This window comes from Bos indicus x Bos taurus, chromosome 8, assembly GCF_003369695.1.
Source record: "Bos indicus x Bos taurus breed Angus x Brahman F1 hybrid chromosome 8, Bos_hybrid_MaternalHap_v2.0, whole genome shotgun sequence".
NCBI lineage: Eukaryota > Metazoa > Chordata > Mammalia > Artiodactyla > Bovidae > Bos > Bos indicus x Bos taurus.
The window spans coordinates 88,160,044-88,232,132 of NC_040083.1; positions in this window are offsets into that span (position 1 = coordinate 88,160,044).

Consider the following 72,089-nt stretch of genomic DNA (forward strand, 5'->3'; position numbering starts at 1 on the left):
TGAATTTGTATGGAGAAGGTAAAAAAATATAACACCAGTAGTTTATTTCCTCCTGGCACTTAAGAGAGAGATTAAAAAATGTCTGACACTTACAGCCTATTTCCTCCATTTGGAGACCCCTGGCCTTCCTGCGTGTTACCCTCTCACCAACCAGCATCAGCATTCATCTTCCATTTACTCTTTCTCCCCAGAGTGGCTCTCATGTGTGTTATGGATCTCCCCTCTTTCCAAGGCAAGTTTGGGATGGGGCAGTTCATGGGCTGGGGGCTACAGACTCGATGTTGCCATAAAGATCCCTCTCCCCTGCACTGGCATTGGCTCTGCTCCTATGGGAGGAGAGTTAGAGGACATCATGATGAGAATAACAAGAAGGAGGATGTGGAAAAAGCTGTTCCAAGAAGCCCAATGTGAGCAAAATATGGGGTATAGACTCCAAGATGCACAAACATGAAGGTTGGGACTGGTGGGGCGGGGGGGTGGCTGATGAAATTAGGAGTCTCTCCGTAGATATCGAAAATAATGGCCAAACAGTTCATGACCTGGGTTTTCTAACAGCCTGCAATCTCTTACCAATTAAGTTCCCCAGTGGAGAATGGCAGCTCTATCAGAACTAACAGAGAGCTGCTGTTTTCTTTCTCACTGTCTGACAAGGGCTCCCAGGCCTTCTGAGCCGCCCGCCCCTGCAGGGAACGGCAAAGTTGTGACTCACATCAGGAATGATCAGGGCAAGGTGCTAGAACTGTAAGCATCCTGTCACAAAAGCATTTTCAAGGAGAGGGTGACAGATGGAGTGGAATGGCCCCAAGCAACAAGAAGGGCTTCCTCCCAGTTCTGGCAGCATAAATATACAGCTCTATCGGCCTGTCTCACTAAGAAAAAGACAACACAGAATCCTGCCAGAAACCTTTTACTGTGTCTAAGCCTCTGGGAGCTGTGTGTACACATTTTTCTATTTGCCTTTCTGCTGTAAAATCATGCCTCTATTTTTAGCAAAGTACGTCCACAGAGTGAAATCAAAGTGTTCTAAGTAGCTTTTATTAAAAAAATAAAAATGTTGGGCCTAGTGCTCAAAACACTACTACTGCTTAGAGGAAGGTATTTTCAACTTCCAAAGATTTTTTTCTGATATTTATTTCCGTGTTTTTATGTGACATACAATCCTGCTATTTCTTGATTAATCAATACTCTAGAGTATCGTGTTAACTAAGGAAGGTGAGAACTCATTCTCTCCATCACCCCCATGTGCCACCTCCCCGGGTCCTCCCCTCCCAACAGAGTTTACATTATCTACATGGGGCACAAATGTTCCCCATGCCTGGAGTGAGAGTGCCTCACTTCTCACACAATCTTTATGGGTTTTTTCCCAGAAACTAAAAATTGTCTTCGGTTTTCACTTGCTTAGTGTTCCAAGTACTTCTTAGCAAAAGTTTTTAAGAATTTGAACACATGTGTTAAATACTTGAAAACTTTCCCCAGTATTCAGAGTTTTTTCTCCTAGAGACTTTTGAGACTTCCCCACTTCTCTCCTGTTTTGAGTCCTCTGTTTCAAGAATTCCATTTCATCTGGTTTTCTTCCTTATTTTACTGAAGTTCATTATCCAGTAATTTTCAAAGACAGAGTTCAGGGGAAAGATAGATAGATAGATAATAGATTATAGATACAGAGAAATATGATAGGTGAACAGACTATATAGATAGATGAATATATAGATAATAGAGCTTCCCTGGTAATTCAGATCATAAAGAATCTGCCTACAATACAGGGGACCCAGGTGCGACCTCTGGGCCAGGAACAGACTATATAGAGAGGTAAGTAGATAGGTAATTACTGGCTTTCTGGATGATGGATGGACGGATGGATAGGTTGACAATTGATTGATCAGTAGATGAGAGGTGGATGTACAGATAGATAGGTCTTGCTTTCATGTCTAAAATAGCTATATTCTACCTTCCCTCTTGACCAATAGTTAGTAATGATTTTTTCATAGCATGCTGTTTTTTTAATCTATAGATGCAATTCAATCTTTAATTTATAAGAATATTAACTCTTATTCTTCAGTCCTCTTTTAGCTCCCTGGTAATTTTTTCTTCTGCATATTTGCTTTCTGGTTTTTCTCTCTGAGTCTCAGGCTTTGATGTGGACAATCTCTCTCCAATATCTGTGACGCTTGGCTGTCTGTTCATATCTCAAAGGAAAGCATTGAAGGGCTGGATGTGATTTGGGAAGATGGGAGCTGGACAGGGGGCTTGCACACTGATGCCGTGAGATGATCCAGATGCAACCGTGAGATAGTCATGTGCCAATACCTGGTGGGATTTTGTCTGAGAATGTCTCACCTTCTCCCGGGGTGAGCACATGTGGGCCTGGCTGCTCTCTCTGTGAAAGCAAAACCAGGAAAGGAAGCTGAGGACGCAGAGTCCTGTAGGCTGATATTCACTAGATATCAGCCTCATAGCACTCTCCAGCCCTCTGCCAGGGCTGGTGTCCCTGACATGGGGACTCTCCGTACTTTCAGCTGGAGAACTCTTCACCACATTATAAGCTGAATTGTGTGTCCCTCGAATTCATACATTGAAGTCCTAAACCCCAGCACCTCAGGATGTGACGCTATTTGGAGATAGTCTCCTTGTGAATGCAATTAGTTAAAATGGGGAATTAAGATGGGCCCCAATTCTGTATGACTAATGTTCTTATAAAAACTTGGGCACAGACATTCTCATGAGGAATATACCCTGTGAAGTTTGGAGTTATGCTGCCACAAGCCAAGGAACTACCAGCAGTTGGAGAGAGGCCTGGGACAGATTCTTCCTGTGCTTTGGGAGGGATCCTGGCCCTGCCAACACATGGTGTCATCATTTGGCCTCCTGAGTTGTGAAAAAGCACATTTCTGTTGTTCTCAGCTACCTGCTCTGTGGCCCTCTGTTATATAGCAGCCCCAGGAAACTAATACCTCCCCATTTGGGTAATGGTGGGCAGAGTAACCCCTTGCTGTACAGACTGGGAGAGGAACATGAGATGCTAGAGGCTCTCTCTGTAGATGCTCACCCCATCCCTGCTGGGGGCCGTTCCAACTCCCTCCGCCCCCCACCCAGCCTCTCCAGCCCCCAGCCCCTCCAGCTCTCCCAGTCCTTCCAGGCCCTCCAGTTCCCCCAGTCCCTCCAGCCCCTCCAGCTCCCGCAGCCCCTCCAGTCATCCAACCCCTCCAGCCCTGTGCCCCATTGCCCTTCAGACTGCTTGGCTCTTCCCAGTAGGGTGGCCAGAAAGACAACCACTTTTTGTCAGTACCCACTCAGCTGAGTCACCACAACATATGTGAGGACACTTAATCCCTGGCTTCAACCTGCTCTCTTTTTCCCTATGAGGTGATAGGGTTTCCTTTCCTGTCATTTTAGTGGAGCGAGAGGAGAGAAGGGAGGCCTGAGTATGGTCAGCTTTCTATCCTGACCACTAGCCCCTCTGGGTCTTTGTACAGCATAGCATTCCACAGCTATTCGTGAGTAGTTCTTCTAGTTCTCTATCTGGATGGGCCAGACGTCTTCCCTGAGACTGCCAAAAGTGTTATGAATAAAAATGTCACCTTCTTATAGAAGGAAAGGCAATCTCTTAACTAATAATAATAATAATACTGTGGACAACACTTTTTGGTTACTGTGGTGAATTTAACATAACCCCACAAATTCTGGGACAGTTGTACCTCCAGAACTTAGCACCTCTCTCCTCTGGACCCTGGGCTGGACTGAGTGACTCTCTTGTAAGAAAAATACGGAAAAGGAAAAACAGTCACTTAACCATTGAGAAACTTGGGAGATGCTGACTTAACCAACAGACCCAGGTGAGCATCACCAGAGAGGAAGCTATCTGAGGCCCTACATGCCCTGATGATGAGAACAGCACAGCAGCTCATGATATTCTGCATAGAAATCCCTAACTACAACCTAATCTCGGAAAAGCATCAAACTTGGTGAGTGGGGGAGAGAAATTCTACAAAATAACTGACCAGCACTCTTCAAAATTTATCAAAATTGTAAAAGATAAGGATTCACGGAGGGGTCATTGCACACTGGAGGGAACCAAAGAGACAGGACATCTTAAGGTACCCTGGGGCCCTGGATTGAGTCTCAGTGGAAAAGGGGTTCTGTGGTTTAATCAGCAGTATTTTACCAATAATCATTTCTCGGTTTGGACCAATGTTTCTAAGTTTCGACCAATGGACTCTGGTTTTGTAAGATGTTAACACAAAAGGAAACCAAGTGGACTGTATATGCAAATTTTATCCTTGCAGCTATTCTGGAAATCCAAAATGCTTTCAAAGCAAAAGTTTAGAAAAGAGAAATGAAAAGCAGAACATGACCCTGCCCGTATCTTTCACAGTTGCTTGTCCCTGGACAGACCCAGCGTAGTCCCCTTCCTTGCTCCCTCTTCCGGCCACCCCTCCATCCCCATGGTGGGCTCCTCTTCTCTGGGGTCCAGCACCCCCGACATTCCTGCTCCTTCCAGTGCTTCCAGGCACACCCTCCATACCTTGTCACCACCTCTACACCCAGGAAAGGAATGTTTGCATACACAACCCCTGGACTTCTCACAGTATACTGACCAGCCCTCAGGCCTCCACATCCCGGACACACTGCATTGTTCTCACTGCAGTCCTTCCAGCCGCCCTCTGCCCTCTGCAGTGGGAACAGTCACAGGTAAGTGTTCCTCTTGTCACCATCTTTCCCCCACAGCTCCTGCTTCAGGGTCCCAGGTATTCACTCGTCCCTGTGTTCATGGTTGTGACCGTCCTCCTCGCTGACATGTTCTCAGCATCCCCTTTATCCAGACCCCAAGCCCCATGGAAACAGGGCTGTGCCCCCTCTCCCCATCCTCATTCCACCCCTACTTCCTTGCAAGACTCAGAAGAGCTCCTGGTGTATTATGGAAGACAGAAATGTAGGGAATGAATGACTGGCCGGAGGAAGAGACTCACACATTCCCTCATTCTCGGTGTGCTCAGATGGGCCCTTCCTGAGGAGGAAACCTCGCAGGCTTTGCTTTGGGAATCCCTTTCATGGTAAGGCTCAGGGAAGATGCTAAGAAAACAGTGGTTGGACCTCAGATGTGGGAGTGTTGGGTATGTTGGAGGAGGGAAGTTGGGGGGGTGTGTTTGTGTGTGGTGTGGTATGGTGTATGCTGTGTGTACATGTGCATATGGCATGGCAAGTGTACATTGGTATATGTGGGGTGTGGGGGTGGGGTGGTGTTTGTGTGTGATGTGTATGTGTGTGAGTGTGAGCATGGTATGGTGTGTGTGTATGCAGTATGGTATGTAAGATGTGTGTGATGTGTGTGTGTGTGTGGTGTGGTGTGTAGGGTGTGCTGTGTGTGCACATGTGGCACAGTGTTTGTACACGTGATCTGGTGTGATGTGCATGTGGTGTGATATGTAGGGTGTGTGTGATGTGTGTGTGTGTATGTGTGTGGTGCGCTGTGTGTGCACATGTGGCACAGTGTTTGTACACATGATTTAGTGTGATGTGTGTGTGGTGTGATATGTAGGGTGTCTGTGGTGTGATATGTAGGGTGTCTGTGGTGTGTCTGTGTGTGTGTGTACATGTGTGCACAGTGTTGGTACATGGGGTTTGGTGTGATGAATGTGCGATATGACATGTAGGGTGTCATGAGTGTGCGTGTGGCACAGTGTTTGTACGTGTGGTATGGTGTGTGGGATCTGGCAAGGTAAGGATGCAGAGCCAGGACAGTGTCCCCCAGTGTGGTTGCCTGCAGCCCCCAGGGACTCAGTCAAGGAAGAGTTAATCAGAAATTCAAGGACACTGCAGCCTCCCCACAGATCTGCAAGGAACAGGCCAGTCTGGCTTCAAGAGCAAACAGACATGGGACGAGCTTAGGCCCAGCAAACATTTCTGTCCTCACTTCTAGCTGGACTTGGGATTACCCAGCCAGGGGTGAAGTGTGCAGGTTTCGGCTGGACCGAGGGGCCTGAGAGGATAAACAGCCCGGCCATCTGCTCAGTCTGCACCAGCACTCGAAGCCCATCCCGTCGGGAGGGGAAAGAGCCGAAGACACCCAGACACAAAGCTGCAGCCTGCTCATTAGTTGAGAACCACCTTTGTGGAATGGTCTGGAAAGTGACTACTTGGATTAATCAAAAGATAATACAGCTACTGAATGTGTTGGCCATACATCATTTATTTATTTTACTAAAAGGTAAGAAAAAGAAAATGCCAATTATGTTGAACAATATCATGATGATAATTGGATCTTTTTATCATGTGGAGGTATATTCATACCTGCAATGCCCAGAGTGTGTTATTATGGATGTCATGTCCAAAGATAAGCAACAATTCCCGGATGCATGGGAGGCAAAGAGTATAACTAAAGAGTCCTCGAAATGTCAATGCATTTGCAAGGCAGGTTTTAAAAAATGAAGTCTATTACTTGCAAATAAAATATTGCTTTGCTATTACTCCCATTAAGGCTCAGTTCTCAAGGAAAATATTTGTTTTTAGTTTAAAAAGTAAACTCCAAAAAAAGGAAGGGGAGTAGTGTTTCCATATGTGAAAGCTTTTGTATCTGGTCAGAAATAAATGTCCTTTGTTCTTCCCACTTTAACTGAAGCACTTTAAAAAAAAAAAAAAAAAGAGCATGAAGGATGCCAAGATGCCACATCCCTGAAGGACCCCACTTTTTCACCAGGACACATGGTTACGATCCCAAACTCTGTCTGATTGGGGAGACTGAACTCACCTTGCAGTGTCTGTTGCTAGCAGTGGGGTACCACTTGCTGTGGCATTACGATGGTGGTCTTTCTGTTGACATTCAGAAGGGAATGTAAACTCCACAGACAAGGTCTGAGAACAAGAGGACACACACCAGCACCTCCAGTTTGGCCTCTTAGAGAGGCTGTTGGTTGAGGAGGAAATCAAACCCATGTATCTTCACCCCTCATCCTTGAAAACGAAGCACCTTCTGCACCCCAGCCCTGCCTTCTAAACTTAGTGACCTCAAACACCTTCTGTACTTACTTGCTTCCAAAAGCAAAGATCAGCTACAAAGGCCATGTTATAGTTTCACTGGCCTCATGCTTTGGAAGGACTGAAAGTGCTCCATCCCCAAGCGGTATAACATTTGTTCTTAAAAGTAAGACAGAACTCCATTGGGAAGACCTGTTTCTGGGACACCACCCAGAAGGGTCTGGGAACATGGTCGCCACATCAGCAGAGGTGCGGCCATCAGCAGGGACAACTTTGACGAATGTAGTCTGGGTACTTTCATACTTCTTGCGTCTCCTCAGGTCACAGAAGTTGTTTCACGAAGGAGTGTTGGGACAGTGGAAGTTCAAATAGGAGGCTCTGGGCCATCTGTGCCCCAGGGATACTTCCACCATTCCTGGAATTTGTCTGCTCAGGCTGCCCTAACAAATACTACAAATGCAGGGCTTGAGCAACAGAAGTGTACTTCTCATAGTTCCGGAGGCTGCAAGTCCAAAATCAAGATGTGCCCAGGGTCAGTTTCTGGTGAGGGCGGTTTTTCTGGCCTGCTAATGGCTGTCTTCCAGCTGTGCACTCATATGGTGGAGAGAGCTTTGCTGTCTTTTCCTCTTCTTTAAGGTACCAGCCCTAGTGAATCAGGGCTCCACCCTATAACCTCATTTAACCTTTGTCATTGTTGTTCAGTCATTCAGTTGTGTCTGACTCTTTGCAACCCTATGGACTGCAGCACACCAGGCTTCCCTGTCCTTCGCTGTCTCATGGAGTTTGCTCAAACTCATGTCCATTGAGTCAGTGACACCATCCAACCATCTCATCCTCTGTAGCCCCCCTACTCCTCCTGCCCTCAATCTTTCCCAGTATCAGGGTATTTTCCAGTGAGTTGACTCTTCACATCAGGTGGCCAAAGTATTGGAGTTTCAGCTTCAGCATCAGTCCTTCCAATGAATATTCAGGGTTGATTTCCAATTACATCCAAAAATCTTGCCTTCAGATATAGTCATATTGGGGATTACACTTCAACAGATGAATCAGAGAGTCACAATCAGTCTCTAGCTGTGGTCCTATGATCTGCTCCATTCAACACTATTAACCACACCCCTTTTCTGTACTCACTCAACATGGGCTTCTCAAACTACATTCTCCCCAGGTCTCCTTCCTATCTCTCCAGTCCCTCCGAAGTTCCATCCTAGGCGCTGATCACCCTTCTTGCCCTCTGCACCCCGCTGTCTCCATTGTCTCATTCTTCACTCTATCCCAGATGAACTCATCCTTATGCACGGCTTTACTGATGACTAGTTTCCAGTTCCCAGAATGAATGATGAGCCTGGGAGTCAGATAAACATCAGCTTGAGTCCCAGATATGTATCTTCCTAACTGTACAGTCTCAGGCACGTCTCACCCCTACATCCAGTGTCTGTAACCCATAGATGGGTAGAATTTACCCACCAGTCATCAGCCCATTTTCCGTCCTCACCATTTCACCTGCCACCTGCCCAAATCCCTGGGCTGCTGCTTTCTTTCTATTTGATATCCTGGATGCTTGGCTTTGCTGTCATTCTTTTGCTTTGCTTTTCTATTTTTTACTAAAAACATATGCATTCCTAAAAGTGTATATTGTTTACTTTTCACACTTTTGAACTTGAAAAAATCGTATTATGAAATATATGTTCTTCTATGATACTGCAAGGCTGGGCTGGATGGATAGCGTGTCCATTCAGGAAAGGGATTAGAGTGAAGGATGTGTGCTGAAGGGTGGGGAAAAGGCAAGGCTCATGTGATAGCCCAGGATGATGGGAAGTGAGGGGCCCAAGTGCACTGGGCTGGATTTCAGACTAACTACAGAGGTGGTAAGACCCCAGGAGAATTGTGGTGCGATCCTGTTCATTTTGGAACTCTCCTCTGTACTCTGACTACTGCATGGCATGTAGGCTTGATGGGGGGTCGGAGGTGTGCAGAGGAAGTCTTCCCTTCCTCCTCTGAACCCCGTTGGGATAGCTGGACCCTGCTCCTAATACTTACTCCTTGCTGTTGATGGAGTTCTTCTGTGTGCTGGACACACACTCAAATCAGTCAATCCCCTTTGGAAGTCTCCGCATTCAGTATAGAACTCTCCCTCTCTCCACTGTAACAATGAGTTGGGGAGGGTTGCTGAGTCTGACAGTTATTTCATCTGTATCCCAGATGTAGTGGGGGACTAGGAACTAGTTCTAAAGCTTGAATTCTGAACTTCTCCTGAATGATCCCCTCTGATTAAGGAAAGAGGAGTGGATATGTGAGATACAAGGGGCTGACACAGATGGGCTCTGCAGCTGATAGAGAAAAGAGAAGGAGGGGTCTCCCTGGCCTTGTGGGGCTGATGGTGATTTATCAGGGGAGTGAAGGGGTGGTTAGGGAATAAGATGATGAATGTGAGGGGCCTGAAGAGCTTCTCCATTAAAAATGTCTCAGACCTACTGTTTATGGCACCAGGAACTATACTCAATACTTTGTAATAATGTATAAGGAAAAGAATACATACTATATATATACATTCTTTTTCAGATACCTTGTATATCAGTTCAGTTCAATTCAGTCGCTCAGTTGTGTCCGACTCTTTGCAACCCCATGAATTGCAGCACGCCAGGCCCCCCTGTCCATCACCAACTCCCAGAGTCCACCCAAACTCACATCCATCGAGTCGGTGATGCCATCCAGCCATCTCATCCTCTGTCGTCCCCTTCTCCTCCTGCCCCCAATCCCTCCCAGCATCAGAGTCTTTTCCAATGAGTCAACTCTCCGCATGAGGTGGCCAAAGTACTGGAGTTTCAGCTTTAGCATCATTCCTTCCAAAGAACACCCAGGACTGATCTCCTTTAGGATGGACTGGTAGGATCTCCTTGCAGTCCAAGGGACTCTCAAGAGTCTTCTCCAACACCACAGTTCAAAAGCATCTTCAGTGCTCAGCTTTCTTCACAGTCCAACTCTCACATCCATCCATATATATATATATATATATATATATATATATAAAACTGAATCACCGTGCTGAATACATGAAACTAATACAACATTGTTAATCAACTATATTTCAACAAAAAAAGATATTTAAATAAATAGTTGAAAAAATCAAAAGAATAGCAATATTTTATGAAAAATAAAAATTAGAATAAATTGATATATCTATGTATGACTGAATCACTATGCTATATGCCTGAAACTAACATGACATTGTAAATCAATTACACTTCAGTTTTTAAAAATTAAAGTAAATTGAATTTTCAGTGGCAATTAAAAAATAATAATAATAAGTCTGGACATGAGAACTGTGTCCTCTGTGGCCTCTTTCTCCATCAACATTGTGTGATGCTCAGATGCACTCCACCCAGGCCGATGCTGGACTCTTGCAGGGAGATGCTGGACTCCTCACAGGTGTCCCCTTGCTGAACCTCACATTCTGTGAGAGGGGCCTTACCCACCCCTCTTCAGTCATTCATGCCATAGTACGTGTTGGCCGCCCACCATGTGACAGGCACTGCTCTAGGATTAGGGCACAGAGCTAACAGGACCCAAACGTCAAGCTCTTATGTTGTGAGGGTTCTGCCAAGAGAATACCTGCTGCATTGCAGCATGGACTCGAAAGGCAATGTGTCACTGTAGATCATATGACAGCAAGTTAACAGGAGATTTCCATTCCAAAAAAATCTGAAATATTGACCCTCATATTTTTTTCTGAGCCTAAAATAGTGGAAAATAGTGCAGGCTTCCTACCTCAAAACACATGACCCTAAAAGGAAAGCACCCAATCTCTGTTCTGGCGAAGTCACCTTTGAAGATGGGAGTGGGGCCCAGGGTGGATCAGCCAATGGGAGATAGTCCTGGTGCCATGGCACAGAGGATGTGGCAGGGACCACTAGGAGCCACCCACATGGGGAAGGATGCAGAGGAGATCCAGACTTATATTCATGCTATCACCAGACTCCACCATCCTACTGCAGAAAAGGAAAAGTTGAAAGAGGAAATCTGCATATTGTGTGAGAATCTCGCCTGGATTAATAATTCTGGCATTTTGTTTTCCTTATTTAGAAAAAGAAAAGCATGCTAAAATGCCTTTCCAAAAAAGTCCATAAAATTTTCCAAACATTCTCAGTACAGGAACCTGTTCTGTAAACTCTTTTATTTGTGCAATGCCTGGAAGAGTTCAACAGTGGAAGGAGCAGGCACACCCAGTGACTTGGTCCTTTGGAAAGAAAATTCAAAGGAAGAATGAGGTCACACACTGATTTGGCCGTCATAGGTGCAGCTACAGAAAACAATCTTCTAGGTGTATGGCCCTGTCCTGAGCTCCATCATCCTCCTGTGGATCACGCAGATGTTACTGAGAAGCTGGACAGCTGAATGCCTAGAGCACAGCAGGAACTCAGAATCAGCTTGGGCATTACAAGCTAAGATCAAAAAATACATGATGGGAGAGCAAGGAAACCCGGGAACCATGTAGGAAAAACTTGACAATTTTTTAAATTTAAAATTTTAATAATTAAAGATTCAGCATTTTCATAATTCTTTATACCAAAAAACACAATCAATAAAATTTTTTTAACTGGCCTGAAAACTCTTGCACATTGAACAGAGGGTTGGTGATGCGATAATTCATTCCTACAATATTAATAAGAAAAAGTGGATGAAGAACAGTCAGCAGAGTCCCTGAGGCAGTACAAATGCTCCATTAACTACATTAGCCATCATGAATGCAAGGATGATCTTGCAACACCTAAATGGCCATTGATAGAAAGATGGTTGAAGGAATTAATGACAACTCATGGTGTGAGATTATTTAATCAGGAAAAAGGAGTAAATAAGGCTTTTTCTGTACTGGTTAGAAATATTTTGCACCAACCTAAAAACTTTTGCAATATCTTCACCTGCTGCAGCACATTTGGGCTGACTAAAGATTCAGCTGGCTTAGGGAACCTCGTCTGAGATTAGAAAATTAGCAGATTTTTGAAAAGCAGTCCTCCTACCAAGAGAGAATGCTTATAAAGAAAGGAATAAGGAAGGAACCTAAAGGCTTTTCCATCCAGTTCTTCGTATTCAGTAGACCAAGAAATAAGACTTGGAGAGATATAGTTATCCTAAAAGTCTCCTGCCACCAGACCTATGTCCTTCTGCTGTACATGGCCAGACCACCCTCCCAGGCCCCTTTTGCAGTCTGAAATATGAATAGGGGTGTAATTGCTACTCTTAGGACTGGCCCAGTGAGAGCCTCTACAGAAATTTCTCTTGTACATCGTCTGACATGTCCTTGGAAGGCAAGTGTTCAAGATGGTAGAGCACAACTTCATGTGAGCAAGAAATAAACTTATGTGGGATCAAGGCTGATCCTGGAGAGTTCTTCAGGAGTTAGCCCATAGTGACTGCAGTAAATCCCTCCATGCTTCCCCCAGCCTACACCAGGTCCTTTCCTATATGGCAATCCCTTTGAGGAATTTGCTGCATGTTGTCAGTGCCCACTTTCTTCATTCAAATACATGCTTTATACATGAGCCATCAACACCAGTAAAAGGTGGGATGGCAAGTTAAGAAGAAGTCTTGACTGTGAGGACAGAAATGATTCTGACTATAAAGTCAAAGAATGTCAGCTGAGCCATTCTAGAGAGGTGGTATCAGTCTCCTGGGCAACCACATAACCACTGACATTGACAGGATGAAGGAATATGGTGGCCAGATAGGCCAAATTGAGACTATTCACCTGATGCGAAGAACTGACTCATTGGAAAAGACCCTGATGCTGGGAAAGATTGAAGGCGGGAGAAGAAGGGGACAACAGAGGATGAGATGGTTGGATGGCATACCAACTCAATGCGCAGGAGTTTGAGCAAATTCTGGGAGATGGTGAAGGACAGGGAAGCCTGGTATATTGCAGTCCATGGGGTCTCAAAGAGTCAGACACAACTGACTGACTGAACAACAACAAGATACAATTATAAAGAAGGGACACGAGGGGAATTTGGTGGGAAAATCCTCACCAAACAAACAATGCTGAATATTAGAATAAATACCGTAGCACATAAAATTAAAAAAAACAACCAAACAGGGCTTCTCTGGTGGCTGAGTGGTAAAGATTCTACCTGCCAATGTAGGAGACTCCAGTTTGATTCCTTGTCTGTGCTCCAGGAAGATCTCACATGACCTGGGACAGCTAAGCCAGTGCACCACAACTACTGAGCCTGTGCTCTAGAGGCCAGAAGCTGCAACTGCTGTATACCCTAGAGCTCATGCTCTGCAGCAAGAGAAGCCACCACAGTAAATCCGATCACTATAACTAGAGAGTAGCCCCCACTCACCGCAACTAGAGAAAAGCCTGCACAGCAACAAAGACCTAGCACAGCCATAAATAAATAAACATTTTTAAAAAAGAAAAGAAACAACCAAATAAACAGCCTGCTTACCAAGGAAATCCCCACATTCCACGACTACAAGTCATTTCAGAAGGTGGGAAATGAGGTCAGAGCAGCAGTGGTCCTGCCCTCCCAGGGGGCACACAGACAGGCTCCAGCAAGCATACAGAGTCCCCAGGAGGATAGCCTATTTCCTCCTCTTTTCTCAGTCTGATAACACCAACAGGTAGAAATTAAGCTCCTCTCTTCTTGCTTCCTGAATCTCCAGCTTCCCTGCTGTGGGGTCCTCCTGACTGCCAGCCATGGAAGTCTTTTCCTTCCCAGCAGAATGTAAAGTGAGAGTCAATGAGCTGGAGAAAGTCCTTATTTCCAGAGCTGGGCAAGATAAAGATAAAAAATGAAAACAGGAACTAACAAGAATGATGGGGAGTGACCCCAACAGGAAGAGGTGTTGGATGGACAGGGAGTAAACCCCAGGAAGGGGACCTGATGTGACCTGTTGAACTGTGACCTGGTTATTGGTGACCCCAGTGTCACAGAGGGGAGAAGGGACTGTGTTCCCAGGGTGAGATCTGCTCCCATGTTCAGCTCTCACACAGTTGTGGGTGAAACTTCTAAGCAGTACTGGTTACCTAGGCGTATGCGACTTGCAGAGGTTCTGTCCGGCACCTCCAGTCCACTTAAACTCCGCAGGAAGAATGATCAAGTGCTCAGTGGTTGTTGGCTGTGAGATCTGGTCTACAGCAACAGACAAAAGTGGCAGAAGCAACTCATGCTTGTATCAAAGTAATCATCTCCAGTGGCTGCAGAGTCTGTCTCTTCCCTCTGGGTCCCTAACCAGTCTCCTCCTTCCTTCTTCCCCATGGGACAACTGGACTTAATGAAAGGCTTTCCCATCACTTGAAAGTGAAAGTGAAAGTTGCTCAGTCGTGTCTGACTCTTTGAGACCCCATGGACTGTATAGGCTGAATTCGTGGGTAGCTTTCCCTTCTCCAGGGGATCTTCCCAACCCAGAAATGGAACCCAGGTCTCTGGCATTGCAGGCAGATTCTTTACCAACTGACCCATCACCTCAGTTCAGTTCAGTTCAGTTCAGTTGCTCAGTAGTGTCCGACTCTTTGTGACCCCATGAACTGCAGCACACCAGGCCTCCCTGTCCATCACCAACTCCCGGAGTTCACCCAAACCCATGTCCATCGAGTCGGTGATGCCATCCAGCCATCTCATCCTCTGTCATCCCCTTCTCCTCCTGCCCCCAATCCCTCCCAACATCAGAGTCTTTTCCAATGAGTCAACTCTTCACATGAGGTGGCCAAAGTATTGGAGTTTCAGCTTTAGCATCATTCCTTCCAAAGAACACCCAGGACTGATCTCCTTTAGAATGGACTGGTTGGGTCTCCCTGCAGTCCAAGGGACTCTCAAGAGCCTTCTCCAACACTACAGTACAAAAGCATCAATTCTTACCTAACAGTTATTTCAAGTTTCTCCTTCCCCCACCCTACATGGTTCTCCAGGAGACCGTGAAGAGGATCATTTGGAGAGAAGCAAGAAGGGTGTTTCTCGGGACCCCACACCAGGCAACAGGGAAACCAAGGGTGACAGGGTTACCAGCTTGGCTCAGAATAACACTCCATTCAGATTTCTCACCTGGGGCCCCACTGGCCCAGAGCACCAACCCTCTGTTCAGCCTTGCATTGGAAAGCGATGTCAAAGGCACTGTTCACTGTTCTTTCATCAGGAACATTTTCCAGTATTATCGAGAATATATCCTTCTACTACCATATTGAAAATCCCAGGCAGACACTGAAATGGATAAGACAGATGTGCTTGAAGAGACTAGGAAGATATTAAAGGTCCATTGTTTGTTGACAAAAGAGGTTTGTTGAACAGCATGGGTACTATCGTTTTGTTTGAGGATAGATAGGTAGTCATGTACAAATGTGAGAGCTGGACCATAAAGATGGCTGAGTGCTGAAAAATTGATGCATTTGAATTGTGGTGCTGGAGAAGACTCTAGAGAGTCCCTTGACTGTAAGGAGATCAAACCAGTCAATCCTAGAGGAAATCAACCCTGAATATTCATTGAAAGGACTGATGCTCAACCTAAAGCTCCAATACTTTGGCCACCTGATGTGAAGAGTGGAAACATTGGAAAAGACCCTGATGCTTGGAAAGACTGAAGACAGGAAGAGAAGGGGGTGATAGAGGATAAGATGGTTGGATGGCATTATGGACTCAAAGCACATGAGTTTGAGCAAACTCCAGGGAAGAGAAGGACAGGGAATCCTGGTGTACTGCAGTCCATGGAATTGCAAAGAGTAGGACATGACTAGTGACTGAAGAACAAGATAGGTATATAAAAAGACAGATTGATAGATAAGTGATAGCTTGATGATGGTTATATATGGTCAATCAATAGATAGATAGTTTTTAATGTACAAAAAAGCTGTGGAAAATGCATCACACTTTTCATGGTATGCAGCTGGAAAGACACTTGTTATAGATTGAAAATATCACTTATGTCAATCACTTCCAAACCCATTATGTTTTCTACTATTTTTGCTATCATGGCTTTTAAAAGCACTAAACACTGGTTGTCAAAAATTCAAAAAGTACACATTGTAAAGTGAAAGATTAAACTCTTCCTTCCTCTTAGGTAAAAACATCATTAATATTTTCCTGTGAGTCTTTTTATAAAAAACACATTATGCAATCCTTATATACACATCCTTTAAAATATTAAGTGTTTGGTTAAATATAATCCATACTGTTCAACTTCCCATTTTAATTAATATTACATCTTAAGTATTTTCCAAAACAACACAAAAAGATCTATGCTACTTTTTAAAAATTGCTAATATTTCACTTTATGGATGTAATAACTTATTTCATCAATCCCTTACACATGGACATTTTGACAGTTTCCAGAATCTAATTTTCCCAAAAAAATTTTGAAAAAAACCATCCTTATCCTTAAACAAAGTTTCAGGAGAAGGATTTGCACAGTCATACTTTTCAAATGTATTTTAACTCATGGAATCTGCAGGATTAAAGTAGCACATATTCTTAAATTTGATAGCTATTGAAGAATGCTCTTCCAAAAATGTTACACTGAATTATATCCCACCCGCACAACAGCATATGTCTTTGATTTCCAGTTGTTTAGATTTAAATGTAGATCTGTGCCTCTTTAGACATACAATGGCTACATGCATTACTATTTCAACAGTATTTTGGCACCCCAAAAGAAAATCCAGGTGAGATGTGATTCAGTATTATCCAATGGCCATGTGTGCCTGTATGTGTCTGAGAGTCTGCTCAAATTTTACACATAGTTTTACTCTTATCTGGAGAAGGAATTGGCAACACACTCCATTATTTTTGCCTGAAGAATTCCATTGACAGAGGAGCCTGGTGGCTAAAGTCCATGGGGTCACAAAAAGTCAGACATGACTGAGTGACTAACACACACTTACTCTTATCTGTGATCACATCTATAACTAAATAATCTCCTACACGCTTTCTCTTGATTTGTAAAATATGAGAGGACTGAGCTAGGTAGGTCAGTAGGCTCACAGCAAAGGACTCCAGTGCCTTCTGTGGGTCACCTTGATCCTTGGGGTCAGATGTAATAAAAAAGAGGCATGGGTTTCCACTTTGCCCTCGTGGGTCTCAGTGTTTTTCCAAGGGGTCCCTGACCCCTCATAGGTTCCCCTCATAGGTTCCAATGTGTCTTCTTCTCCCTCTAACCATGTTTTAAGCTGTTCCTTCAAAAGACCTGTGGCTAGCAATCTGAGCCACAGAAGTGACGTGGGAGCACAGACTTCTTTCCTGTGGTCCCCATATAGTTTTCTGATCCTCAAACTGGACTCTCCTAGACTATTGTTCTTTACTCAGTGTCTCTCTCCTTCAGCTGCCTAACATCCAGTGCTCACATACAAACACACATACTTCTTATTCCATATCACTCCAAGCAGTTTTGTTTCTCTGATCAAACCTGACTAATAAAGGTCATATATGATTGGGACTTCCCTGCTAGACCAGTGGCTAAAATGCCATGCTCCCAATGCAGGGGGCCCGGGTTCAATCTCTGGTCAGGGTAGTAGATCCCAAATGCCACAACTAAGAGTTCACATGCCACAGCTAAAGACCATGCATGCTGCAACTAAGACTTTTCCATCCAAATAAATTTCTGTAAAAGATTATATATTATTACTCACAAAATGCATCACATTAAATCACAGCTCTGTCCTCTCTCTCATGGTGCCTTCCCACTCATATTGTGAACAGAGGACACACTCGTATTTACAACAGCCATAGTAACCCCAATTTCCTGCGTCACTGTGCTGTGAAGCTGGGCGACTTCACACTTCAAGGGGCCCACCTGAATGCCTCCCAGAGCAAAGCGATGAGGGAGTGGGAAGGGATGAGTCACCCCCCACCCCACACTCTCTCTCCATCCTTTCCGGCCCAACCTCTTCTCCCACCACTCCCACCACTGCTCTCAGTGCCTCCTCTCATGCTCCTCCACATCACCCAGAGCCAGACAAGGGCTCTCCATCCCCAGCTGGGCAGAAAAAACAGAAAACTCAGCCCTGCTCTAAAAAGAGTTCAGCCCCAGGGCTTGTAGGACAGTGTGATTCTTCCTGGGCAACACCGATTTCTATTCTACACTCACCTTTCTTTTTCCCATTTATTGTTATGCCTCTAAACATTTAGTGAGGAAATAAAAGTGAAAAAGAACAAATGAGCAGAGGGAGAGAGACTAACACCAGGGTGAGGTAATTGCAGGTCAGCAATCATTAATCCCATGTCACTCTCACATAAAGACCTCAGCCTATTTCCAAGAACGTTTTCCCAGGCTGTTAGTTTCCTTGAATTGTAATTTTGGTCATGTGACCTGGATACTTGAGTAGAACCATATCTTTCCCAAGTAGAAAATGTCACCACATCTCATAAAATAAGTAAGGGATCAAGAAGCACATGATACAGCCCCAGAACAGGGCTAGGGGTAGGGGGTGGGGTGGTGGTGGGAGGGATGGGGGGATACGGGGGCGTAATTCTGAGTTTCCACTTTCTAAGCTTTAGGAAAGACAATGACACCATTACATAGAATTATATGGAGGAATTTTTAACAACATTGGAAAATATACACTATGTACTAAGTTTAAAAAACCCACAAAAGTATCATAAAAATGTATAAAGTGTACAATGTATATATGTTTATAAGACCTCAAATATTATTTACTATTTATGGGTAGATGGATTTGAGTTATTTTTTCTTTTTTTGGATTTTTCAAATGTTTTGTGATAATTATGTATTGTTTCTAAGACTAGAAAAATAATACATGCTCTTTTGTAAAAGAGAGATAGATATGTAGAAATAAGACCTCACCCCTAGTCTGGGCTTAGTACCACAATAATGGACAACTCCTGAAAGTGCTAGAAGACATGTTTTGAACTCAACTTGCCCAAAGTCAATATCATCCTTGCTCTTCCCAATCATGACTCTCTTCAAGTCTTTTCGACTTCAGTGATTATCCTTCCACCCACTAAGTTAAGCCAAAACACCTCATTTTTCCTACTGCCCCTTAGCCCATGTAACAGGCATTCTGAGAGTTGGTATCTTAACATAGCTCGCAACTCTATCCCCTTCTCTTCATACCTCCCACCAGCACACTCCTCCACCTCTCCTGCAAGTCCAACCCACACCATTCCTCTAACCTAGACCACTCCAGGACCTTAAAAGATTTGCTTCCCTTGTTGAGGCCAGTCCTGAAAACTATTCTCTACTGAAAGACACATCAAGTACAATCCAGAATTGAAACTGGATTTCCACCCATCTAATCTGTTACTTCCTGACCTTCACCATTTTAGGAAATAATAAGCTCATTCAATTAGCTCATCGCCAAACCCTGAAGGCGTCCAGTTTATTCATCAGTGGAAAAGCTCATCAACTTCATCTCCACAGCATAGTTTGAATTCCTCATTCCACCTACATAGCTACAGCCAGAGCCCAGCTACTGTCATCTCTTGTATCCAGTACTGCAATCACCTCCTAATTGACCTCCCTATGTATATTCTTCACCCTATAATCTATAATCTGCAATAATCCAGAGAGGTTTTACAATCAAAGCAGAAAAACCATCTGGTTAAATCCCCAGAGGATTTGTCCTGCCCATGGGAACAAAGTGAACACTTTCTCTTGCGTGGCTTATGGCTGCCCACTTGTCACTGCTCATCTCTTAATCTCTGTTTTGCTCACCAGGTTCCTAACACACTGGCCCTTCTCTACTGGGCAAGTAGACCTAGCCTAATCACAACTCAGGAACTTAGTGCTTTCTCTTCCCACTACCAAGAGTGCTTCCCTCTGGCTATTTCACAGTCTGTCCTTCCTTATCTTGCAAAGCTCAGAACATACATAAATTTCTAACATAGGCATTCCTGATGACTGATATTGACAAGTTAACCAATCCAGTTTGGTATCCCTTCAACCTGCTTTTATTTCCTCCTTTGCATTTGTCTGAAATAGTCATCTTTATTAACAGCCTTGGATGTTAATTATCAATCTCCCTCCACTAGAAAGTAAATCTCATTGTCTGTTTGTTTCTTACTGCTATTTTCCAGTGTCTAAGAAAGAGCTTATGATTATTACATTTTTGCTAACTGGATAAACGAAGGACTCTCCAGGACTTACTCATAGTTTTTACACGAGTATATCTCACTGTCTCTGTGAGATTAAGTCTGCCACAATCTGAGTTTTCAAAGTTCACACTTAACTATAGATAAGATCATGCCAAATTTGCTGGAAATTAAACTGCCTCTCTGCTGTGGGAATGAGTGAAGGCACTCAAAGCATGATGGTGCATTCATGAAAGCAAGCTCAGTCTCCATGAGAACATCAGAGTTGGGGACTCCTCACTCTGAGTGGCCTGAGGACACCATTTGCCACTCTCTGGCATCTCTGGTATGTGCAGGAGGAAGCAAGCAGCTGCCACATGATAGATGAGGAAGCAAAGGACTCACTCTCTGCTAATATGCTTCTGCCCTGCTCTGGGAGAAGCTTGATCCCTCAGCAAAGAAAAATTCAAAGGCATTCCAAAATATATGGGGAAAATATAGATAGATGGGAATCAGGACTGAAATACATTGCTTCTCTTCTATCTGATCCATAAAGTATTCATATTAGTGTTGATATGGTATACCCCGCAAAAAGCTGTAGTTTGGCCCACACTCAGAGTATACAGAAAGTGAAAGTTAAGTTGCTCGATCATGTCTGACTCTTTGCGACCCTGTGGACTGTAGCCCACCAGGCTCCTCCATCCATGGGATTCTCCAGGAAAGAATACTGGAGTGAGTTGCCATTTCCTTCTCCAGGGGATCTTCCTGACCCAGGAATCGAACCCAGGTCTCCCACATTACAGGCAGACGCTTTAACCTCTGAGCCACCAGGGAAGCCCCAGAGTAGACAAGCCCTGTACAACTGGGACTCAGGGACACTGACTTCCCAAGTCCTGTATGTCCTCAGGGAGCAGCCCTTAGACAGGTACTCTCAACAGCAATGACCACTGTCCAACTGCAGCCTATTGAGCTGACATGGATAATCACGATTCAAACAGCCCAAATAAACAAAGCCCATCTTCTAAAATCATTTTCCTCCAATGCTTTACAGTACAGTTTGGAACCCCAGGTCATCTGGGCTCTGCATCTGTCTGACAGTGAGATATCCTAATGTGAAAACTGGGAGAAAGTCCTAGGGATTTAAAGGTGGCAGTGGCATCCATGACAAAGAACCAGGCACCAAGGTCAGAGAATCATCCGGGTGACAAACTTGCCTCACTGTCCAGAGTGAATCAGAACTTGCCGTGTTCATGCTGCAAACCATTAATAATCATAGTATCTCTCCTTGCACACCATTGTAGGATAGAAGCTAATCTCAAGGCAGCATCAGATACTATAGAGTAAGAGTTTATGGCTAGAAGCACAAGTACAAGGGAGTCAGGTGACACCGAGTGACTTTCTTTTCCCTGTTCTACCTAGTATGTTTCAAGGATCACAGTCAAAATGCAGAGAATATCTCTTGGGAAAAGTAGATCCAGGGGCAAGGGCAGAGGCAGTTCCCCTCGGTAGGCAGGATTCCCTAAACTCAAGTCCAGCCTTGGACACTAGATCCTCTCCCCACAAGAGAATGTTAGCTCCTTTTTAAAATCCCCAGGACAGGCAGAAACTAAAACCTGGGCCTCATCTCATTCTCTAAGCCAAATACTCTCAAGGGTAGTTGGTCCCTCAAAATCTGAGCTCACAAGGTTGGGGAGAGGAGACAACTGAGGAGAATAGCAATAATAAAAGTAATAAATTGTACAATCTACATCAGATGGAGGTGTATTAATAGACTAAAGCAGATAGTAAAAGTTAAGTGTTAGTCACTCAGTCATGTCAGACTTTTTGTGAACCCATGGTCTGTGCATGGAATTCTCTAAGCAAGAATACTGGGGTAGGCTGCCATTTCCTTCTCCAGGGGATCTTCTAGACCCAGGGGCTGAATTGGAGTCTCCTGCATTGCAGGTAGATTTTTTTTTACCATCTGAGCTATAATAAATATCCTTGAAGAGATAAAAGAGGAAATTGCTGTCATGAAACAGAGAGAGAAGTTTCTAAGAAGAAGCAAGTAAAAATATTGGGCATGAAAAGATAATTTTTTTGAAAGTCATATATGGGATTAATTGCTGAATGGGTATAGCCAGAGAAGGAATGTGTGAGCTGAAAGATCAGGTGAAGAACTTCTCCCAGGGCCATCAACAAGGAATAAAAGGATGGAAAACCTAAACAGGAAGTTAATAAGTGTGATGGTTATATAATATTCACAAAATATATAATATTCACAAAATAATATTCACAAAACAGAGAGGAAGAATTATTAGCAGAAATAGGAAATTAAATTTCACTAAATTAAGAAAAAGATGAAAGTCTTCAAGTTGACATGCCTAACCAGGTACCAAAAAGATAGATGAGGAAAAATCTAGAGTTGAAACAATATAGAGATATCTAATAATATCAGAGCCAAATAAACCTCCAAAATGTTCGGCTAATAAGGGATTAATAATTTCCAAAATAAAAAAGTCAGAACTGAATGTCATTTGTGTTTTAATAATAACATGAAGAATAAGAAGAGAGTAGAGTGACATTCTAATAAATGGAAGAAAAGAATTTCAAAACTAGAATTTTATGTTCAGCTACATTATTGATAAATGAAGAATGAATCCAGGAAGAAACGAGGTGGTAAAGAGAAGTAACACTGAGGAAATAGCAATGAAATTGTTGTTTTCTAATAAACTGGGCACACAAGAAAAGATTACCTTTGATATTCCCAAACTACAGTCAAGAGATACTTGATTGTAGGCTGTCATTGCAATAGGCCATGGCCCCTGTGGTTTCAGCAGGTCAAACTGGGAGCCAGTCTTCCACCTTGCCTCACTTCCATCATACAGAAACATGAAGCAGCAACCCAGCTCTCCTGCTCAGCAGTGTCTACAGGGCTGGGCCTATAGCTTATTTCCTGCTCAGCAGAAGCAGGTGGTGGCACTTTGATTTCCCTAGAGGGTGGAAGCAGCAGGACAGAGAGACAGCTAATCTTTCATCCCACATGAGGCAGAAGCAGGTGATGCTCTGACTCCCTCACCAGGATGCTGGGGTGGGGCAGGAAGAAGAGAAGAGTCCTGCAAGTTGAACCTCCACCCCTAGCATCATCCAGACCAAGTGGAGCCCAGCCAGCATACCATTTTCTCCCACCCACTGTGGTCTCAGTAGGCCCAAGTGGAGACGTGGGTCTCTGCCCTCATCCAGCTCCATTGAGGTGAAATGAAGGGGCAGAGAGTGGAGCTGGTTGTTAGCCCCTGGGGTCTGCAGAGTCTATCAAGGAGCTGAGCTGAGTCCATCAAGGATCGAGCTTCTGCTTTGCCTGTGCAGCAGCAAAGTGGTGGCACTCAGCTCTCCATGTACCCCTATACCTGGTGTCAGCAGAGTCCAGTGAGAGCTGAGCACTTAAGAGGTGGTGCCAGTCAGTGCACACATTGGTCAGTGGGGCCCAAAGAAAAGATGAGCTTGTAGCCCATCATTCTACAAAGAAGAAGTATAAATTAGCACCCCGTTTTTGCCAGAATGGTGTTAGCTGAACCCTGCAGGAAGCTGGAAATATGCATCCACCCAGTCCTCACGCACACCTCACCATGCGGCTAGCTCCAGATTACCCAGGTCCCAGAGTCTCATCATAAAATATCTAAAATGTTTAGGATACAACTGAAAACCACCCATTATGCCAAAACCCAGGAAAATCATAACTTGAATAAGAAAAATCAATCAATAGACACTGGCACTAAAATGAATCTCCTGTTTATTTTATTGAAATTCTGACAAAGATTTTAAAGCAGCCATCCTAAAAATATTGCAATAAGAAATTATGAGTTCTCTTAAAACACATGAGAAAACAGAAAATATCAACAAAGATTCGAAGATACAAAGAACCAAGTAGAATTTATAGATCTGAAACAGGCAATCACCAAAATAAAAAACTCAGCAGAAGGGTTCTAACAGCAGGGTAGATATGACAAAGAATTGAATCAGGGAACTTGATGATAGATCAATATGATTTACTCAGTCTGCACAGCAGAAAGTAAAGGCTCAAAACATATGGTACTGGCACCAAAACAGACACACAGATCAACGGAAAAGGATAGGAAGCCCAGAAGCAAACCCATGCACTTATGGTCAATTAATCTATGATACAGGAGATAAGAATACACGGTGGAGAAGACAGTCTCTTCAATAAATGGTTTGGGGAAAACTAGACAGCTATATGTAAAATAATGAAATTAGAACATTCCTTAACACCACACACAAAAATAAACTCAAAATGGATTAAAGACTTAAATGTAATACAGAATACTATAAAGCTCCTATAACAAGCTTTAACATAGGAAGAACACTTTTTGACATAAATCACAGCAATGCTTTTAAATTTATCTCCTACGGTAAAGGAAATAGAAGCAAAAATAAACAAATTGGACCTAATTAAACTTAAATGCTTTTGCACAGCAAAGGAAACCATCAACAAAACAAAAAGACAACCTACTAACTCAGAGAAAATATTTTCAAATGATATGACCAATACAGGTAAATATCCAACATATATAAACAGTTCATACAGCCCAACCTCAGGAAAATGAACAACTCAAGTAAAAAATGAACAGAAGAACTGAATAAACGTTTCTCCAAAGAGCAAATGCAGATAACCAACAGGCACGTGACTGCTGCTGAACATTGCCAATCATCAGGGAAATGCAAATCAAAACCATGGTGAGATATCACATGACACCTGTTAGAATGGTTATCAAAAAAAAGAACACAAAAAACAAATGTCGGCGAGGATGTGGAGGAAAGGGAATGTAAAGCGATGCAGCCCCTGGTAAAAACAATATGGGGGTTTCTCAAAAAACTGAAAATAAAACTACCACATGACCTAGTATTTCCACCCTTGAGTATATATCCAAAGAAACCCCACTAATTTGAAGCGATACATACACCCCAATATTCATAGCAACACTATTTACAATTGCCAAGATATGGAAGAAACCAAAGTGTCCATCATAAGATGAATGGATATAGTGTATATATGATGTAATACTATTCATCCATTACATAAATGGAAAATTTGCCATTTGCATTAACATGGGTGCCCTTGAAGAGTATTATAAGTCAGACAGAGAGAGATAAATACTGTATGATATCACTTGATGTGGAATCTAAAAAATAAAACAAACTAGTGAATATAGCAAAAAAGCAATAGACTCACAGACATAGAGAACAAAACTAGTGAGGCAGGGGAGTAAGAAATACAAACTATTAGGTATAAAGTAAGCTATAAGGGTGTGTTGTGCGACACGGGGAATATAGACTATTTTATAACAACATAAGTAGAATAAGGAATTCCCAGCAGCTCAAAGATAAAGAATCCACCTGCCAAGCAGAAAACGTAGGTACGATCCCTGGGTCATGAAGATCCCCTGGAGGAGGAAATGGCAAACCACTTCACTATTCTTGCCTGGAGAATCCCAGGGACAAAGGAGCCTGGTGGGCCACAGTCCACAGGAGTTGCAAATAGACACTACTGAACAACTGATCATGCACACCTATGACATATATTTTACAGTAACTCTATTTCCATTTTAAAAAGGAAATTTAAAAATAGACTGAAAAAATCAACAATTTCAAAGATCTAGAGATCAAAAATAAAATAACTAATGATATAATCAGAATCCCAGAAAGAAAGAAAGAAGACAAAGAATGGAACTGAAAAAGGTTTTGAAAAATAGTGATTAAAAATTTCCCAATTTACTGAATGATGCAAGTCTACAAATTCAAGAAGATTCAGATCAGATCAGATCAGTCGCTCAGTCATGTCCGACTCTTTGCGACCCCATGAATCGCAGCACTCCAGGCCTCCCTGTCCATCACCAGCTCCCAGAGTTCACTCAGACTTATGTCCATCGAATCAGTGAGGCCATCCAGCGTCTCATTCTCTGTCGTCCCCTTCTCCTCCTGCCCCCAAACCCTCCCAGTATCAGAGTCTTTTCCAATGAGTCTAACCCCAAGCAGAATAAACCCCCCAAACTACACATTAATACATACTATAATTAAACTTGGGGCAACTAGAGACAAAAGTCTTTAACACCAGAGGAAAACAGCACATTTCTACTAGGAAAACACCAATTAACTGATAGTGGATTTTTCATCTGAAACCGTAGAAGCAAAAGGGAAGTGACATCATGTTTCTTAAGAACTAAAAGGAAATTTAAAAAACCTGTCAACCCCCAATTCTCTGTCTCATGAAAATATCCTATAGTAATGAAAAATATTCATAAGCGTAGGAAAACTAAAGGAATGTTTTGCTGGGATCCCTACATTTAAAGAATGATTAAAGGAATTTTCTGAACAAAAAGGAAATAATAACAGAGAAAAGCTTGGAACGTAAGAAAAAATAAAAACCATCAGAGTGGGTAAAATAAGAGTCTATTTTTCTCGTAAGTTTCTTAAATTATATTTGGTAGTGGAAGCAAACATAGAGTTCACATTAGATTATTCATACAATATATAAGAGAATTATACTAAAAAGGGGGCAGAGTAAGTGGTCATACATCAATACAAGCAGATTATGTTGTTATTAATGTATATTATAATACATGGAGCCATCACCAAGAGATGATACAACTATATATAGAGATATACTCAAAAACACCTTAAATGAATCAAGATTAAATCCTAGAAAAATGTTTGGGTAACCCAAAGGAAAGTAAAGACAGACAAAGGAGAAATAGAGGAAACAAACAGAAAGTAAATAATAAAATAAAATGGCAATCCTAACACATCAATAGTTCCTTAAATATAAATGAACTAAATAACAATGAAAACACAATGAAATGAAAACACAATGAAAAACTCAGCAGAGTGGAGTGAAAAAAAAAAACCTTCATGCTATCTACAAGAAACTCACTTCAAACACAAACATATAGATTTAAAAAGCCAGCAGTGTTCATATTAATATCAGATAAGGCGTATTAAAGGAAACAAAATTACTAGAGACAAATAGAGATGTTACAAAATGATAAAAGGATCGATCCACTATTGATTGACATATGATGTTAAGTATGTATGTGCCAAAAAGCAGAGTCTCAAAATGCAAGAAGCAAAAACTGATATTAGTACTAGGCCTTAAGGAAGTGCAAGTTAAAACTGCAGTAAGAGAGCCCTCCACATTCAACAGGACAGATATTTTAAAATGGTGATCAACACCAAATGCTGGAGAGGATGTGGAAAAGTGGGATCATTCGCATAAGTAAATACCACCACTCTGAAAAAGAGCACAGCGATTTATTATAAAACTGAACGTGCACTTACTGCTCACCAATTACGTTCTTGGACATTTACCCCTGACAAGCGAAAAGCTAGGTTCACACTAAAACCTGTATACAAACGACAGTTTTATTTATAACAGCCCCAAACTGGAAACAACTCAGATGCCCCTGAGTGGGTGAAATGGTGGTCCATCCACGCAATGGAGTATTAAAAGAGAAAGAACGCAAAAATATTTGGATGGATTTCAAGGGATTTATGTTAATTGAAAAAAACCCATGTCAAAAGCATACATATTATCTGATTCAATTAGATACCGATCTTGACAAAATTACAGAAATGAAGAACAGATTAGGGTTACCGGGGAAACATGAAGGCAGGAAGGGGGAAAGGTGTGTGCTCAGTCGTGTCCGACTCTATGCAACCCTATGAACTATAGCCCACTGGCCTACCCTGTCCATGGGATTTCCCAGGCAACAATACTGGAGTGGGTTGCCATTTCCTTCTTCAGGGGATCTTCTTGATCCAGGGATCAAACCCCAGTCTCCTGTGTCTCCTGAATTGCAGGAGGACTTTTTACCAACTGAGCTATCAGGGAAGCTGTAAAAGTATATGGGATTTAATTAACTCTTATAACTGCTTGTCAATCTACAATTATCTCAAAATAATATGTTAAAGAAATGAGAATATAGGTATTTAAAGAAATCAGAATGTAGCCTCAGAAATATGTGGCCATATAATTAAATTAATACCATTCTCATAACAGAATTATGATTCATAAAAAAAGCAAAGATATATGAGTTGAATTGTGTGGTAGTCTGAACATTCTTTGGCATTACCTTTCTTTGGGATTGGAATGAAAACCGACCTTTTCCAGTCCTGTGGCCCCTGCTGAGCTTTCCAAATTTGCTGGCATGTTGACTGCAGCACTTTCACAATATTATCTTTTCAGATTTGTAATAGCTCAGCTGGAATTCAATCACCTCCACTAGCTTTGTTTGTAGTGATGCTTCCTAAGGCCCCCTTGACTTCACACTCTAGGATATCTGGCTCTAGGTCAGTGATCACACTATCAAGGCTATCTGGGTCATTAAGATCTTTTTCTGTATAGTTCTTCTGTGTATTCTTGCCACCTCTTCTTGATCGATATATTCTGCTCTGTTAGGTCCATACAGTTTCTGTCCTTTATTGAGCCCATCTTTGCATGAAATGTTCCCTTGGTAGCTCTAATTTTCTCGGAGAGATCTCCAGTCTTTCCTGTTCTATTGTTTTCCTCTATTTCTTTGCATTGATCACTGAGGAAGGCTTTCTTACCTCTCCTTGCTATTCTTTGGAACTCTGCATTCAGATGGGTATCTTTCCTTTTCTCCTTTGCCTATAGTTTCTCTTTTCTCAACTATTTTTGTAAGGCCTCCTCAGACAACCACTTTGCCTTTTTGCATTTTTCCTTCTTGTAGATGGTTTTGATTACCGCCTCCTATACAATGTTATGAGCTTCTGTCCATAGTTCTTCAGGCATCCTGTCTGTCAGCTCTAATCCCTTGAATCTATTTGTCACTTCCACTGCATAATCGTAAGGGATTTGATTTAGGTCATATCTGAATGGTCTAGTGGTTTTCCCCACTTTCTTCAATTTAAGTCTGAATTTTGCAATAAGGAGTCCATGATCTGATCCACAGCTCCCAGTCTTGTTTTGGCTGACTGTATACAGCTTCTCCATCTTTGGCTACAAAGAACATAATCAATTTGATTTCGTTATTGATCATCTGGTGCTGTCCATGTGTAGAGTCTTCTCTTGTGTTATTGGAAGAGGATGTTTGCTATGACCAGTGCGTTCTCTTGCCAAAACTCTGTTAGCCTTTGCCCTGCTTCATTTTGTACTCCAAGGCAAAACTTGTCTGTTACTCCAGGTATCTCTTGGTGATGGACAGGGAAGCCTGGTGTGTTGCAGTCTATGGAATCGCAGAGTCGGACATGACTGAGTGACTGAAATGAACTGATATGAGTTGAATAATACAATGACTAGCTCAAGCTTGTAGTTACATATAGAATGTATACTAATGGCAACAAAAAAAGGTATTTTTTGTTCGCTTTTATCCACCTGATATTCAGTGCCCTCATGGAGTTTATTTATTTTAATTGTCTATCTGTGGGTAACAGATGGCAGAAGGTATTAGCAAAATGTAACACTGACCATGTGTACCTGGAATATACAGGGGCTTTTACAAACGAGCAAAAGATACAAGTAGGCAGTTCATAAATGGAGGAACACATGATGAACAATATATGGAGGCCAGAATACTGGAGTGGGCAGGCTTTCCCTTCTCTAGGGAAACTTCCCAACCCAGAGAGATCGAACCCAGGTCTCCTGCATTGCAGGTGAAATCTCCACCAGCTGAGCCACAAGGGAAGACCAAGAATACTGGAATGGGTATCTTATTCCTTCTCCAGCAGATCTTCCCAACCCAGGAATTGAAATGGGGTCTCCTGCATTGCAGGTCGATTCTTTACCAACTGAGCTATCAGGGAAGCCCGGCCAATATATGCAGAGATGCTCAAATTTGCTATTAATCAGACATATCCAAATTATAATAATGGTGAGAGCTATATATACATCTATCTATCTATCTACATATACACACATACATATACGTGTGTGTATACATATATATACTTTATATATATATATATATATATATATATATATATGTACCTCGAATTGGCAGACTAGCAAACTGAGTGACACCGATGAAAGATCTGGGGAGATAGGAACCATCATACTCTTGTGCAAAGCCCACTAGTGACCTTACCCAAATGTACTGAAAGCATCCAGGTATTGTTTAGTAAAGTCCAGCTTTTTTATAACCGACAAGCCATCAACTCTACTTCTAAGGATGTACCCCAGAGATGTCACCAGAGGTGACATCCGGAGGTCCGAGTATTTTCATGATTGGGTTTTCTATGATCGGTGAAGTTATAGGGTGTGGAAGGTGCAGAGTCTACAGCTGGTAGCATCAAGGCAGATGTGCAGCCTAGGGGAGAGAGCTCTCCCCAACACTGACTGCCTAGAAAGTGAGAGGGAGCAAGAATCTAGCCCACACATTTGATGTGGTTTAAAAGCAAACGTAAAAACACAGAACATTGTACAAGCACACCTCTGTTTTTCAGGCATGAGGCATACAAGAACCTGTGACTCTTGAAGGGGGCTTGAAATAGAAGTAAGGAGTTAGAGATAAATAGGATAAAATATAAAACCAGAAAAAACCTCTTAATGATCTGATGAAAAAAATATCTTAACCTACAGATAAAGAGAATATAACTGACTATCCTGTGGCTGCAGGGCAGTGAGAGAAATAAAGCCAGAAGCCTTCCTAGAGGTCACTTCTGGGTGGAGCTGAGGTAACGGGTCAGGCAGGAAAGACACTGCTTCCACTTTAAGATCCTTTTCCCCTTTCTTGCTTTCATCCTTCCTTCCTTATTTTTGCTTGTTTGGGGTTTTGTTTTGTTTTGTTTGGCTGTACCACCTAGATTGTTGTTGTCATTGTTACATTGTGAAATCCTATCCCACTCCTGTGGCCCCATGGACTGTAGTCCACCAGTCTCCTCTGTCCATGGGGGTTTTCCAAGCAAGAATACTGGAGTGGGTTGCCATTTCTTTCTCCAGGAGATCTTTCGGACCTAGAGATCAAACCTACATCTCTTGCATTAACAGGCAGATTCTCTACCAGGAGCCACCAGGGTATCCCACACCACGTAGTTTGTGGGATCTTAATTCCCTGACCAGGATTGAACTCATGCTGCCTGCAGCAGAAGCATGGAGTCTTAACCACTAGACTGCCAGGGAATTCCCCTCTTTTCTTTTTTTTTTAAAACTGTGAGCACGTATCACTTTGGTAAAAATAGAGAAAAGAAACAGAGACTGGTGTATCCAAATAAATTGAGGACCAGCTTCTGCCTCGACTGCCCATCTGCTGTCAGGCGCCCACTATCTCGTGATCTTGATCCTGCCAACTCCCAGGAATGAGGAGTGCGGGCACCATGTGCTCTTCCCAGCCTGCTCCTTACTCTGGTGCTTCCCATTTGGTCCTGACAACAGTGTTTCCTCTTGCGGATTTCTTGCAGTTAGAGAAAGGCTAAGATGCTGAGTGGTTTCTGGCCCTGCACCCCAGCCTTTTTCTCGATGCTGATGCTGCACACTCTTAGGGGCTCAGAGGACCTGCTGTCTCCAGGGAGTGGAGCCAGGCAGCCGAGGTCTGCAGCTTGGGTCACAGCCTTCACTGTGGACCCGTACACAGTGGGCAGGCAGGCCTGCCTCACGGTCTTACCCTTCCTCACTGTCTGCTGGTCAGACAGCCCGGTGCAAAACCAGGCATGTGGGCACATCTGCCCATGGACGGGGGCCCTGCCAGAGCTAAGCTGCCTGGGATCCCCATGTTGTTTCCAGGGGAAAATGTAGTCATTGTTCCTACACAAAACAGACCTCTGTCCCTGGCCAGGCCTGTCTGTAGAAACTTATTTCCACAAAACTCTGAAGGAAAAAGCTACAAAAAAATATGTTCTGGCTCAGTCTCCCTGTACACAGCTCTTAGCCAAGAACAGTGACATGCTTAGCATAACAGCTAAAGGGGCCTTGGGAGGCATGGACAACACGAGCTGCCCACTGAGTCCTGGTCCTCAGGCTCTGGAGTCATCCCTTGTCACAAACCCATCCAAAACCTTGGCAGACAACGTCACCTGAGCTTGCTTTTCCCCAGGAGCCAGACGATCATAACCAAACCTTTGGGCCAATGGGTCATGCCTTCCCCAACCCCAAGCTTCTCCAAAGATTTCCAAGGCCTTGAGGCCCCATTCAACCCCTGACCACAGCCTTCCCTCCAACTATGTGAACAGACTATGGCCTCCACCCAATCTCCCAAAAGGCTGGAACCTTGCCTGTCTCCCCTGGCCAGCTTGGTGGTAGGAGCAAGTCGTAAGGCAACGCTTCTCAGGCCAGGCCTGCAGCTCCCCTCCACCTTCGTCCCCATCCCTGTGGGCCCCTAACAAAGCAGAGCCTGTGAACAATCCAGTGCTGAAACCCTCCTGCTATCATGACAAGCCAAAGAAAGCAACTATTATGGAATTCCACTAATAATTTTTACTTAAAATACCAAATCTTAAAATAAGAAAGCTTGCATTTCAGTTTGGACTCAGATTTTCTAGTAACATTTTGTAGAGGTGCTTGGCATTTGACAGTCACTCCCTTCCCTAACAACCACCAAGGCCACTTACCACTGTGCAGGTCATGCCTCTAATGGGGCACCGTGCCTCTAATAATCCACCATGACTGTGGATGCCATTCCCAAGCTGCACGCCCTGTCCTGCCATTCCTAGAGCCATGGAACCCACAGAACTCCAAATGCAAGGATAGAATGAGAGGTTGAACCTGGAGTCATGTGGTCTCCAGGCCTCGGGATGTAATTAACCAGATGGAACTAGTTTGTTGGTCAGTCGCTAATTCATGTCCGACTCTCTGTGACTCCATGGTCTAACCGCACACCAGCTTCCTCTGTCCTCCACTATCTCCCAAAGCTTGTTCAAATTTATGTCCATTGAGTCAATGATGCTATCTAATCGTCTCATCCTCTGCCACCCGCTTCTCCTTTTATCCTCAGTCTTTCTCAGCATTAGGGTCTTTTCCAATAAGTTGTCTCTTCACATTTGGTGGCCAAAGTATTAGAGTTGCAGCTTCAATAACAGGCTTTCCAAAGAATATTCAATGTTGATTTCCTTTAGGATTGACTGGTTTGATTTCTTTGCAGTCCAAGGGGTTCTCAGGAGTCTTCTCCAGCACCACAATTTGAAAGCATCAGTTCTTCAGCATTCAGGCTTCCTTGTGGCCCAACACTCACATCCATACATGACTACTGAAAAAAACACAGCTCTGACTATAGACCTTTGTTGACAAAGTGATGTCTCTGCTTTTCAATGAGCTGTCTAGGTTTGTCATAGCTTTTCTTTCCAGGAGCAAGCATCTGTTTATTTCATGGCAGCAGTCACCACTGGCAGTGATTTTGGAGCCCAAGAAAATGAAGTCTGTCACTATTTCCATGTTTTCCCCATCTATTTGCTGTGAAGTGATGGGACTGAATGCCATGATCTTAGTTTTTTGATTGTTGAGTTTTAAGCCAGGCTTTTCACTCTCCTCTTTCACCCTCATCAAGAGGCTCTTTAGTTCCTCTTCACTTTCTGCCATTAGAGTGTTATCATTTATGTATCTGAGGTTGTTGATATTTCTCCTGGCCATCTTGATTCTAGCCTGTGATTTATCCAGCCCAGCATTTCACATGATGTACTCTGCATATAAGTTAAATAAGCAAGGTCACAATATACAGCCTTGCCGTATTCCAGTTTATGATTGATCAAATATGACCAACTTGTTCTTTACCACTGCATAGTCATCTCGGAGGGGCATTCAAGCCATCCTGCCTAGATATGGCCAAAGGCTTGGCTGAAGCTTTAGCAGGGGGTGGGGCATTGGGAAGGACCATGCTGTGGCTGGCAGAGCTCTCCACTTGGAATGGAGCAGGCACTCTGGCCTGAGCCCCGGTAACCTCAGAGACAGACACCCAGAGGGGCCCCTGTTTGGGAATTGGGCCTTTCAGAGGGTCTTGATCCTCTGCTTGCCAGAGCAGCTTGTATGTTTGATTCTCAAAAACATCATGATCCTGGAGCACTGATTGGGTTATTTTACTCTTGAACTGGCTACACTGCTCACATGAATGCCTAGGCTGGAGGTCTGCACAGCACATACCTCAGCGGTCTGCTATTTGCTTTTCTAATGACTCCAGAGTTCGGACAATCAGATTCTCTGATGCCAAGACCCAGCTCCAGTGCTTCTCCTGCAGGACACCTGCCACCCAAGCCAATGACCAAGTCTCTCACCCAGCCTGGGGCATTCCTTGAAAAACCAACTCCAGTGAATGATAAAAGTGTTTCCTTTTACCTGATGGTTTTAATGCATATTTCCCATCTTGTGGAGGCTGGGAAGGGTGTTTTCCTCAGTTTCATCTCTACAAACTCTTATCCTCTCTCTGAATTGTTTATTTTCACCACCCAGGCATCACCTTCTCAGAAGGAGCTGATAAGACAGTATGGCAGCTGCCCATTCAAGGCCAGGAAAGAAAAAGGAAGAGGAAGGAGGATTGGGGTTTCCTCAGCTCTTGTAAGAGCATCTGGTGATGAGCATCCATCCCTTCCTCTGCCCTGACAGTTTGGAGTCTCCTACATGTGGGGCAGGGCAGGTCCACTAGCTTGTTTGAGCTGCCACATCAATGCCCCAGACTGGGTGGTTTAAACAGTACTGATCTGTTTTCTCACAGTGCTAGAGGCTAGATGTCCAAGATCAAGGCGTTACTTAGGAGGGTTGGTTTCTCTGGAGGCTTGGTTTGTAGTTGGCCATCTCTTCCCTCTGTCCTCACATGCTCTTCCTTTCATGCATGTCTGTGCCCTAATCTCTTTCTTATAAGGACACCAGGCCCACCCTAATGACCTCATTTTATTTTAATCGCTTCTTTGAAGGCCCTGTCTCCCAATACAGTCACATTCTGAGGTCCTGGTGATTAAGACTTCAACATGTGAATTTGGTGGACATGACTCAAGCCATAACAGAAGGTGTCTTCTGGCAGCAGCTCTGCTGTCTTGACCTCTCCAGCAAGGTGACGAGGTGCCAGGGACTGGCACAGGATGCTCTGAAACCAACCCAAGTGTACAGCAGCCTACAAAGGCATTGAGAGAAAAATGAATTTGGAAGAACTTAACCCTAAAGAGATGGTTGGGTGGCATCACCGACTCAGTGGAAATGAGTTTGAATAGAGTCTGGGAGTTGGTGATGGACAGGGAGGCCTGGTGTACTGTGGTCCATGGGGTCGCGAAGAGTCGGACACAACTGAGCGACGGAACTGAACCCTAAAGAGCCTTTTCTAATCTTCTTCACTAGAGCAGGGATCAACAAACTACTACTTGGGCCAAATCCCCCAGGCAGGCTGGGCACCTGGTTTTGTAGACGACTCTGTACTGGGGTGTGGCCACCCCACTGCATGAGTGTCGTGTCTGTGGATGTTTTGCAGGGTTAAATAGATGCAACAGAGATCACATGTAGCCCAAAGCTTAAAATGTGTATGAAAACATGTGCCAACCCCGCAGTAGAAGTCAGCTCCCTCTGGCTGGGACTTTTGTCCTCTGCTTGGAGCTGTATCCTCAGCACCCACAGCTCTGCGTGTCACCCAGCAGGGCTGAAGCAATGCTTCTTGGATGATCGGGTGAACCCATGCTCAAGGAACTGAAGTTGTGATGAAGCCAAGCCCTGGAAAGTGAAAGTGTTAGTTACTCAGTCATGTCTGCCTCTTTGCAGTACGCAAACTATAGCGTTTCAGGCTCTCCTGTCCATGGGATTTCCCAGGCAAGAATACTGGAGTGAGTAGCCATTCCCTTCTCCAGGGGATCTTCCTGCCCAAGAGACCAAACCTGGGTCTTCTACATTGCAGGCAGATTCTTTATTGTCTGAGCCACCAGGATAGTCCAGCCCTGGAAAGCCCTGAAACAACACAATACAATGCATCAGGCTGACATTCATCCTTTGTGTCCAGCAAGACCACAGCAAGAATGGGTTGCTCTTTCAGTCAGGAAGGACTAAGTCATTGCCTCCCTTTTCCCAACTGCTTTCAGGGGCTTTGTCACAGCATCTTCTGTTGAAACTTTCTATTCCACTTAGCGTAAAGGACCCTCTACTCCCATGATCGTCAGCACACTCCCCACTGCCTTTTTGGCCTCTGACACACAGTGATATTGGCTATATTCAGTATGTTCTAAGACACAGCTTAGAACCCAAATCAAAGTGTGAAAGATGTTGGCCACATCATCGACCTGATCAAGCACTTGCAACAAGGTGCCTGACTAACCTTCTTCCCACCTAAGAGTAAGATCCCCCTGTTTTCTTCCTAAAATCAGTCTCCCAGTGTTCTTAGAACTTGTTACCACCCCCACTGTGCCTGGGAAATGCAGGTCTCTGCCCTCCCTCACCCACAGCCATCTCTAGGTTTGAGTGGACCTGACCCTTCTTGATCCCAGGTGGGCTCAGAATTCCTAAGGACGCCTTTCCATTTCTAGGGAGCCTGGGACACCCCACTGCTATATCAACATACCCCCAACACACATCCACTCACTGGCACAGCTGTGCAGCTGCAAATCAATTCCCAGAAACAGCCTCGAGCAGCCCATAATTCCCCAAAGTGCAATTGCAAAATAAATTCTAATGTCCTCTAGTTCCAGGAGCCTTTGGGCACACTCTTGAGAGACAAGAGGAAGAAGAGAGAGTGGGCAGAAGCAGTTCCCCTGACTGGTGTCGACACTCAGCCTCCAGGAAGTGGGACGTGGATGTGGTCCAGACAGGCTGCCTGGGTCCTGCAGAGTTTCCCATCACTTCCCTAGGAAGTGGTTCTGTAGAAGTGAGGCTGCAAGTGGGCCTTCCAACATTGGAGATCTGAGTAGGAACATTTGTTCTCATTCTTCCATAGAAAGAAGACCCACAGGAAAACCTCACTGTCCACATTTGTAAAATGAACTTGATAATACAGACTTCATAGACTCTTGAGAGAATTAGCATCAACAGAACATGTAAGCATTTAGCATAGGTGCCTGGCACACAGGATCAATCAATACCAAACATATGCGAAACCTGGGGAACAGGACAAGAGGGGCAAACAGGCAAAAAATACTTCAGCATAAAAGAAAGAAGTTTATTTTCTAAATGTCTTAGGAACTTTTCCCCCAAAAGTTCTGACAAGGCAAAGTAGAAATAAATAGTTGAGTTTTGTCCTGCCAGCTGACACCTACACAGACAGGAACATGCATGGACCCTGTAGGTCCATGTGCATGATCGTTCTCATAGTAACAGGATGCAGGCAATATATTGGTTGACATGCAGTCTACCTTGATACACTGCCACATAGCCTGTCTGCCACACACATTCAAGAGAGCAACCTGAGAAATGTTTTCTGTCTCAACTCTCAGACTGACCTCATTTAGCTCAGAGAACCACACAATAAGCTTATTTTAGGACACGGTTTGGCCTGATGATGCATGGTACCAAATGTTCCTGAAAAGAGTGCCAGGAGTGTGCTGGGGCACCTCTAATGCATTCCTCAGATACCTTTTTTTCTACCCAGCTCCTTCGCAGGTAAAATGCCTCATCGTTAGAGACCGAGTCATGACTGCATAGTTAAGTTTAGCATGAATGTGTGAATGAAAAGTACTTCTATTATTAAACCATCACAAGAGAGAAATATTTCTCTGATGACATCTAGCAGCTCCTGGCATCCAGGGACTCCTTTCCCCAAATCCTTTCCAAATAGGGAACTAGCAGCACTCTAAAATTGAGCCAAGGGGACCCCAAAGAATGTGTGGATTTGGAAATATTCAATGCATACTCGAAATACCTTTGGCCTTCAGTATTCAGAAAGAACTGTGAACTCTGAAATATGAAGCTCTCATGACCACTGAACGTGCAGAAGTGCCAACTGCACTGAAATCCCCCTTGGGATACTGGCCGTGCATGCTTTTGGAAACTGCATGAACACCTTCCATCAACTCGTGTATTCTCAGGACACTTAACATTTTCAATTTCAGCTTTTAAAAGAACCGTGTTTCCATCTCAGAAACTCTGTCACTGGAGAATACAGGATATATTTTTTTTCCAGAGACACATATTTTAAAATGTCAAGAGTAATGAATGGCCTGAAAATGCAGAGAAAGTAAAACAGTATAATGCGTAGCATTTATTGAGCGCTAACTATGTTAGGGTTGTGTTAGTAACTATGTTAGGGGCATTGGGTTTGTATTCTTTTATTTGATCTCATCACAACTAAATGACATAAGAATGGCAATCCATTTCATTTTTCATTCATTCCTTCAAAATTAACAAATATTTATGGAGTATCCACTGTATCCCAGGATTCGTTCTAGCTGCTGGGAAGATGGCAGGGAGCTAGACAATGTCCCTTTATGATGGAGTTGATAATATAAAGACAGAGAGAGACCGCAGTGAAAATCACATAGCTATACCATGACATCAGATAGTGATGCGATCTCAAAGAAGGATGAAGCAGAGTTAAGGGCCAGATGAAAGGAGCAGGGTCAGGAGTGACATTTAAGAGAAACTGATACCTGGGCATTAATCTGAATGGAGGAAAAGTTTCCCACACATAAGAAACAAAGCAAGGGGGTCAGGGTGGGTGGAGGGCAGGGAGGGAGGTGTGACGGGCTATTGACATTGGAAGAGGCAGACAGGGCCTGAGCATCAGGACCTGATGTGAATGCATCATATCTTGGGTGTGACATTGGAAAGAAAACAGAGGATTCAGTGTTCTCTGCTGTCTCCTATTCCATTCCTATTTCACATTTTTTAAAATGCTAATCACACTTCAAACTGTACTTAATTGATTTCACAACCCATTGAGTTTGAAAGCCATACTCCAGTGGATATCCTTTGCTTCTGAATTATCCTTACCAAAATAGAAGTATTAAAAAAAGGACCTATCATCAGAAGAAAAGAAAATGTATGTGGTCATGGTTGCCACTAAATTTATTGTGGTGATCACTTCACAATATATACATGTATCCAATTATTTTTGTACACCTGAAAGTAATATAAAGTTAATGTAAAATATATCTCAATATAAACTCTCTCCCAAAAGAAAACGAGAAGATCTAGCAAATTTGACTATACTATCCACACAATCAGAAGAATTAACTAATTCTGTAAACGGGACCAAATAACAACCCTTCTGTATTTTACCTTTTATTTATTTTATCTTGTAGTTAAGGAAGCCAAAACACCAATGAAGAGTAATGCAGGCTGCCGGGTTCCCCAGGAAGCCATGAGCTGTTGGATCCCCCAGTCCCATCCCTGAAGGCAGCTGATTCCAGAACTTCTGCCCCCTTGGCTCCCAGCTGACGGGCAATGATGGGCATGTGTCGGCACCAGCCCACAACAGCAGGGCAGAGGAATTCAGACCCACAGGGCTCTTATGGGCAAAGGTTCCCTTGAGTTTTACATGTCCAATTCTGGTTGGGTTTGTGGCTGCTCTTCTTATCTCAAGTTGGCACTCCTGTACGTGACTTTTAATCACAGAATTCCCAAGTATCAAAAGCACATGAGAAGTCACGTCCTGGGTCCCCAAGCTGCCACAAAGGACCGTGCCTCCATCCCCCAAGGGCAGGCAGACTGACACCATCTCCAGACAGGGTCACACCCATCAAGGCACAGTTCCATTGTCTCACCTCCCTGGCATAAAGTCTTTTCTAGAAACAGAAGCTGATTCTGCCACCCATTCCTACTTCTGAAAACCAGGCAGTCATCAGCTCCCACTTCCCCTTTCCAGAACGACCTGGTCCTCCCTCCCCATATCAGCAACAGGCAGGGCTTCACTTCAGACCTGCAGGTTCCAGCCCCCAGGCTCAGGACCTTGATGTTTCAGGACTGGTCCAGCAGGCCCTGGTTGGGAAAGGAGCCTGGGGCCTGAGGTGTGAGTTGCTGGCTGTCACAGAGCACTCTCCCTTGTCTGGAGGGATGGTGACCAGTGCTGGGAAAAGCCAGGGAACAGGCTGCTGGCAGAACTGGCTCTTCTTCAGATTCTTCAGCCGTTACTGCATCAGGCGAAGCAGCCAGAAGGCCTCGGGGACACGTTGTCCAGTTTGGTATTTTCAGACACAGCTTCCACTAGGCCTGCTCGCACTCATGCTCAGCCTTTATCCAGCCTCACTATTAACCCTGCTGTGGGTGTAGCCCCCTTCGTTTGTCAGCTGCATCCAGAGCACAAGAGGTTTCCAAGCTGCTGTTCCACTCACCTCCCTGTGAGAGTCTGTGTCTTAGCAGTTCACAAAGAACTGAACATCCTGGGTATGTCTTTAATCCCACATGAGTGAATGGCAGTGGGGGCCTTCAGGGCCCTCCAGAGCCTCTCAGGTGCACAAGGCTTCCATGAGGAATCGGGACTTTGTTGGGACCATGACTGCATTCCCATTCTGTCCTTGCAACCCACAGCAGTCTTCCTATGTGTAAGGACCCAGTGAAAAATATAGAGCATCAGTTAAGATACCAAGTAAAGGAGCAGAAATGCATGCTGCCCATCTATTCCAGAGGTGGGAGGGATCAATCGCCTGCCTGCCCACAGGGAGCAGGGCCAGGAGGAAGGCTGTTTTTCTGATTGGCAGGGCTTTGCTCCTGCATTCTCTGGGCAATGCTGTTCAGGACTTCCCAAGTTACAGTAAGTCCCCTACATGCGCTGTGCTTAGTCATTCAGTCGTGTCTGATTCTTTGCGACCCCATGGACTGTAGCCCACCAGGCTTCTCTGTCCATGGGGATTCTCCAGGCAAGAATACTGAAGTGGGTTGCCATGCTTTCCTCCAGGGAACCTTCCCAACATTGGGAAGATCTTCTACATTGCAGGCAGATTCTTTACCGTCTGAGCCACCAGTGCGTATCGTATAAAGTGCCTACAGTGTCAATATTGTCACTTTTTTAATATCTGCATGCACATAGGCACATGAAATGCAGGACAGAATTTGTATGTTATGCCCCATCTCTCACACGTCATAATCTAATAAAAACTTCCTATGAGTGTGTATGTCTGTGTGTTGGTAAATAAATTACTAAGCTTCTTTTCTGAACACATTGGATGACTCCAGCAGTTCTTGAATTGGAAAAAGTTAATTCAAGCGCTGAAAGGGGAGCAGTTCTTCCGTCCCATCCTCAAAATCATCTCTGTTATCCATCCCAGAAGATACCTTCCTCTGGCAGAGCCAGGCCGAGCTCCTAGCTTATGGCACTGCTGCTCTGGTTACAGCTGCTTTCACAGACCTCCTCAGTCACTCCCTGCAAGCCTTTGACTTTATGTTCTCATGGTCAAGAATGTGGGGAATTGATCATAACTTCAAAAACGTTTCCCTTGTAAACAGATTATCTCTCTTTAGGATGGTACCTCGGGCTCCTACTTTAAACTCCCTCTTCTTCACCAACTACACTGACACACTGTTTAAATAAATTATATATATGCAATGCATACATATGCTTGTATACATGTGTATATCTGTGTACACATACACATACACACATACATGGCCATGACCCCCCTCATGTGAATGAGAAATCTGAAACCTTGCCAGAAATACTTGTGCTCTGAACACATTTCTGATTCCCCATGTTGTCAAAACGGGCTTTGTGCAAATCTATGCTAAGGATTTCAAGGACAGTCTGGACACCCCTGCTCCCCCATCCCAGCTCTCTGACCACAGGCTACTGCATCATAGGTCCTAGTCCAAAGAACCCTGCCCAAGCCCCAGGCCGTACCCTCCAAACAGAACTCCTGTGTGCTTGGACTAGAGTCTGAGCTTCAACAAACTCCTGGCAGGTTTTGAGGTCTACACTCAAGCTCCAAAGCCCCCCACTGCAGCCTGAGGCAAATGTCACAGTCACCCCCTGGGAACCTCAGTGAACCACAGAGATGGGAGAGAGTCCTATTTCTCACTTTCCCTAAACCTGAAGGAGAGCGGCCCCCTGCTTGTGCTTCAGAGGGCCCCATTCAGTCTGCATAAATGCTCTCTGGCTGCTTCCTAGGCTTATCTCTGTTCAAACGTGCCTTGGGCATGTACAATTGTAGACCCATTGAGTGATCAAGAGAAGCTATTTCCAGGGGTATAGTCAGAGCTTGGATGTGCCCATAAGGTCCCCCATTGTGAGGGCTGCAGAGATAAGATCCAAGGCCCAAATCTAGAGACAGGTAGTCCCTATGCCACCATGTTCCAGTAGAATGACTGGGGGTCTGAGGAATCCAAGCATAACAACTTCCAGGCCATATTTACAGTGGGTTATTGCTGTGGACTGAATGTTTGTGTCCCTGCCAAATTCATATGCTGGAGCCCTAACCACTTATGTGATGATATTTGGAGCTGGGGTTTTGGGGAGGTGATTAGGTTTAGATGGGGAATTCCCAGATGGCTCAGTGGTAAAGAATCTGCATGCCAATGCAACAGATGTAGGTTCCCTCCCTGAATGGGGAAGATCCCCTGGAGGAGGAAATGGCAACCCGCTCCAGTATTCTTGCCTGGGAAATCCTATGGACAGAGGAGCCTGGTGTGCTACAGTCCATGGGATTGCAAACAGTAGGACATGATTGAGCATACTTGCATGCACTAGGTTTAGACGAGGTCGTGTGGGTGGGGTCTTATGATGGGATTAGTGCCCTTATAAGCAGAAGAAAGGCCTTTCCAGGTGACACTAGTGATAAAGAATCCGCCTGCCAATGCAGGAGGCTTTGGAGCTTGAGTGTAGCTCAATACCAGGATTCAATACCTGGGCCAGGAAGAGCCCCGGGAGAAGGGCATGACAACCCAACCCAGTATTCTTGCCTGGAGAATCCCATGGACAGAGAAGCCTGGCAGGTTATAGCCCATAGGGTCTCAAAGAGTCAGACACAAATGAGGTGACTTAGCACACATGCATGCAAGGAGAGGAAAAGAGTTCAATCTCTTTCCACCACATGCAAACACAGTGAGAAGGTGTCCTCTACAAGCCAGAAAGTGGACTTTCAGGTGGGACCAGTTCAGTTAGCAACTTGATCTTGGACTTCTAGCCTCCAGAACTGCCAGAAATAAATATCTGGGGTTGAAGTCACCCTGTCACTGGTGTTCTGTTATAGCAGCCTGAGCAGATGACTATAGCACTCAAGGTGGGAAGACAGAGCCTGTCTCATCTATCAGGTTATGAGATCATTGTATCACAGTTGGGCACATGGGTCTATGCTGTGAGAGCTCTGTTTGCTCTCTTGCACAGGACCCGTTCGGGAATCTACCCTCCTCACCCTTGGACTCCTTGAAAAATATAGCCCTATGTTTCTCTTGACTCTTCCCAGATAGTTAATGCCCTTAGGGTCCTGAAATGTTCCTACATTGCTTCCTAGTCTGCAGAGCAGCTGGGTGGCACCTTCCCTTTTATATTTGTAGACAATGAACAGTCTGCACTGGATTTTTGGAGGTCTCAACTCAGGAAGCTGTGGCCACTGCTGAGGCTTCAAAGGAAGCAGAAAAAAAAAGAAAGAAAGAATCTTCTTCATCTTCTGAGGAGTGAGTATCTGTAGAAATAGGCTAAGGTGTAGCATAACAGGGAGAATTTGTTGGGTTGACTTGCAGCCCAATCCTGTGTCCAGACCCAGCTCTGGATGTGAACATGACCCGACTGCTCCCAAGGGCACAGTTACAGGTTGACTAGGTTCAAGTCTTAACACCCAGTACCTCATAATGTGGCTTTATTTAGATGTACATTTTTTTACAGAGGTAATTAAGGTTAAAATTGAGATCATGAGGGTGGGCCATGATTCAAAATAACCAGTGTCCTTATAAAAAGGGGAGATTTGAACTCAGAGACAGACATGCACAGAGGGAAGACAATGAGAAGACATAGGAAGGAGGCAGCCTCATAAATGGAATGATGCTCCCACAAGCCAAGGAACACCAAGGATTGCTGACAACACCAGAAGTTAGAAGAGGAGAGGAAGGATTTCCTCATTGAAACAACGGAGGGAGCATGGCCCTGCGCACACCTTGATTTAGAAGGTCTGGCCTTCAGAACTGGAGAGAAAAAGTATTTGTTGCTTTCTGCCACCCACTGTGTGATAGTCTGTTACAACTGCCTGAGGCCAACCCTGGTGCACACGTTCTTCTGCTGTTTTACATGAATTGTCCTGCTCTACAACAATGGTTCTGCAAAACACGGTCCCATACCAGCCCCATCATCATCACCAGGATCTCTCTCTCTCTCTCTGTGTGGAAAGTAAAATGCAGGCCCCATTCAAAGCTACTAACTCAGAAATTAGGTGTATGGGGCCAGAACCTGTCTTTTAACCAGCCATCTGGGGGTTCTGATGTCTGGTCCAGTTGGAGCATCAGATGGGAGGACTGAGAACCAGACAATGGGCCTGAAATGGGTCCACTGCTCCTCCCAGCCAGCATCCCTGAACAGCCCTGGTTGGTAGGATTGTTAGCAAATGCATGGTCGGAGAGCTCAAAGGGGTGTGTGGAAAGCTCAAAGGGGTGTGTTCATACCCCCCACAACGTGTGACCCACAGTGGGTCTTGGGCCCAGAAAGCTGGAGGCCCCGAAGACTGCAGGGCTCCTGTGCTCTGTCTGCTGTGAAGGCACTCGAGAATAAACATAGCCCATGGCTGCTTTGCAGGAAGGCAAAATGGTGTCTTAGCCAAGGATCATCCATGCCCCTCCTAGATGTCCCTGAAGGATAAATCCTTAAAGTTCCTGCAGTTCCAAAGGCACACAGGGGCAGGCATCATGCCAGCCTGCTCCCAGGACCCTATGTTCTGCACACGCTGTCCCTGTCTTCTGAAATGACTCTTCCTGTGAAACAGGGCTCCCATGTCACGCCCTCATCCTCTCCTCTCTCTCCACACCCACTGCCTTGGGTCCTCATTCTAACAGCCTCCAGCACATGGCCCTCTACTGACCACTGACACATGGGCCTCATTCCCAGGCCATGATCCTCCTGAGTCCCCCAGCTCTGTTCTCCCTGGAGCCCCATCTCCTCCTAAATCAGAGCTTTGGCTCCATAGACTATTGAATCACTTGGCAATCAGGACAGCTCTTGGTACATAGGCACAGCAAAAAGGGAAACTAAATGTTGCTCTTGGAATCCTTGGCTTGCTTTCCTATGGTGGTAAAACTCACCAAACAATTCCTCAAGCCCAATTCCTTGTCTGCTGTAGAGACATAACCCTGTGGCAGTGATTTTCTCTTTGGGTGGATTTTCCTCGTCACCACCACTTACTTTCCTTCTCCTCCCTGGCTTCTCAGGGGTGTGACACACACTTGCCCCCATGGAAGACTGGACACGGGTTTATAATGGCATTAGGGTGCAGAGAAGCCGAGAACCCCACTGCCACAAAGCAATGACAAGCCAGTAGCTGGCCCAGTGAGGACTTGGCTCCATCCCCATTTTCCCTGCAAGGGCATTTGAAACTTACTCTGGCTCCTTATGAAATAATTTATTGATAAGGAAGAAACAGATCAACCATCCAAGTGGGATGCTGAGGTGGGACCTGAGGTGAGGGGGCAGGACCATGGAGGGGCCTTCTCCCTGAGGAATCCTGACAGCAGATGAAGGCCCACCTAAATGAGGGCAAACTAGGGAAGGGGCCCCAGTTACCCAGATGAGGCAGCCTCGACATGAGTGACTCAGGCCTATGGAGGAACTGTCTACTGCTTCTTCATTTTCCCAGCATGTGGCAAACGCTGATAGGGAACCATTTTCCCCAAAGAAGAAAAGCATCCTGTTTGTATTGGTTTGTTCCAACTGCCACAGCACAGTGGCAAAGACCAATAGACCTAAAGACATAAATGCATTTCCTCACAGTGCTGGAGGCCAGAAGTCCAAGCTCAAGGTGTCAGGAGTTGGTTCCTTCCAATGCCTCTCCCCTTGCCTTGCAGACAGCCATCTTCTCCCTGTGTCTTCACATGGCCATCCCTCTGTGCCTGTCTGTGTACTAATCTCCTCTTCCTGTAAGGGCACCATTCAGTCTGGATTAAGTTTGACCCAAATAATTTCATCTTAGATAAATATATCTGCCATGACTCTCTCAAAATACAGTTGCATTCTGAGGTTCCAGGGGATAGGGCTTCAGCAGAGGCATATGGGGAGGACTCAGTTCAACTCATAACACAATCTCAAATCTGGAATTTGAGAATCACTTGGCTATCTAACTCTGAGGCCACCATGCTTTCATGTGTGAGAAACAGAGGTGGTTTTGGAGAAGAAATGCAGAACGACAGCCCTACAAACACCTTTTACTCTAAAATTTGGTCTTTAACCCTGATTTCTAACAGAGCTCTTGAAACTCAACATTTCCTGGGTGATAGGAGTCTCTTTTGTTCTCACGAGGTGACTCTGGGTGTCTCCTGGATGTCTTCTGGATAGGAACTGGTCACATGGAAAGACCATGATGAGAAATTTGGAATTTTTTAAATTGGCTCATGGTTTTTTTTCTTTCTTTTTTTAATCTTTATTTTATATATATATATATATATATATATATATCCATCCCCTGCATCTTGAACCTCCCTCCTGTTCCCCCACATCCCACTCATCTAGGTCATCACGGAGCACTGAGCAGAGCTCTCTGTACTATGCAGCAGGTTCCCACTGGCTGTCTATTTTACACATGATAGTGTATATATGTCAATGCTACTCTCCCAATTGGTCCTACCCAGAAGCTTGAAATTTTCAACCCCCATCCCCACTCTCTTGAGAAGGGAGAATGGCTGAAAATAGAGTTAATGATCAATCATGCTTACATGATGAAACTTCCATAAAATCTCCTAAAGGAAAGGGATTCAGAGAGCTTCCTGGTTAGTCAACACGTGATCATGTCAGGCAATGAGCCTGGAGAGAGCATGGAAACTCTGCCCCCTTCCCCATGATCAGTCTTCTGCATCTCTTCCATCTGACTGTTCCTGAGTTGGGTTCTTTAATAATAAACCAGTAATCTAGTAAGTAAAATGTTCCTCTGAGCTCTGTAAGGGGTTCTCACAAATTAACTGAACTCAAGAAGGAGGTTACTGGAACCTCCAATGGGTAGCTGGTCAGTCAGACATACAGGCGATAACTTGGACTTTCAATTGGCATCTAAAGTCCTGGGAGGGGGCAGTCTTGTATGACTGAGCCCTTGACCTGTGGGATCTGATGCTATCTGAGGAGAGAGTATCAGAATCGAGCTAAATTCTTGGACACACTGCTGATGCCTGAGAATGGCTTGTTGGTACAGAGAAAAACCTCTACACATTTGGTGACCAAAAGTGAAGACTTCAGTGTGAGTAATAAAGGAGACTATGCCAAAACCTTTGACTGTGTGGACCACAACAAACTCTGGAAAATTCTTAAAGAGATGGGAATACCAGACCACCTGACCTGCCTCTTGACAAATCTATATGCAGATCAGGAAGCAACAGTTAGAATTGGATATGGAACAACAGACTGGTTCCAAATAGGGAAAGGAATATGTCAAAGCTGTATATCGTCACCCTGCTTATTTAATTTCTATGCAGAGTACATCATGAGAAATGCTGGGCTGGAGGAAGCACAAGCCGAACTCAAGGTGGTGTCATCTGCATATCTGAGAAATATCAATAATCTCAGATATGCAGATGACACCACCCTTATGGCAGAAAGTGAAGAGGAACTAAAAAGCCTCTTGATGAAAGTGAAAGAGGAGAGTGAAAAAGTTGGCTTAAAACTCAACATTCAGAAAACTAAGATGATGGCATCTGGTCCCATCACTTCATGGCAAATAGATGGGGAAACAATGGAAATAGTGACATACTTTATTTTGGGGGGCTCCAAAATCACTGCAGATGAATCATTGCAGCCATGAAAATAAAAGACATTTACTCCTTGGAAGGAAAGTTATGACCAACCTAGACAGCATATTAAAAAGCAGAGACATTACTTTGCCAACAAAGGTCCGTCTAGTCAAGGCTATGGTTTTTCCAGTAGTCATGTATGGATGTGAGACTTGGACTATAAAGAAAGCTGAGCACCCAAGAATTGATGCTTTTGAACTGTGGTGTTGGAGAAGACTCTTGAGAATCCCTTGGACTGCAAGGAGATCCAACCAGTCCATCATAAAGGAAATCAGTCCTGAATATTCATTGGAAGGACTGATGCTGAAGCTGAAACTCCAATACTTTGGCCACCTGATGCAAAGAACTAACTCATTTGAAAAGACCCTGATGCTGGGAAAGATTGAAGATGGGAGGAGAAGGGGAAGACAGAGGATGAGATGGCTGGATGGCATCACCAACTCAATGGACATGAGTCTGAGTAAACTCCGGGGGTTGGTGACAGACAGGGAGGCCTGGCGTGCTGCAGTCCATGGGGTCGCAAAGAGTCAGACATGACTGAGCAACTGAACTGACTGACTGACTGAATAAAGGAGACAGGCTTCCCAGGTGGCGCTAGTGGTAAAGAACCTGCCGGCCAGTGCAGGAGATGTAAGAGACACAGGTTTGACCCCTGGGTCAGGAAGATCCCTTGGAGGAGGGCATGGGTACCTACTCCAGTATTCTTGCCTGGAGAATCTCAGGGACAGAGGAGCCTGGTGGGCTACAGTCCACGGGGTCGCAATGCGTCAGAAACAACTGAAGCATAGCACAGCACAGTAAAGGAGACTCCAAGGGAAGAAACATAGTACAGAAGAGCTGGGTTGTTCCCTACATATAGGAAGGAAAACCTGAGTTTTTTCCCTATATAACTTTACAGAGTCTGCCCTGACTCATAGCATCCAGACAACTGAGCCAATGGGCTTGCAAATCAGAGAGGTAGGTCAGGGGCAGGCAAAGTATGTGCACACCTGCCCAGGTCTGAGAGCCACTTCAAAAGCAAGTGCCAGTCTCACCTTGTGAGGGCCCTGCCTGAACAAACAGGGCAGACTTCACAGGCTCCTCAGTGATATTCCATCTCCCTGGTTTCCAGGACTTGTAAGCCTTCTGCTTCCCTGATGAGTACATGGCCACTGAGTGCTTCTGCTGCCACAAGGGGCATGTTAAATACAACACAGAGACCCAGAGGAGGGCTGTGCAGGTGGAAGCCACAGGGATGGATCTGGGAAAGAACCTGGGCTCTTGGACACTTCCCTTGCTATACACTGCTCTCAGATACATGTGCGAATCGACACCATGGCTGCAGACATGCAGACATATGGCACTGTTCAGGCCTCAAGTTCTAGAACTCCAGAGAAGAAGACAAGGGACTACAGACTTCAGTGCAGTGTTTCCAGGGGCTGCCCTGGTACAGGGCTTCAAAGCTTGGAGAACACAGGATTAAATAAAGTAAACCAGTTTCTTCACTGCAGGATATTTCAGAACATTTAATGGCTAATGCATTAAAGAAGGCTGTCCAGGCTGGCCGCCCAGAGCTTTCTGAGCAGATAAACACCTTTGTATGGAGCACCATCTGGGTTAGCATTCCAAGACTCCCTGCAGATGAATGCTAATCTAGTCTAACCCCTTGTTTCTTTCAGGTAACAGCTTTGTGAAAGTGTGTGAAAGTGTTAGGTGCTCAGTCCTAACATGGCTTCTCTATCCATGGAATTCTCCAGGCCAGAATACTGGAGGGGGTTGCCATTCCCTTCTCCAGGGGATCTTCCTGATGCAGGGATAGAACAGGGGTCTCCTGCATTGCATAATAGCTTTATCAAGATTTAACTCACATGCCATACAATTCACCTTTATGAAGTGTACCATGCTATGGTTTTCAGCATATTCACAGAGATGTGAAACCTCCACCACTACCTAATTTTAGAACATTTTCATCACCCCAAAGAGAAACCACATACCTCTTAGGCATCATTCTTAATAATCTTCCCCTCTCAGCCCCGGGCAGCCACTAATCTCTTTTCTATCTTTACAGGTTTGCCTAATCTGGACTTTGCCTATAAATAGAATCGTGTGATACTTGTCCTTTTGTGTCCAGCTTCTTTCACTTGGCATAGTGTTTTCAAGGTACTTCCATGTTTGAAAAATGCTTCATTGCTGAATATCCTTGCGTGTTCCATTGTATGGATATACCACACTTTATTTATCCATTCATCTATCTGTGGGCATTTAAGACGTTTCCACTTTGGGGCTATTGTGAAGAATGCTGCTGCAGACGTGGCTGCAAGAGGTTACAATGAGGAGTCGGACTTTTTTGATATTTGATCACTGACAACTTTTAAGCCTACCCCTAATCTCTGCTTTAGAGTAAACACCAGGTTTTTAAATAAACCAGTAATCTAGTAAGTAAAATGTTTTCTGTGTGTGCTATTTCAGTGTGTGCTAAGTCACTTCAATCAGGTCCAACTCTGTGAGACTCTATGGACTGTACCCCTTCAGGCTCTTCTGTCCATGGGATTCTCCAGGCAAGAATACTGGAGTGGGTTGCATGTATTCCTCCAGGGGATGTTCCAACCCAGGGATCCAACCCACATCTCTTATGTCTCCTGCATTGGCAGGCAGGTTCTTTACGACTAGTGCCATCTTCTAGCCCCTCACCATTCAAGTAGCCCCCTTCTCTGTCATAAATGATATCTTACATCACAAGTTCCATTTTTTTCCCCTTTCTATGTGACTTACTGGAAGAACAGGGGCCTATAAGGAAAGGCTGTCTGAAATTTAAGATGATCACACCAATCAGCCAAGTCAAGGCTGTGAAAGGCCATCACCCCTGGGCGTCCTGTGCAGATGTGCTACCCACAACCCCCCGGGGCACAGGCAGAAGGCACTAACCACCCAGACTGTGCACCACTTTGAGGAGGAGGGTGTGGACAGCTTTAGTGTAGTGACAAAAGTGATACTAAACGCCCTCTAGCTTCTTCCAACTTTAGACTGAAGAGTCTCAGGACACTGTATGGGTATGAGACCAGTTTTACAAAAAAAAAAAAAAAAAGCCCTTTAATTGTGAAGCTATTTCATGAAGAGACTCACACAAGAGGATAGTCACTGAAACCTTTGGTGGCCAGTGGTGGCAGAAGAAGGGGACAGACGGCCCTGTGATACCTCCTGCAGAAGCCTGGAGGGAGTGTCTCCTCTCTCACAGGCACTGCTACCAAATGTGGGGGAGGACTCAATCAGGAGTTTGGGATGAACACAGAAGGGCTTCCCTAGTGGCCTGGATGGTAAGGAAGCTGCCTGCAGTGCAGGAGACCTGGGTTTGATCCCTGGAATGGGAAGATCTCCTGGAGAAGGAAATGGCTACCCACTCCAGTATTCTTGTCTGGATACTTCCATGGATAGAGGAGCCTGGAGGGCTACAATCCATGGGGTCACAAAGAGTCAGATATGACTGAGCAACTAACATTTTCACATGAACACAGACACAATACTATATTGAAAATAGATAACTCATAAGGACCTACTGTATAGCCTAGGGAACTTTACTCAGTATCTTGTAATAACCTATGTGGGTAAAGAATCTGAAAAAGAATAAATAAATAAATATATATATATATATATATATATAATTGAATTACTTTACTGTATACTTGAAACTAACACAATATTGTAAATCAACTATACTCTAATTTTTAAAAAAGAACAGTCGGTAACAGAGCCAAGAGTCACTAGGCCCCAGGATATGCTGGACCCTGTCAAGACCAAGCAATCAAGTGTTCTTGGCACCTCGGGTTCAGTTCAGTTCAGTTCATTTCAGTCACTCAGTCATGTCTGACTCTTTGTGACCCCATGAACTGCAGGTCGCCAGGCTTCCCTGTCCATCACCAACTCCCAGAGCTTACTCAAACTCATGTCCATCAAGTTGGTGACACCATCCAACCATCTAATCCTCTGTCATTCCCTTCTCCTCCTGCCTTCAATCTTTCCCAGTGTCAGGGTCTTTTCAAATGAGTCAGTTTTTCACATCAGGTGGCCAAAGTATTGGAGGTTCAGCTTTAGCATCAGTCCTTCCAATGAATATTCAGGTCTGATTTCCTTTAGGATGGACTGGTTGGATGTCCTTGCAGTCCAAGGGACTCTCAAGAGTCTTCTCTAACACCACAGTTCAAAAGCATCAATTCTTTGGCACTCAGCTTTCTTTATAGTCCAACTCTCACATCCATACATGATTACTGAAAGAACCATAGCTTTGACTAGATGGACCTTTGTTGGCAAAGTAATGTATCTGCTTTTTAATATACTGTCTAGGTTTTCTTCCAAGAGGCAAGCATCTTTTAATTTCATGGCTACAGTCACCATCTGCATTGATTTTGGAGCCCCCAAAAATAAAGTCTGTCACTGTTTCCCCCTCTATTTGCCATGGAGTGATGGAACCGGCACCTCAGGTGCTAACCACTATACTGATCTCCATTTTAAAGGTAGGGAAACTGAAGCAGAAAAGTGTGAGCTGACTAGAGAGAGGAGCTGGGTAGCACCTGTGTAGGGCTGCAGTCAGGCAGGGAGCGTCCCTCCTGATATGACTGCAGACCCCACCAGAACACGTGTGCTTCCCTGGAGGGCTTGGTCCCAAACTGCCAAAGAGGGAAAGAGAGTTCACTCCCAAGGGACTTGACTTTCCATTGCAGGAGCCCGTGGTTTTCTATTTGTTTTTTTAACTGTGTTTATTATTGTTGTTGTCGTTGTGTTGTTGTTTATTGTTATTATTTTAATCTTTTGCCACATTGCTGCTTCCCTCTGGGTATTGTTGTACTAGTACTCAGGGGCCCTGCTGGCGCCCTGGTCAGTTGGCCTGAGAGCCTTTTGATCCTCTCTGGCCCCAGGGCTTCTAGGCTGTCACCTCACCCAGGTGCCAGCCATCCTCGCTCCACACCCATTATAACAGCATGGGTGCCCAGGTGCCCAGCAGCCCAGCACTGAACCTCCTAGGACGCACTGCAGCACTTAACTTGCCCACTGTCCTCAGTCAAATCAGAGGGAGGTGTCCCCCAAGGGGTGTTTCCTGCTGTGAAGCTGGCTGAACAGAGACCACAAAACATAAGCATGGGAAGACCGTGACCTTCCTTCACAGAAGCAGCAATTATGACACTGCTCTGGGGGACTTTAGGCTGAATTTCTCTGTCTGCCATCAGACAGGAAATCCAGTCGCCTGAGGTTCTTAAACCAAAATCTGATGTCTCTTGGAGGTAATAGCTCTGCAGACAGCTTGACTCTCATGGCTGCTGGCTGCTTCTTAATGGAAAGAGATTAAAGAAATAAAAGGAGTATGCATGCATGCTAAGTCACTTCAGCCCTGTCTGACTCTTTCACTACCCTGTGGACTGTAGCCTGCCAGGCTCCTTTGTCCATGGGATTCCCCAGGCAAAAGTACTGGAGTGGGTCGTCATGCCCTCCTCCAGGGGATCTTTCCCACCCAGAGATCAAACCCATGTCTCATGTCTCCTGCACTGGCAGGCAGGTTCTTTACCACTCTTAGTGGAAAAAGATAAAAGAAATAAAAGGAGTGGAGCCCCCAAAAAGATCTGTGTAGAAGCTGCTCGGCAGCTTTTCTCCATGTTTGAGCATAGAAGAGGGAAAAGTTTCTATTATAAGCTGGATTTGGGGCACAGGGAAGGCATCTTCAGTCACCACGATGCTCTCGCTGGGCTGGGAGCAGGTGCTGAGTTGGGCCCAGGCTTCAAGCAGCAAAGAGGGGCTGGGCGCCCAGGGCTGGGAGCTGGCCCGCCCACATCCCTCTACCCAGGTGGCTCCAGGAGGCCCCTGCTGGCAACGATCCCCAAGTAAACCTAAACAAGCCTGGGGTTGAGGGAGGTCATGCCCAAATCCTAACAGAAACTTGGCAGTCACAAGTCGGAGCTCTGGGCCCTGGGAACTCAGACCCCGGGATTTACACAACAAAGGGGCATGCCCCAACCTGGCTGGCTGCTGTGTCTTTTGAATTGTAGAATTCGGGCTGCAAACACCCGGAGGAGACACCACCACCCGTCCTGGCTTCACTTTCTCCCCACGCCGAGGCCTCCTGCCTTTGCAACACGTCGTGCCCTTTGCTCTCTCCAGGTCTGCCCGGAGCTGGCTGACTCCAGGATCCGAGGATCCGGCCGGCCTCGCAGTCCGCATCCCTCTGCCAGCGGCTTCCCGGAGGGGAGGGGCGCGCGGGGAGGAGAGAGTTCCGGGAAAGCCCTCAGCAGAAGGCAGGAGTGGGTAGGAGGTGCGGACTTTGCACTGCACTCAGCCTCTGTTCCTCCTGCACTTGGTTAGCGGAAGAGGGTGTCGGAACGGCAGGGGATGTGCCCTGGGAGAAGCAGTCCCGGCTCTCCGGCTGTTTGCACAGGAGTGGGAGAAAGGAGGAAGGCGGTGCCAGGCCGGAAGTGCCCAGTTTCAGAGAAGGGAGGCGTTAGCAACCACGAGGAGCCCAGAGGAGGCAAGGCAAACCCAGGCAGCCCCCGTGCCAAAGCAAATTCAAGTAGTTCTTCTGAACTGGCAGCTCCGGGTCAGCGTTCAGGCCAATGAATTCTGCAGAATTCACTCCCAGAGGCCTGGGGAGCGTGCAGGCAGGACTGGGGTGGCCTGAGTTCAGCTGGCTTGTCAGAGCGTCGGACCTCTAGAGCCTTCACAGTATTAAAGCCGTGAGGTCCCAGAGAACTGCTCCCTACCCACCCAGGCATTCACTCAATTAACCACCTGAAATTGCCTCTGAGAGGCAAGATAAGCACCGAAGAGAGGTATTCTCTCATTTCACAGACAGAAGCCTGGTTCACAATGGTCCAGGCAAAGCTCAGGGGCACACAATCAAGGGCTCACAACCAGTGCCCGTGAGAGCTCGTCCCCAAGGAGCCACTCTCAGCCCACCCTGGGGTCAAGTTGAAGCTCCACAAAACACACTGGGAGGCCCTCTGGTCCCTACCAGGCCACACCCCTATGAGATAAGAGATGTCAACCCATTTTACAGATTGGAAAACTAAGGTTTAGTGGAATTAAATGACCTGCTTTCATCTGCCAGAAAAGGATACTTAAGAGACTGGAACCCAGATGTCTTGGGGACCGCAGTCCACACTCTGCCCTCTCAGAAGCCCACAGCTACCAGGAGACTTTGCATTTCCCCAACAGCCTCTGACACCTTTGGCACAGGCCCATAGTTCTCAAAGCCTGGTATCCAGACCTGCAACACCAGATGAGACATATAAGCCCCAGGCTCCACACCAGATCTACTCAGTTTGAGACTCTAGGGTGGGCCCATTGGTCTGTGTGGTCATAAGTCCTCCAGAGTCTATTACACTCCTCCAGGTGAGAAGGGCAGGTGCTCTGGAAACATAGTCCATGAGGCTGGGGCAGAGCATTCCTAAAAAGGAAAGATATGGCCTGTGCAATACCCACACAAACCCTGCCCTCAGCCTCACCTAGGGTTGCAGTGAGAATGGGACAGCATCTGTGTCCACCTCAGGGTCAGCGTGCCTGACGGGTCAGCACAGGTGGAAGGTGAAAGAGAGACCCGGAACTGACCTGCATCTGAGCTGGCCTGCGGGCCGGGCTCCACCGCCACCTGATCTGTACCCTAGAGGGGATGGATGCCGCCAGCATGTGGCCCCAACCAGGGATATTTGATCATTTCCGCTCTGTGCTGTCCACAGGGTGGAGTGTACAACAGACAATTCCAGGGAGGTGACCTTTTCAATTAGGCGGTGAAGTCAATGTGAACTTCAGACAATTTAAAAATAGAATTCTAAAAATAGCTCTGTGGAAATGGGAGGTGTGGCAGAAGTTCCTGGCGAGGCCAGGCAGGGTGGTTCCCACACAGCCTCCCTGCCAGAGTAAGCTGCATCTGACCCCCAGCAGGCATCCAGACAGAGAAAGATGCAAAAAATCCCAGGGTGTTGTGATGGGAAAGGACTCAGAGCTTGGGGGTGGGAGCTTACCTCATTTATGTTACCCATGGGTTCACAGATTGATGGTCCTTTAAATTCCACATTTAGGTCTGGATATGCTGCTGTGAGTAGGAGCTGGCTAGTATGTATATAAGCATACATGTTCATCATTTTTTACCAAGTTTTATTTCCCCTCCAGACTTTCCAGACCAGAACATCAGCATCACCGCCCCCAGACCCTCTGAGTCAGAGTCTGCTTGTTCCCAGGGCCCTGGGTGTCTCAGTGTCCAGGAAAGTCTGAGAAGCTCTGCTTCAAGCTTCTGGAGGCCTGCCCCAAATGCCAAGGTAGGGCTGAGGGTTCTGTGGGAGTCCTCCTGCCGTTGAAATCTCAGCACACAGAGCTGCTGTTGGGCGAAGGGACTTCCTGCAGCCACAGAGGACTGTGAGTTGGCTGAGTGAGACCCGGAAGTAGCTCTCCTTGGATAGAGCACTGAGAATCTGGTCCAGACACCTCCTCAGGGCTCCTGTCCAGATGTGAGCAGGTGCCAGGCAGAACTATGGATGCCTGCCATCGGTGCTGGGACACCTGAGGTCACTGAGCATGGGGTCTCCTTCTGCCTCTCTGCCCCGTACACCCAGGTAGTGAGCGTCTAGCTCATGGGTCCCTCCACAACACTTCATAAAACTCCTACCTGGCTCCAGGCCAGGCTCCCCATGGGGAGTAAGACCTGCTAGGGATGGATGCACAAAGCAGGAAATGACAGTGTGAAAGCAGAGGGGCCCCAAGCTGGCCTCAGGTGTTGCTGCACACGGAGAAGGACCAGACAGGTGACCAGTCTCCTGTGAACAATCTGGCAAGCCTGGAGTTGGTGAGTTCCATATACAAAGGTTAATGTTTATATTTCTCTAAATTGATTTTTCTCTTCTCTTGGAATTATCATTTATATTGAAATACATTTACATATGGAACTGAGCACTAATCTGAAGGGTGCAGTTTAGTCTTGACAATTGTATACACTTGTGTCACGGCCCCCACATCAAAGTATGGAACATTTTGCCACCCCAGAAATTCCTTCCAGAGATGACCACTGTTCTGACTTCCACCACCAGAGGTTGTTCATGCATGTTCTTGACCTTCACGTGAATGGACTTAAACTGTGTAAACATCCTATGTCCCAGCACAAGGTTGGTGAGATGAGCCCATGTTTGAATTTATATCCATTGTCCTTGCTGTGAAGGATGCTAGCATGCAGATAAAAACACTTTATTCAGAGAGTGGTAGATATTTGGGTTATTTCCAGTGTGAGACTAATATCAATATTAGTAAAGCTGATACTGACAGTTTTTTTTAATTTACATTTTTTTAAATTTATTAAAGTGCAATTCACATTATGAAATACACATTATGTATTTTAAAATGAACAATTCAGTAACATTTAGTATCATCATAAAACTTTGCATTCTTCAACCTTGTCTAGTGCCAAAATATTTCCATCACTCTGAAGTAAAACCCCTTACTTATTAAGCAGTTTCTCCCTACCCTCCTCACCCTCTTTGGAAACCACCAATCTGAATTCCGTCTCTGTGAATTTACCTAGTCTAGGAGGTTCACATCTATGCAGTCGTAGAATATGGCATTTTGTGTCAGCTTCTTTCATTGAGCATCATGCTGTCCAGATTCATCCATGCGGTAGTGTCAGCACTTCACTCCTTTTATGGCCAGAGTCTATTCCACTGTGTGGAAGGACCACAGTTTGTGCTACAGACACTTGAATTCATGTGTTGTGGACTCAAACACTCATTTCTCTATAGAGTAGGTATCAAGGAGCTGGATGGCTGGGTCAGGGACCATTTGTAGCAGGTGTTTGGTTAACCATAACTGGACACTACCAAGGGCTTTTCTGGTGGCTCACATGGTAAAGAATCTGCCTGAAATGCAGGAGACCTGGGTTCAGTCCTTGGATTGGGAATATCCCCTGAAAGAGGGCATGGAAACCCACTCCAGCACTGTTGCCTGGAGAATCTCATGGACAGAGGAGCCTGGCAGGTTACAGTCCAAAGGGTCACAAAGAGGTGGACATGGCTGAGCGACCAATGGCTTTGCCCTGAGAAGGTCACAGTTCCTGGGTTCCTAAGCAGTGGGGAATGTCCTATGAGGGCTGGTCAGTCCTTGAGGTCAGCACAGACTGCATGTTCCACTGACCAAGCCTACATGGGGACAAACGTGGGCCCAGACTGGGAGCCTGCTATCCAACCTCCCAAGGTCAGGACTGAATATAATGTGGTGATCCTAGTGGTAAAGAACCTGCCTTCCAATGCAGGTTAGATGTAAGAGACTCCGGTTCAATCCCTGGGTCAGGAAGATTCTGCTGGAGGAGGGCATGGCAACCCATTCCAGTATTCTTGCCTAGGGAATCCCATGGACAGCAGAGACTGGCAGGCAGCAGTCCATAGGGTCACACAGAGTCAGACATGATTGAAGCAACTTAGCACTCAAGGCTTAGACTCACTGGACTCCCCACCTCACTCAGCTTGCTGGTATATCCTGCAAGCATCCTCACATTAATGCCTTCTCAGACAGCTGGTCCCTCCATGTAAGCATGGTGACCAAAGAGACATCTCCAACCTCACTGCCACTGAAGCCTTGAAGGGTCAACACATAATTCCTTGCCCTCAGTCAGGGGCCCACTTGCCAGGCCCACCTCAGGGGCCTCTCCTGGGTCACTGCCCTTCACTGCAGGACCTTGAAGCAGGAGACTGTTCACAGAGCAAAGGTGATCGAAAGGTGCCCCTGCAAAGCCTGGCCAGATATTCTCGCCTCCTGTTGCATTTCCCTGGTTGTGCATCGCCTTCTGGTGCAGCTCCAAGGCAGGTGATGGAGAGCCTGGCACCCACCCAAGCAGTAAGTGTATCCGGGCCAGTAGAGCCTAATGCCTGACTACTCAAGTAAGCAGGCACTGGGACCCTCACCGAGCAGGTCCTGCAGAACAAGAACACCCCTCTCATTGTGCAGGTCTGAGAATACACACAGTCTTCCAATTCCTCGTATTCCCTGAGGGTGTGGTTCGTGGATTTCCTTTTCAGTAGAATATACATTCCAAGGAAACAGACACAAGATCTCACACAATGCAAGGTGTTTTCTGCACGATTTCTGTGGTAGCCCTTAAGTAAATAAATCAGTGAATTTTGATGTGCTTTCTGCTGAGGGGAAAATAGCTAAGTAAATACAGCACCTGCCACAATACAGGAGGAAGGCAGGGATGTCCGGTGCATGGTTCTCTGCAAAGTTATTTATCTCTGACCCTCGGGAAGGCTCCCATTCTGAACAATTCAAGGGGCTGTGACCTGCATGAGAAGCCAGCAGGATTTGGGTTGATTTTTAAGGTCCTATAGAGAGCTGTTTTCTTCTTCTTCTTTGATGTTTTCAAATATGTAGGATGATGCCTACACATTCATAAAACAGAACACAAGCACAACTGGGATAATTTATCCCCTACAGAAATGCAAAGGGTTTGAAGGAGGTGGGTGATCCCAGACCAACACCATCAGCCCCTTCATCCTGTGAAGGAGCTGGTATCTCAACTAACATTTCCTGAGCATCTGAATGACACGGAGAGGGAATTAGATGTTCAGGGTACCATGACCCAGGGTTCCTACCTTCCAAGATGAATCAAAGCCAAAAGGAAAAAAAATCAATTTACTTATTACTTTATACATGGTGGCTCAGACTGTAAAGAGTCTGCCTGCAATACCAGAGACCCAAGTTCAATCCTTGGGTTGGGAAGATCCCCTGGAGAAGGAAATGGCAATCCACTGCAGTATTCTTGCCTGAAAAATCTCATGGATGGAGGAGCCTGCCAGGCTATAGTCCATGGGGTTGCAAAGAGTTGCACACGACTGAGCAACTTCACTAAAGGATAATTCAAGTTTTGCTTCAAAAGCAGAAAGATGTCCTGTCATTACCATCTCACTTTTATTAAATATCTTTAGCCACAGACATTTTCATACAGGTTACCTACTGGAATGCCAGAGAAGGGGGCCTTTCTTAATAGATTGTATGTGCAATGCAGAAGTCTGAACCATAGTCACCACCTGGATGGACAGGACAGAAAGTTATTATTACGTTACTGATTGAGAAAATTATTCTAAAATGCAATTATCAAAAAAAAACATAAAGTAGTTTTTTTTAAGTAGCTAAAATTCATCAAATGTTTTCTCTGTGAGGCACTTTGCCTTACCAGTATCACATTTGAAATAACATCTGGAAGGATGCCTTTCTTCCAACCATCCCCAGTATCTCCTAAACATCTGTTAATAACTGGGAGCTTTGACTAGCTCTGCAGGCATCTTCACGTCTTTGTGCTGCTTCTCTTCACCTCTAATCTCTCTTCAGAAGATGGTCATTGGCCTAGTGGGAAGTGACGTAAATAACCAGAAACAGGTTCATTTCCAAGATCGGTCTTTAGGGAGAGTGCAGTTCACCTGGGAGCCCAAGCATATTGGGGTAGAGGAGGAAGATAGAAGAGAGATGACCCCCAGGGCAGAGACTAAAGTCACCAGCAGAGTCCTAAGAGCTCTTCATGCTCAGGAGAAACAGGAAGGCAGCAGGCTCCTCTTTGAAGGGGCATCTGATATCAACACACCTCAAATCGTCACATACGTTTAACACAAGGGGTTAAACAGGAACCATGGGCCTTCCTGCCTGCATTTACTGGCTTCCTCATTTGGCCTGTAGAGTCCCCATGGGTTTTCTTAACTGTCCTGTTTCCATGAAATGCCAAGGACCCCTCGTGAGCAAGCAGGAGCTGCCCGTGCAAACTTGCTTGTTCTAAAAAATTCTCCCTCCCTCCATGCTCCCCACTGGGAACTCAGGCAGAATTGTTCTTCCCAAATCAAGACGTGGTAAAAATAATCTGAGCCGGGGAGCCACGTCACCATGGACTCTGAGGATCAGCTCCTGCTCTGCCATCTATTCTGTAGTCAGGATATCTGTGCATTAATGTGGGGCAAGGGACAGAGGGTGGTTGCCAGGAAGAAAGGAACAGTGAGGCCACCTGCCATGGAAGAGGGACTGCCGTGGAGCTGGACCAGTCACCAACATCATGGTCTTCATCTCCAGGTCATTCCTACACTGCTGACATCCTGGCCCTGCTTTCCTTGGAATTTGGCTGTCCTCAAAGAGGAGGGAGGCACATCTGGCTCAGTGTCTGGGCTTTATCACCTCTAACATGCCTCACATATCCTCTAGGATGAAGCTGGAGTGGGGGCGATTAAAGGTGGTTGCCCTTTTTTTGACACCCACACACCCCATAGAAGGCGGGTTGCCTATGTCCCCTCCCTCTTGAATGCAGGTGGATCTGGGTCTCCTTTCACCAATAAAGTATAGCAGACAGGACAGAACATGGCGCCAAATTCTGGGCTCAGGCATTATGAAAGAGCTGCAATCTTTTCCCAACTCATGATCCCTCTTGGGTAACCCTGAAGCACCATTAGAAAGCCAGCCAACCCTGGGTGCTCTGAGGAAGCCCTCTGAACCATCACCCCAGCCAGGTTCAGCCTTGCAGCCACCCCTGCCAATGTGCAAGATATGGGAGCCAAGAGCTTGGACCACCAGACACCCATCTGCCAGTGGATAGCCACCAACTGAACTCAGCCCATGCTACCTAGAGCTGGAAAATCATCCAGCCATGCCTGGCCAGGATCCCTGACCCACAATATCCATAAGATCTGACAAACTGTCTCTAGTCTCTGAGTTCTGCAGATGTCATTCAGGAGATAACCAGGAGCACCCTTGCTGTCTTCCTCACACTATTTCTAGCTCATTTCAAACTGACGTCAAGGTCCCCCTTCATCCCGTTAAACCAGAACAGAGCCCCGCTCACAGCTTCCAGGGCAGACCCACACACTTACTGTGCATGGAGCTTTCTGACATGCGAGGTTCCATCTCTAGGGACACAGAGAACTACACAGGAAGGAAGGGCAGCAGCTGGGAGCAACGAGCCAATCCTAGGAGGCTTGGTGGGACACCTCTCCTCCTCAGAACCTCAGTACACTGGCCACGTGGAAGCTCTCAGTCTACTAAGTAGAACCAGTTCTCCAGGCAGTCACGCAGAATGGAGTTTCTCATCCTCAGCACCGTGGACTTTTGGGATCAGGTGATTTTCATGGGGTTGCTTCTTTGTGCCATAGAACACTTGGCAGCTTCCTGGCTCCCTACCAGTTGTGACAATCAGATGTGTCTCCAGCATCATCTAATGTTCTCTGATGGCAAAATGTCTCCTGGTCCAGAACTTCTGCCCTCCAGTGTTTTGACATGGCCAGGTAGAAGCGATGCCTGACTCCACGAGACTTTGCAACCCCAGCGGGCCACATCACAGAGCTTATTCCTTCAGATGTCACCTTGGGAAATCTCTGCCTTGTTTGGATCACTCGACAGATACTGATTTCCTCTTTTGTATGTGGTCCTGAAGGGAGAAGGATCCCAGGTGGTTGCCCTCCCCTGGAGGCACCATCAGGACCAGGAGGTCATGTGCACTCACCCACTGCAGACTCTCTCCTTCCACCGGCACCTTTGAGCTGGGAGTGAGGATGCGGATGCCGGAAGAGGAGTGTCCAGAAACCAGTGCCCCATCCCAGACATTTCCCAGGACTCTGCACACCTGCCACCAGCCCCCAGGCAGCTCTGCTTCCAGGAAGGTTGCTCCAGCTTCCACTTGAGGCTCTGCCAGCAAGTCCCCTGAGAACCACCCCTCCTTGGAAGGGGAAAGGCAGACAGGGTCCATCTCCTGCCATTTAAGTTTGTAGCTGCAATAATACTCCAACCCAACCTGAGTAGATAAATGTTGTGAAAAATGGATCCTTCCTGCCACCAAAAAAAAAAAAAAAAAGAGAGAGAGAGAATAATCTGTTGGCCTTTGGAATGATTCCATTGTTTGGCAAATATATAACCACTACACCTTTAAAGCCAGGGTGGTGGCCAGAAGGGTTCCTAAGAAAAAGTGCACAGTCAAGGCAGGGGGACGCAGGGATGCCCTGAAGATGCCACAGCACCTGAGGCCATGAAGCCCCAGGTGGCTGAGTGTGTCTTCTCTTGAGGGTGAGAGTGGGGTGGGGAGGGGGCACTGAGAAAGTCCATCCTCTCACAAATCTCATGAGAATGAGAGAGAAGAGATAGGAAGTACATGTGGGGCAGACTGGGTGAAGGTGAGTAGTTGTTTAAAAGGAGACTCTTGATCGTATTTAGAAACAGTGGGAAAGACCCATTGATGGGGAAGGTGGAGTGTCTTGCTGAGAGGAGGCACCTTGGAGATGGAAGGGCCTGAAGACACAAGTGGATGGATAGATGAGTGGATGGGTGGGTGGGTAGATGGATGGATGGATGGATGGATGGATGGTTGGAAGGGTGACTGGGTAAGTAGATGGATAGCCAGACTTGGTGATGAGCTGCGCTTCAGAGCATACTCACCCATCCCAGAACTGACCTCAGATCCAAGCTAACATCTCCATCTCCACCCCTCATGAGGAATATGGCGTCCCCTGGATTGGAGTCCAAGACGTCTGCCCCACCTAGCCATGGTGATGCACTTTACTTGCCTCTTGATGGTGGAAATGAAAAGGAGTATCTTTGCATCCAGTACTTCTTCATCTGAAGCTCAGTGCCCCAAGCAGAGTAACCATTGCTAACCCCAGCTGGAGGAAGAACAATGCACACCTTTCATATTCGTAAAATGCATGTCCGGGAGGAGAGGCAGGAGGCATCCAGCTCAGAGCCAGAAGAAATGAGCACACGAAGGATAGGCTCGTGCAGGCAGGGACTTCAACAGGAAGTTTCGGGGCCGTACGCAAGCACATCTGTGGGGCATCTGTGGAAGAAACTGAGAGAGTGTGAGCCAGACCCCCTACTTTGTCCAGAGGGTCAGGGAAATAATACCTAAGCCACATTCCTAAAGGATGACATGGATGGCCAGCGAAAGCCTGGGTACTCACTTGCCAGTTCACTCCCAATTTTGTCCTTGCTGGTGTTCCCGTAAAGGAAAGCTGCCTGAACCCTTGTCACAGGCTCCTCTGCAGCCTTCTCAGCACATCAGTGTCACAAAGCTCTTAATAGCCAGACTGGATGCTTCCTGCCCAACTCTGGGGCAATTTCCTCTCAGTCTGTTTTGTTATCTTACTTTCTCTTATTGCCATTTGCAGCACAGAACTTGATCCCTGACTTGGGGCTGTTATTGAAGGAGGAATTTTGTAAACTGTGACATCACAGCATGATATGGTGCCGTAGTTTTCTACATACAGGTTCTCTGGACAGATTTATATAAACTCAAGCCCTCTGCTTTCCTCTGAAGGTCAGTTACAACTCCAGAAATAAATGCATAACCAATTTTAAAATCTAAAATTTACTTACAAAGTGATACTTAAAATGATCCATCATAAACTGTGAAATCTCAAATAAAAATTGTGCCTTGAACAATTACCTAAAATTGTCAAAAGAATTTTTCACAGCTTCATTTTATGATATTGTCCCCTAAGACCAAAGTACATTTATTTTTTTCATGCATTCAGGATTTAAATATAGAGCAATTCCAAGGTATAAGTTTACTGAAAATGCATTTCCACACATATTTGAATATTTACACATTGGTGCATTGAAACAGCATCCCCAAGTATTCAATTTCTTTGCTTTTCATAAATACAAAGCTAAGATTCTATTTGTACTTTTTTATACTCCAAATATACATTTGAGTGGAGCTTCCCAGAAGAACCTGCCTGCCAATGCCAGAAATGTAAGAGACATAGGTTTGATCCCTAGGTCAGGAAGATCCCCTGGAGGAGGAAATGGCAACCCCACTCTAGTATTCTTGCCTGGAGAATCCCACAGACAGAGGACCCTGGAGGGCTACAATCCATAGGGTCTCAAAGAGTCGGATACGACTGAAGGAACTTAGCACTCAAGTTCCTTTGAGTAGTTTCCATCCTAATGAAGACAGAAGACTGAATTTACCATGCTCGGTATTCAGCATCTTCCCCTCACCGTGCATGTTCTACTACTTTACACAGCCCTATGCAGCTCCCCAGACGCACACACACATACCAATCTCCTGTGCAGTGGAAGGAGACGGGTGGAGGGCATGCTCCCTTGATCTGACGCAACCACCCAGTCGTGGTGGCAACTCTTGCAGGGCCCTGGGCTCCATCCTCCCCGTTCTGGAGATGGCCTTGCCCTTAGCACCCGCCTCCTACTCAGGCAGGTCTGTCCAGAGGTGGGGCATTGCGTGACACCCTGCACAGAGAAACTTGGCAGTCAGGAGCCGTCTGTCACAGCACCTGAGGCCATGAGCCACCCAGGCACCTCCTTTTCCCTGTGGAGACTTGCACGTTGAGAGACAATCCAGAATTTGTGACACCTTAGTCCTCTTTCCACAGCTTTGTCATGCATTTTCCATCTCCCCCGAGGCAGGGCAGTTTCCATAAGGAGACAGTGCCAGATGCATTGTATTTCATCACGTTTGATTCACTGTCGGCCAAGAAAGCCTGTTCTTTTCCAAGAGCAATTTGGAGCAGTCACCCTCTCTCCAAACCATCTTTCCCAGGGCTCAAAGTTATTTGTTTATTGTCAAGAAGTATTCATACTGTTTTCCTGGTGCCACCACGGAGGGGAAAACTCTGCCCCACCCTCCCACCCCCAGGAAACAAAGTCACACTCTCCCCTCCTGACGCCTAACTTCACTCATTCATCCCACTTGAGTGTCTCGGGTACTCCCAAGAGAAAACAGGTGATTATTTCTTCCAGTGAGCTCCCCAAAGGCATGGATGCAACTTTTAGCCTTGCAAGGAGCTCGGAGGAGCCTGGGAAGAGCCAGAGAGCTCCTAGGCCATGGTGTCGTAAGAGTGATGATAATAGACGTTTCTTGAGTGCCTGCAGTATGCCAGGCACTGGGTGCTCTTCTGTGATGACGCACCTCTCCCTAGAGGGGTGATTCTGTCCACAGGAGGAGAGTCATGTAACCAAGATGTTTTCTGGATCTGGGTTCATTCACATGCTGCTAGACCCAGATCTTACAGGTTTAACATCCTTTCTTTTTCTTCGTGAGAGTCCACACCCTGCAGAGGACCATGGGGAAACACACACGTCAGGCCAAGATAGTGCCATTAGGAATAGAAAGACTCATCCTCACAGCTTTGGCACAAAGGGCAGCAACAGTGGGAGAACAAGAAGGAAACCAGGGAGGAGGTACCCTTGGCTCCCCAGAAGCTCAAGGCCAACTCCATAGGGACTGGGATGCACCTGCTGGTAAGAGGCAGAGTCAAAAAGTCAAAACTTCACACTGCTCTCTGGATACCCATGGGTTCATGATCAGCTACTGATAAGACAGTCTTATTTGAGAAGATGGAGTGTATCTGCAAGCTCCCCAGTACTGAGAACCAAAGGGAACTGCTACGCACAAACTGGGAGCCAGAATCTCCCCAACTTGATAGAGGCCCAGAGAATGCCCAGATCTGGGTACCAGATCCAAGGCCAGAAAAGACTAGCCCTAGAATCCCAGTCCCAGTATTCTGTCCAGAGCACGCTGTGACGGTAGAAGATCCCAGAACACACTCTGCTATCTTCCCAGCCACTGTGGAGGTTGTTGCAATCGCATTTTTTCCCAGGTGGGAAAAAAGGAAGCATCAACTGCCTGCATCTCCTGGAGACCCTGCCAAGGGCCAGATGTTGAAGCAGACTTCCCAACACAAAGCCAACCCTCTCCAGGGTGCAAATCCTGGCTTCCGGCTTGGAGAATTATTAACTCTGTGTTTTCAAAAGCAGCCACTTGCCTTCGGCCCTAAAGAGCATCAAAGCATGGAGCTCAGAGTGTGCAGACCGCTATCTTGCCAGGCCGTGTGATAAACGAGAACACGATCATTGATGTCAGAACTCATATCACAGAGCCCATAAAAATGGGTAATAAAGTATAAGGAAGCTTTTCCAGAAAGGCAGGTGGTTTCAGTTTTGCTGAACTTGGGGCACGCAGGGAGGGAATGGCCAGGAAATGGATCGTTTGGGGTTGTTTACTCAGTGAGGCTGTTCTTATGAGTGGGTAGTAAATCCACCTCAGGTGGCTTCTTGTAAACCCTGCAGCACGAGTGTAAACAGATCAGACCAGGTGTCCAGACCCCACGATGGTCTCAGTAATCACCCTGCCAGCCGTGGGCTAGCTGCTCACTTTGCTTTTAGTACTTCTTGATAGCCCACTCTGCCTCTTCCCTATAACAGATGCTTAAAGAAGGGTCCTAGACCAGCCCCACCAGTATAACCTGTGAGCTTGTTAGAAACGTACAGTCTCAGTTTCTCCCTGCTGCTGTTGCTAAGTTGCTTCACTCGTGTCTGACTCTTAGTGACCCCATGGACTGCAGCCTACCAGGCTCCTCTGTCCATGGGATTTTCCAGGCAAGAGTACTGGAGTGGGTTGCCGTTGCCTTCTCCACAGGTTCTCCCTAGACCCACTGAATATGAGTGTGTGAGGACAGCCTATGCCTATGCCCTAAATAAGCTCTCCAGCCAGTCCGTAGTTCCCTGGTGACTCAGAAGGTAAAGCATCTGTCTACAAAGCAGGAGACCCGGGTTCGATCCCTGGGTCAGGAAGATCCCCTGGAGAAGGAAATGGCAATCCACTCCAGGACTATTGCCTGGAAAATCCCATGGACAGAGGAGCCTGGTAGGCTACAGTCCATGGGGTTGCAAAGAGTAGGACATGACTGAGCGACTTCACTTTCCAGCCAGTCTGATGTCCTTAAACAGTTAAAAATCATGGATCTCTAGGCTAACTCCTAACTGCTTCTCTGACCCCAAAGAGTCCTTCCTTTAGACCAGGCTGTCTACATACAAAGATGGGTGGATGGGTAGGATTACCACTCCCAAAGGCTTCCCAGGTGGCACTAGTAGTAAAGAACCCATCTGCTAATGCAGGAGACATAGGAGAAGCAGGTTTGATCCCTGGGTCAGGAAGATCCCCTGGAGGAAAGCATGGCAACCCACTCCAGTATTCTTGCAGGGAGAATTCCAAGGGCAGAGGAGCCTAGTGGGCTACAGGCCATGGGTCTCAAAGAATCGGACATGACCAGAGCAGCTTAGCACACACCCACATGCACCAATTCCAAACCTCAGTGACCAAATCATTCCCTCACTTGGGTTCTGGAGGCCTTTCCACTGCCTCCTTGATAAATTCCCTCACCCCAGGGATTTTCACGGCCCTTCATTTTTTTTCTTAATGGCGATAAAGATATAAGCATCTGAATGCAGAGTTCCAAAGAATAGCAAGAAGAGATAAGAAAGCCTTCCTCAGTGATCAATGCAAAGAAATAGAGGAAAACAACAGAATGGGAAAGACTAGAGATCTCTTCAAGAAAATTAGAGATACCAAGGGAACATTTCATGCCAAGATGGGCTCGATAAAGGACAGAAATGGTATGGACCTAACAGAAGCAGAAGATATTAAGAAGAGGTGGCAAGAATACACAGAAGAACTGTACAAAAAAGATCTTCACGACCCAGACAATCACGATGGTGTGATCACTGACCTAGAGCCAGACATCTTGGAATGTGAAGTCAAGTGGGCCTTAGAAAGCATCACTACGAACAAAGCTAGTGGAGGTGATGGAATTCCAGTTGAGCTATTTCAAATCCTGAAAGATGATGCTGTGAAAGTGCTGCACTCAATATGCCAGCAAATTTGGAAAACTCAGCAGTGGCCACAGGACTGGAAAAGGTCAGTTTTCATTCCAATCCCAAAGAAAGGCAATGCCAAAGAATGCTCAAACTACTTCACAATTGCACTCATCTCACACGCTAGTAAAGTAATGCTTAAAATTCTCCAAGCCAGGCTTCAGCAATATGTGAACCGTGAACTTCCTGATGTTCAAGCTGGTTTTAGAAAAGGCAGAGGAACCAGACATCAAATTGCCAACATCCTCTGGATCATGGAAAAAGCAAGAGAATTCCAGAATAACATCAATTTCTGCTTTATTGACTATGCCAAAGCCTTTGACTGTGTGGATCACAATAAACTGTGGAAAATTCTGAAAGAGATGGGAATACCAGACCACTGACCTGCCTCTTGAGAAATCTGTGTGCAGGTCAGGAAGCAACACTTAGAACTGGACATGGAACAACAGACTGGTTCCGAATAGGAAAAGGAGTATGTCAAGGCTGTATATTGTCACCCTGCTTATTTAACTTACATGCAGAGTACATCATGAGAAAAGCTGGACTGGAAAAAGCACAAGCTGGAATCAAGATTGCTGGGAGAAATATCAATCACCTCAGATATGCAGATGACACCACCCTTATGGCAGAAAGTGAAGAGGAACTAAAAAGCCTCTTGATGAAGGTGAAAGTGGAGAGTGAAAAACTTGGCTTAAAACTCAACATTCAGAAAACGAAGATCATGGCATCTGGTCCCATCACTTCATGGCAAATAGATGGGGAAACAGTGAAAACAGTGTCAGACTTTATTTTTTGGGGCTCCAAAATCACTGCAGATGGTGACTGCAGCCATGAAATTAAAAGACACTTACTCCTTGGAAGAAAAGTTATGACCAACCTAGATAGCATATTGAAAAGCAGAGACATTACTTTGCCAACAAAGGTCTGTCTAGTCAAGGCTATGGTTTTTCCAGTGGTCATGTATGGATGTGAGAGTTGGACTGTGAAGAAAGCTGAGCACCAAAGAATTGATGCTTTTGAACTGTGGTGTTGGAGAAGACTCTTGAGAGTCCCTTAGACTGCAAGGAGATCCAATCAGTCCATTCTGAAGGAGATCAGCCCTGGGATTTCTTTGGAAGGAATGATGCTAAAGCTGAAACTCCAGTACTTTGGCCACCTCATGCAAAGAGTTGACTCATTGGAAAAGACTCTGATGCTGGGAGGGATTGGGGGCAGGAGGAGAAGGGGACGGCAGAGGATGAGATGGCTGGATGGCATCACTGACTCGATGGACATGAGTCTGAGTGAACTCCGGGAGTTGGTGATGGACAGGGAGGCCTCGAGTGCTGTGATTCATGGGGTCAGAAAGAGTCAGACACGGCTGAGTGACTGAACTGAACTGAACTGAACTGAAAATGCACATAACAAAATTTACTTTTCTGACCATTTTTAAGTGTAAGATTCAGTAGTATTAAGTATTAATACATTCACATTGTTGTGTAAGAGTCGCCATCATTTATCTCTAGAACTCTTTTTCCTCTCAGAAAACTGAAAGTCTGTATGCCTTTAGCAATTCTCCATTCTCCTCTCTCTGCAACATCTGGCAACCACCATGCTACTTTCTATTAATATCTCTATGAATTTGACTACTCTAGGTCCCTCATATGAGCGGAATTATACAGTGCATGTCTTTTGTGGCTGGTTTATTTCACTTAGTATGTCTTCAGATTCATCTATGCATGTCATAGCATGGGTCAGATTTCTTTCTTTCGGCAGCTGCATTATATTCCATCTCATGCACGTACATTGCATGTGAGTACCACATTTTGTTTTGTTTATCCATTCAGTCAGTGATAGACACTGAGTTGCTTTCTACCTTTTAACTATTGTGAATAGTGCTGTTATGAACATGGATGTTACAAGTATCACAATGATATTCAATACCATTGAATTGGGAATTCTCTTTTTTTTAATTATATACTCCAAGGTAGAATTGCTGGATCATATGGTAATTCTCTTTAAATTTTTTTAAGAACTGCCATACTGTTTTCCACTGGAATTGTACCACTTTACATTCTTGCCCTCAATGTACAAAGGTTCCAATATTCCCATATTCTACCAACACTTACTGTCTGTTTTTGAATAGTAGCCATTCTAGCTGATATGAAGTAGCATCTCATTGTGGATTAGATTTGCATTTCCCTAATGATTAAAGATGATAAGCATCATTTTGTATTATGTAACTTCCTTGAAGAAATGTCTATTCAAGTCCTTTGCCCATTTTTTGAAATCAAGTTGTTTGTTTTTGTGTCCTTGGGTTATAGAGTTCTTCATATATTCTAGATATTAATCTCTTTTCAGAAATATGATTTGCAAATATTTTCCTCCCTTCTTCAATTTACTTTTTCACCTGTCAGTTGTGTCCTTTGGTGCATATAAGTTTTTATTTTGATGTAGTCTAGTTTTTCCATTTTTATTTTATTGCCTCCTCTTTTGGTGTCATACTTGAGAAATCATTGTCAAATCCAATGTTGTGATGTTTTTCCCCTGTGTTTTCCTCTAGCATTTTTATAGCTTTAAGTCTCACATTTAGGTCTTTGATATACTTGGAGTTTATTTTTGGTATGGTATAAGGTAAGGTCCCACCCAGCATTCAAAAAACTAAGATCCTGGCAACAAGTCCCATCACTTCATGGCAAATAGATGGTGAAACAATGGAAACAGTGAGAGACTTTATTTTCTTGAGCTCCAGAATCACTGCAGATGATGACTGCAGCCATGGAATTAAAGGACTCTTGCTCCTTGAAGCTATGACAAACTTAGACAGCATATTAAAAAGCAGAGACATTACTTTGCAGACAAAATTCCATCTAGTCAAAGCTATGGTTTCTCCAATAGTCATGTATGGATGTGAAAGTTGGACCTTAAAGAAAGCTGAGTGCCAAAGAAGTGAAGATTTTGAACTGTGGTGTTGGAGAAAACTCTTGAGAATCCCTTGGACTACAAGGAGATCAAACCAGTCAATCCTAAAGGAAATCAAAACAGTGAGATTTCCTTGAGATTTATTCCATATGAATTTCGGGATGGATTTTTCTATTTCTGCAAAAAGTGTCACTGGAATTTTTCATACCGATTGCTCTAAATCTGTAGATAGTTTTGGATAGTGTTGCTATTTTAATGAGATTGCATCTTGCAATCCATGAACAAAGGATATCTTTCTGTTTATTGGTGTCTTCTTTAGATTTATTCAACAGTATTTTGTGGGTTTTAATGTACATGTCTTTTACCTCCTTGGTTAAGTTTATTCCTAAGTAGTTTTTTCTTTTTAATGCTTTTGTAAAAGGGATGGTTTTCTTAATTTCCTTTTGGATGGTTTGTTGTATGGAAGTACAACTGGTTTTTGTAGGCCAATTTTACATTTGTAAACTTTGTTGAATTTATTTATTAGTTCTAAGAGTTTTGTGGTATTTTTAAGATTTTCTATGTATAAGTGCCAAGTTTTCTACATGTATGATTATTTCTACATTATGAACAGGTGTTGAATTTTATCAGATGCTATTTCTGTGTCAGTTGAGATGACCATATTTCTTCCTTCATTCTATTAATACAGTGTCTTATATTGATTGATTTTCATTCATTAAAATCATTCTTGCATTTCAAAAATAAATTCTACATTTTCTGGTGTATGCTTATTTTTATTGTGCTTTCGAATAGGTTTGCTAGTTTTGTTGAGAATTTTTGCATCAATTTCCATATAG